At 38.7% G+C, this 72,089-nt stretch overlaps 1 protein-coding gene across 1 annotated transcript; it reads right to left on the reverse strand.

Moving 5' to 3' along the window:
• Positions 1-9,144: 9,144 nt before the first annotated feature.
• Positions 9,145-24,643, reverse strand: LOC112582127 (uncharacterized protein CXorf66 homolog). Its single transcript, XM_025276368.2, has 2 exons — positions 24,409-24,643; positions 9,145-9,983 (listed from the first exon to the last, which is right to left on the reverse strand). Exons 1-2 carry the CDS (start codon positions 24,641-24,643, stop codon positions 9,145-9,147), a joined length of 1,074 nt encoding a protein of 357 aa, XP_025132153.2.
• Positions 24,644-72,089: the final 47,446 nt, after the last annotated feature.

Here is a 72,089-nt window from a genome sequence, read left to right on the forward strand (position 1 = left end):
GAAAAGAACTTAGATTATTTGCTTTTGCCTACCAAGACTTAAGTTGAATTTAAACTGAAAAACTATACAATTTTCACGTTTGCTATTTTCCAGGCTCAGTTAACTCAGATCAACTCCAAAAGTGTCTTAAAATATGAAGCCAGATTATCCAATGAAATTTTAAATTTGATTTAAAAAAATTTAGGCTGAGATGCTATCAAATGCTGGTCAACATCATATGAACAAAGCAACCATTGAAAAAAAGTAAGACGAATAGGGGAAATTTGCATACTGACTGGATAATTTATATTCAGTTCAGTTCAGTTCAGTCACTCAGTCGTGTCTGACTCTTTGTGACACCAAGGACTGCAGCACGTCAGGCCTCCCTGTCCATCACCAACTGCTGGAGTTTTCTCAAACTCATGTCACTGAGTAGGTGATGCCATCCAACCAGCTCATCCTCTGTTGTCCCCGTCTCCTCCTGCCTTCAATCCTTCCCAAAGTCAGGGTCTTTTTAAATGAGTCAACTCTTCGCATGAAGTGGCCAAAGTACCGGAGTTTCAGCTTTAGTATCAGTCTTTCCAATGAACACCCAGGACTGATCTCCTTTAGGATGGACTGGTTGAATCTCCTTGCAGTCCAAGGGACTCTCAAGAGTCTTCTCCAACACCACAGTTTAAAAGAACCAATTCTTCGGCACTCAACTTTACTCACCGTCCAACTCTCACATCCATACATGACCACTGGAAAAACCATAGCCTTGACTAGACGGACCTTTGTTGGCAAAGTAATGTCTCTACTTCTCAATATGCTATCTAGGTTGGTCATAACTTTCCTTCCAAGGAGTAAGTGTCTTCTAATTTCATGGCTGCAATCACCATCTGTAGTGATTTTGGAGCCCCCCAAAATGAAGTCTGACACTGTTTCCACTGTTTCCCCATCTATTTCCCATGAAGTGATGGGAGCAGATGCCATGATCTTCATTTTCTGAATGTTGAGCTTTAAGCCAACTTTTTCACTCTCCTCTTTCACGTTTATCAAGAGGCTTTTTAGTTCCTCTTCACTTTCTGCCATAAGGGTAGTGGCATCTGCATATCTGAGGTTATTGATATTTCTTCCAGCAATCTTGATTCCAGCTTGTGCTTCTTCCACCTCAGGATTTCTCATGATGTACTCTGCATATAAGTTGAATAATCAGGGTGACAATATACAGCCTTGACGTACTCCTTTCCCTATTTGGAACCAGTTGGTTGTTCCATGTCCAGTTTTAACTGTTGCTTCCTGACCTGCATACAAGTTTCTCAAGAAGCAGGTCAGGTGGTCTGGTATTCCCATCTCTTTCAGAATTTTCCACAGTTTATTGTGATCCACACAGTCAAAGGCTTTGGCATAGTCAATAAAGCAGAAATAGATGTTTTTCTGGAACTCTCTTCTTTTTCGATGATCCAACAGATGTTGGCAACCTGATCTCTGGTTCTTCTGCCTTTTCTAAAACCAGCTTGAACATCTGGAAGTTCACGGTTCATGTACTGTTAATGCCTAGCTTGGAGAATTTTGAGCATTACAAGTAGGAAGTCAAGAAACACCTGGAGTAACAGGCAAATTTGGCCATGGAGTACAAAATGAAGCAGGGCAAAGGCTAATAGAGTTTTGCCAAAAGAATGCACTGACCATAGCAAACACTCTCTTCTAACAACACAAGAGAAGACACTACACATTGACATCACCAGATGGTCAACACCAAGATCAGATTGATTATATTTCTTGTAGCCTAAGATTGAGAAGCTCTATACAGTCAGCAAAAACAGGACCATGAGCTGACTGTGGCTCAGATCATGAACTCCTTATTGCCAAATTCAAACTTAAATTGAAGAAAGTATGGAAAACCACTAGACCATTCAGGTATGACCCAAATCAAATCCCTTATGATTATACAGTGGAAGAGAGAAATAGATTTAAGGGACTAGACCTGATAGACAGAGTGCCAGAAGAACTATGGACAGAGACAGGGAGCAGTTCTGTCCCCAATAAAAAGAAATGCAAAAAAGCAAAATGACTATCTGAGGAGGCCTTACAAATAGCTGTGAAAAGAAGAGATGGGAAAAGCAAGGAGAAAAGGAAAGATATACCCATTTGAATGCAGAGTTCCAAAGAATAGCAACGAGACATAAGAAATCCTTCCTCAGTGATCAATGCAAAGAAATAGAGGAAAACAATAGAATGGGAAAGAGTAGAGATCTCATCAAGAAAATTAGAGATACCAAGGGAACATTTCATGCAAAGTTGGCCTCAATAAAGAATAGAAAGAGTATGGACTTAACAGAAGCAGAAGATATTAAGAAGTGGCAAGAATACACAGAAAAGCTATACAAAAAAGATCTTCATGACCCAGATAATCATGATGGAGTGATCACTCACCTACAGCCAAACATCCTGGAATGCGAAGTAAAGTAGGCCTTAGGAAGCATCACTATGAACAAAGCTAGTGGAGGTGATGGAATTCCCGTTGAGCTATTTCAAATCCTAAAGGATGATTCTGTGAAAGTGCTGTACTTAATATGCCAGCAAATTTGGAAAACTCAGCAGTGGCCACAGGACTGGAAAAGGTCAGTTTTCATTCCAATCCCAAAGAAAGGTAATGCTAAACAATGCACAAGCTACCACAGTATCGCACTCATCTCACATGCTAGTAAAGTAATAATTTATATTAAGGAATTATTATTAATTTTTATATGAGATAATAGTATTGTGTTTATGTATTTTTTAACTTGTGTTTTTTTTCAGTTTTATTTATTTATTCATTCTACTTTACAATATTGTATTGGTTTTGCCATACATCAACATGAATCCAACATGGGTGTACATGTGTTCCCCATCTTGAACCCCCCTCCCACTTCCCTCCCCATCCCATCCCTCTGGGTCATCCCAGTGCACCAACCCTGAGCCCCCTGTGCATCGAACCTGGACTGGCGATTCATTTCACATGTGATAATATATATATTTCAATGCCATTCTCCCATATCATCCTATCCTCGCCCTTTCCCAAGAGTCCAAAAGACGGTTCTATACATTTGTGTCTCTTTTGCTGTCTTGCATAGAGTGTTATCATTACGATCTTTCTAAATTCTATATATATATGTGTCAGTATACTGCATTGATGTTTTTCTTTCCAGCTTGCTTCACTCTGTATAATAGGCTCCAGTTTCATCCACCTCATTAGAACTGATTCAAATTATTCTTTTTAATGGCTGAGTAATATTCCATTGTGTATATGTACCACAGCTTTCTTATCCATTCGTCTGCTGATGGACATCTAGGTTGCTTCCATGTCCTTGTTATTGTAAACAGTGCTGAGATGAAGTTTGGGGTACATGTGTCTCTTTCAATTCTGGTTTCCTCAGTGTGTATGCCCAGCAGTGGGATTGCTGGATCATAAGGCAGTTCTATTTCCAGTTTTTTAAGGAATCTTCACTGTTCTCCATAGTGGCTGTACTAGTTTGCATTCCCACCAACAGTGTAAGAGGGTTCCCTTTTCTCCACACTCTCTCCAGCCTTTATTGCCTGTAGACTTTTGGATATCAGCCTTTCTGACTGGCATGAAATGGTACCTCATAGTGGTTTTGATTTGCATTTCTCTGATAATGAGTGATGTGGAGCATCTTTTCATGTGTTTGTTAGCCATCTGTATGTCTTCTTTGGAGAAATGTCTGTTTAGTTCTTTGGCCTACTTTTTGATTGGGTCATTTATTTTTCTGGAATTGAGCTACAGGAGTTGCTTGTATATTTTTAAAATTAGTTCTTTGTCAGTTGCTTCGTTTGCTATTATTTTCTCCAATTCTGAAGGCTGTCTTTTCACCTTGCTTATAGTTTCCTTTGATGTGCAGAAGCTTTTAATTTTAATTAGGTCCCATTTGTTAATTTTTGCTTTTATTTCCAATATTCTGGGAGGTGGGTCATAGTGGATCCTGCTGTGGTTTATGTTGGAGAGTGTTTTGCCTATGTTTTCCTCTAGGAGTTTTATACTTTCTGATCTTACATTTAAATCTTTAATCCATTTTGAGTTTATTTTTGTGTATGGTGTTAGAAAGTGTTCTAGTTTCATCCTTTTACAAGTGGTTGACCAGTTTTCCCAGCACCACTTGTTAAACAGATTGTCTTTTCTCCATTGTATATTCTTGCCTCCTGTGTCAACTTCCAAAACTATGTTGAATAGTAGTGGTAAAAGTGGGCACCCTTGTTTTGTTCATGACTTTAAGGGAAATGCTTTCAATTTTTCACCTTGAGGATAATGTTTGTTGTGTATTTGTCATATATAGCTTTTATTATGTTGAGGTATGTTCCATCTATTCCTGCTTTCTGGAGGTTTTTTATCATAAATGGATGTTGAATTTTTTCAAAAGTTTTCTCTGTATCTATTGAGATAATCATATGGTTTTTATTTTTCAATTTGTTAATGTGGTGTATTACATTGATTGATTTGTGGATATTGAAGAATCCTTGCATCCCTCAGATAAAGCCCACTTGGTCATGATGTATGATCTTTTTATTATGTTGTTGGATTCTGATTGCTAGAATTTTGTTAAGGATTTTTGCATCTATGTTCATCAGTGTTTTTGGCCTGTAGTTTTCTTTTTGTGTGTGTGGCATCTTTGTCAGGTTTTGGTATTAAGGTGATGGTGGCCTCATAGAAGGAATTTGGAAGTTTACCTTCCTCTGCAATTTTCTGGAAGAGTTTGAGTAGGATAGGTGTTAGCTCTTCTCTAAAATTTTGGTAGAATTCAGCTGTGAAGCCATCTGGTCCTGGGCTTTTGTTTGCTGGAAGGTTTCTAATTACAGTTTCAATTTCTGTGTTATGGGTCTGTTAAGATTTTCTATTTCTTCCTGGTTTAGTTTTGGAAATTTGTACTTTTCTAAGAATTTGTCCATTTCTTCCAAGTTGTCCATTTTATTGGCATAGTGTTTCTGATAATAGTCTCTTATGATCCTTTGTATTTCTGTGTTGTCTGTTGTGATTTATCCATTTTCATCTCTAATTTTGTTGATTTGACTTTTCTCCCTTGGTTTCTTGATGAGTCTGACTAATGGGATTTTTCAATTTTATTTATCTTCTCAAAGAACCAGCTTTTGGCTTTGTTGATTTTTGCTATGGTCTCTTTTGTTTCTTTTGCACTATTTATTTCCTAATTTTTAAGATTTATTTCCTTCTACTAACCCTGGGGTTCTTCGTTTCCTCCTTTTCTAGTTGCTTTAGGTGTAGAGTTAGGTTATTTTTTGACTTTTTTCTTGTTTTTTGAGGTAAGCCTGTACTACTATGAACCTTCCCCTTAGCACTGCTTTTACAGTGTCCCATAGGTTTTGGGTTGTTGTGTTTTCATTTTCATTCACTTCTATACATATTTTAGATTCCTTTTTTGATTTCTTTTGTGATTTGTTGGTTATTCAGCAGCATGTTATTCAGTCTCCATATGTTGGAATTTTTAACAGTTTTTCTCCTATAATTGAGATTTAATCTTACTGCATTGTGGTCAGAAAAGATGCTTGGAATGCTTTCATTTTTTTTTTTTTTTTCATTTACCAAGGCTAGATTTATGGCCCAGGATGTGATCTATCTTGGAGAAGGTTCCATGTGTGCTTGAGAAAAAGGTGAAATTCATTGTTTTCAGGTGAAATGTCCTATAGATATCAATTAAGTCTAACTGGTCTACTGTATCATTTAAAGTTTGTGTTTCCTTGCTAATTTTCTGTTCAGTTGATCTATCCATAGGTGTGAGTGGGGTATTAAAGTCTCCCACTGTTATTGTATTGTTTTTAATTTCCCCTTTCATACTTGTTAGCATTTGCCTTACATATTGGGGTGCTCCTATGTTGGGTGCATATATATTTATAATTGTTATATCTTCTTCTTGGATTGATCCTTTGATCATTATGTAGTGTTCATCTTAGTCTCTTTTCACAGTCTTTATTTTAAAGTCTATTTTATCTGATATGAGTATTGTTAGTCCTGCTTTCTTTTGGTCTCTATTTGCATGGAATATCTTTTCCCAGCCCTTCATTTTCAGTCTGTATGTGTCCCTTGTTTCGAGGTGGATCTCTTGTAGACAACATATATAGGGGTCTTGTTTTTGTATCCATTCATCCAGTCTTTGTCTTTTAGTTGGGGCATTCAACCCATTTACGTTTAAGGTAATTATTGATAAGTATGATCCCATTGCCATTTACTTTATTGCTTTGGGTTTGAGTTTATACACCCTTTCTGTGTTTCCTGTCTAGAGAAGATCTTTTAGCATTTGTTGGAGAGCTGGTTAGGTGGTGCTGAATTCTCTCAGCTTTTTCTTGTCTGTAAAGCTTTTGATTTCTCCTTCATATTTGAATGAGATCCTTGCTGAGTACAGTAATCTGGGCTGTACCCAGATTTGTATCTTTTAGAGATTTGTATCTTTTAGAGATACAAATGGTAGGGCAATGGACTGAAGTTTAAATGAAACAAAATTGAACATGTAGTCATAATTGTTCAATCTAAGCAATGTTTATATTGGCATTCATTCATACTTCTTTTTCTACTTTTCTATTTGAACTGTTTTTCATACTAAACCATAAAAATTTGATCAGAATTTTTGCTTCTATTTGTGAATTTTAAAAAGACCAGGCTAGCCCAGAACAGTTCTAACCCTTTACACTTTATCTTTTCCAAAATGGTAATACCAATAGGAAGTCAAGTCTGTAGCTCCCACGATGCTTTATAAATGTATATTCCACCTCTGAAAACTTTTATGCATCAGCAGCTACTTTGTGCCATCTTGAATTTCATGATGACCTTATAGACCCCACCAGTAGAGGCAGAGGCTGTGGGGAAGTCAGATCTGAATGAACACAAGACATCTTTATATGCTCATGGTAGGTTAGGAGGATGGTCCAGATTGATTAAAACTCAGTTAGGGATTTTGCTGACAGCAGTAGACTGGGTGATCTGTGAATAAACAGATACCCTAGAAACTGGTAGTGAGAAGGCAGTACCTCATAATGAAAATTTGAACCTAAGCCAATCGTAAATTCATATCTTGATTCAATCAATTGCTAGATGTGATATTACTGTATGTTACAGAGCATAAGTTAACTCATATAATACTTCATATAATAAGGGACTGTTGGAGATTAAATAAAACATGAAAAATGTGAGGAAAGTGTTAACACAGCAGGTCTGGTTGTTTGGTATTTGTACGTCAAGGGAACTGGAAACTGTGATTTAACTGTTGGCCAGTCCTGGAGGAATGTTCTAATGTTAATTGATTGAAGATCATGTTTTGTTTTGTTTTGTTTTTTTTCCGCTTGATTGTTTTGCACAAACATCAACATCAATAATGTGCATCTGATGTCATTGTTGGGATCCTGAGTTTCACTTGCCATGGCTGGTCATGGAACATGATGTACCTATGGGATCCATTCTCAATAAGAGCCTCAGATGCTGAGGCTTCCCTAGGCAGAGACATGTTGCATACTAGTGCAACTCTCTAGTTTGTTGCTAGAGAAGAGAGCATGTCCTAGATGGCCCCAGAGGGGAAAGTACTCAAAAGCATGTGTCCAACCTCTCTGATTCCTCTAAATAGACATCTTTTTCCTGTTGGTCTTGGTTTGTATATTTTTGCTGTAATAAACCTCAGCCATGAGTATAATCTGCTTTTGAGTCTTGTGAATCCTTTTGTTAAATCAGCAAAATTGAGGGGAGGGTGGCCGTCAGATATCCTGGACATAAAGGGACTAGTACAATGCAAGGCAAGTAGTACACATCCAATATATGCTAGCTATGGAATTTAACTGATCCTGCTGAATGTGACAGGGGACTGACCTCACTGTACTAGAGTATAGGCTGGGACTCCAGGATTTTGTCCACTTTTTTGAACCGTGCTCTTGGAAACAGGGAAGGATAACCTCTCATCAGTGGGGAAATTGGAAAACATAACTCCAAGGTTTTCTCCTGGCCTCCCAGACCTGATGATTCCAAGTGGGAAGGTACCATGTGAAGAAAATGGGTAGATATCCAACCTCTAACTGGGGCATTCTGAGAATGCACAACAGGGAAAATTCTTTTTATCATTTTGAAAGATAACAAAAAGAATCAAAACTTTAGCATCAGTGCTGGAGCCTGGATGCTTACTTTGGTAGCAGTCACCAGAGGCAGTGGTATTATGAATGACTATTGGGACTTCCCTAGTGGTCTAGTGGCTAAAACTCCACACTCCCAAAGCAGGGGGCCTAGGTTCTATCCCTGGTCAGGGAACTAGATCCCACATGCCGCAACTAACAGTTTGCATGCCACAACTAAGAACTGGTATGGTCAATAAATATTTTTAAAAAAAGGAAATGACTATCAGGGATTTCCCCAATGTACCAGAACCAACCATTTCTGTCACGCACTGGGCACCATAGAAAGACATTCTTAAACTGTGAGGACTGCATGTCAACATTTAAAAAAATAGCTAATTGGGTTGAGACTTCAATTGAGGGCTAATCCAAGGAAAAGAGGAGCCCAGGGTACCCATCTTGTAATACCTTTCTATATTTGTGTGTGTGTGATTATGGTTCCTGTCCAAGTGGTTGCCTGTGTCCAACTCTTTTCCACCCCATGGACTGTAGCCCTTCAGGCTCCTCTGTCCATGGGATTTCCCAGGCAAGAATACTGGAGTGGGTTGCTATTTCCTCCTCCAAAGTATATCCTGACCCAGGGGTTGAACCGCGGTCTCCTGCATTGGCAAAAGGATTCTTTACTACTGCACCACCTGGGAAGCCCATCCAAGTGACCAGATGTAAGTTGTTGTTGTTCAGTCACCAAGTCATGCCTGACTCTTTGCAACCCCATGGACTGCAGCACACCAGGCTTCCTTGTCCCTCACCACCTTCTGGAGTTTGCTCAAGCAGATCTAACACACTTACAAGAGATTTATACCTCTAAAATGAAATAATAATTAACAATAAAATCAGTTGTTATGTCACACATTTATTTACTATTTTTCAAGTAAATTGCCTCGAGATGGATAGGTCTAATCTCAATGGTGATCCCAAGTGGATTGTTCCTCTACCAGGTTCTTAAATATGGTGAGAATATACTAGTTGGTAGAAGTTAGCTTCTTCTGCATGGGTGGCCCTTTTTTTTTCTTTTTTTTTGAGCCCTTAATTATTTTGGGAGGCTTTATAGGTGGCTTCCTTGCATTTTATATTGTGTATAATAATCATCTCCCTGTCACTCTCACTATCACTGCTATATGTTGAGAAATGGCTATCATTCATGTTGCCATACAGTGCGTTGTCTTTGGGCTCTGTCTTGTAAGATGACTTGTAAAAGCACTTCAGTTTGCATGAAGAAAGTTGGACTGGAACATGCTTCATATTCTCTTCTGAAGGAGTGATGAATGGCTCAGAAACAGCATTGTGAACAATGCATTTTTCCTTGTAGCATTGACAAAACTTCACTGGTTGAGACCTAGATAATATTTCTGCCCTACCTTCATTAGCTGGTCTTTTTAGTTTAAGATGTCTCTGGAGTTTGGTCAGTTTCACTATACTTGATTGCTCAGGGACACTTTGACTCTTTGGATATGGTGGAGACGTTTTGGTTGGCTTGATCGGAGATTGTAGACTTGATGGCCAAGTTGGCTTGATGGCTTTCTTTGGATAGTATGGACTGACCTGACCGACTAGCTTATGGGAATGAGCCCACCTATGTGCCTTTTTTGGACTGCGTGTTCTATGCAACTTTTCCTGGGGGAGTGATCCTAACACTTTTCTGGGAGCTGATGGCTTGGATGGGCTTTGTTGACTCAAGGGCCAGGCTAACTTTTCTGTACTTGAAGGTACAGAGGCTTTTTGTGGACTTGAGGGCCCAGATGACTTATCTATACTAGATAGCACTGATTGTTTTTCTGGACTGCCTGGACCAGCAGTCAGTGACTTGGACTCAGTGAATGATATTTTAAATGATGTGGATGTTTTGGTGATGTCTTCTTTCTTGACTGTGAAAATACAGAAGATTTGGAGTATGACAATTTAAATCAGAAGAGTACTCTTGCTATCAATTGAAAGCATGGGCTATTGTGTCAGTTTCGACTTCTGGTCTTTTTTTGGCTCTAGCAGGAAAATTGAACACAATAAGAATTGGAGAGTGCTGAAAACCGTGACTCAGGTTACAGATTTGAACTCGTGTTGAATGCTTTTTATTTTTCTTAATTTTACTGTTTCAACCACAATAGATAAAAATATAGTCATGTATGGAATGACACAAACTTGTTTTGAATCTACCATTGAGAGGGAGAGAATTTTATCTATTCCAGAAATTAAGCTTTTTATTTAAAAAGTCACAAGTTGATATGCAAATGAGGCATAAATGTCACATAAAAAATCTTTAGACCAAATTCATTGTTTTCCTATCATATTTAAACCATCAAATTTTGTATCCATATATGTTTATACTCACAAGATTACTCTAAAACCAAATGAATAGAACAGTGATATATTTCAGTCACCAGTCCTTGGATTGGGAAATTTTTAGGGACCCAGTATGTCAGAGCCAGCTTGATCCTCCTATATAAAAGGCAGGGACTAGGATCACTGAACACAATAATTTTCCATGTTATTACATCTTAACATAGTAGATTATCTAAAATGCATTACTATCTTTGGAATACAGAAACCTGACTCCTTCTCTCTCTCCTGAGAAGATTTTGATTCTGTCTTATTTAGATAGTCATCCCCTCTTTTCCTAGACTCAATTTATCATGAAATTAGCAACATGGGCTCAACTGAACCCTGAGTAGGAGATAGTTTTGGCTAAAGTTGATAATGTACTTGAGATCATTTAAGAGCTTCATTTAAGTGAACATATCCAACCCACAAGATGTTGGTAGCTCTTTTGACATCTAAAGTTCATGTTAAGTAACCAAAACAACAGTGCCTGTCTATGTTTATGTGCATGCATGCATTCCCCCCTACCCCTTGTATTTTTAATTCATAGGTGTAAGACTTATGTTGCTGCTTTGGGGGCTTCCTCACTCTCACAGTTATAGAGTTATCGTGAAGAACACGCATGCACACACACACACACACTTTTTATTTTTAATTCAAAAGTGTAAGACTTACGTTGTTGCTGTAGAGGCATCCATTTCCACACAGCTATAGTGAATAAAACAATAAAATCTTAAAATAAAGCAGATGATGAGGATAACAGCTATGAAAATGAGTAGCCATTGCTGTACTCCTTTGCTTCTTCTCTGCCTGGATTCAACATGTGTACCTACTGTGAAATAAAATATGTCATCAGAACATGTGCTAGGTAATTAAGTTTGCTTCCATTTTGATGGGGTTGTTACTATAGGTCAAAGTCAAATCTCATCATCAATTATTTACTTAAACATGATAAGTGTTCCACTATCACTTTCCTTGTTCTCTCACGTCCCCAGCCAGCCACAGTCTAGAAGCCAACTCTGGGACCTATCTCTGGCTAATCAGTATAATTACCTAGGTTACCCCACATCATGGCTTGTTCAACCCATTACCTAGGTTTTTGAGTGTGTGAATGTACTTGAGTGTTGATGTGTGTGTGTGTGAATGTGTATGGTAGGAAAATGGATGGGACAAGAAAAAAAAAACATTTTTGAAACCCACTTTGTGTTAGGTACCATGCTAGATTCACTCATTCACATAGAATTTTCTAGTTTGGCTGGTGGGAGGAGGAGGCAGGGGTTGGTGGATTGGGTGGGGACGGGGAATGAAAGGGGACAGTATGGTTGTACTCTTCATGTTTCTATGTTGTTTGAAATTTTTACATGGAAGTATAACTCTCAGATGTTGTCCTAGAAATTCTTGAAGACCTACTCATAGTAAGGTAGAAGAAACAGCAGATTTCTTAAACACAGCTAGCTTGTCTAATTAAGTACTTGAATGTATTTAAATTAATAGATCATAGTTTCTAGCATTTAAGGTTAGGCACATACCTTCAGTAGCAGATCCATTGCTTTCATTTCTATCTAAACAACTATTTGTCCAAATTGATAAAAGGAGGACATAAATGAAAAGATTCATGTACAGGACCTTGTTGGTTTCCTCTGCCAGGGAAACTGCTGGATTTACAATGGCTCAGCTTGCTTTAGGGGGCTATGACATCATAAACATTCTATGTCATATCGTGACAGCATAATCTCACCATGGGGAGGCATGAGCTCCTGTGTACAAATATTATGAAAAGACTTTTAATCATTTATTTCTCCATTAGATCAAATATTCTATCAAATTTGAATCAAAAAGTTTGAGACATTATTATGCAAAGAAGGCAGAGAAAATGGGTTCACTCTAGATACTTTATTAAATGTTAAGGAGGCACGTTACAGCCCTATAGTAGTTCTTGTGTGTTATAGAGGTTAAATCATCCTGGGGTATAAGCTTGTAGGAATTTTTATTACTAAAATTAAGATTTTGAATAGCCCTCAAACTTTTTATTGAGCTGCTGTTAATGGGTACCACTAAAGACTTTCTGGCTAGAGAGTGACATGATGAGATCTCCATTTTAGAAAAACCCCTCTAGCTGTTGTATGGAGATTAGATTGGTGGGGTTAAAGTAATTTAGGCAATTGGAAGGCTGTTACGTAGGTCCAGCTGATAGAGGATGATGGCTTGAAGCAGAGTGGTAAAGATGGAGAGAAATCAATGCATTCAAGGAATATTTTGATGTGGATAGGACTTGAGGAAGGGTAGGCTGTGGGGCATGAAGGAGAGAGAGGTAGCAAGCATGATTCATTGCTTCAACAAAAGTGTGTTGGATTTCTATGGGACAGGAAGATTTGTGTTAAGCATGAGCATTCGAACAAGCACAGTCCCTGCCTTCAAGAGTTGGAAACTAATGGGAGAGAGATACGTAAATAACCAATCACTAGGTTATGTAATAGGGCTTCCCTGGTAGCTCAGCTGGTGAAGAATCTGCCTGCAATGCAGGAGACCCAGGTTGGGAAGATCCCCTGGAGAAGGGATAGGCTACCCACTCCAGTATTCTTGGGGTTCCCTGGTGGCTCAGATGGTAAAGAATCTGCCTGTAATGCAGGAGACCTGGGTTCCATCCCAGGTTGGGAAGATCCCCTGGAGGAGGGTATGGCAACCCACTCTAGTATTCTTGCCTGGAGAATCCCCATGGACAGAGGAGCCTGGCGGGCTGCAATCCATGGGACACAGAGTTGGACATGACTGAGCAACTAAGCAGCAGCACAGCACAGCACAGCACAGGGTATGTAATGGACTTCCCAGGTTGTGCTAGTGATAAAGAACCCACCTGCCAATGTAAGAGACATGGGTTCAATCCCTAGGTTGGGAAGATTCCCCTGGAGGGGGGGGCATGGCAACCAACCCAAGTAGTCCTGTCTGGAGAATCCCATGGACAGAGGAGCCTGGCAAGCTACAGTCCATAGTGTCACAGAGTCAGACACGTCTGAAGTGACTTAGCATGCACACACACAGGGTATGTAATGTCATATACAGGCAGTGATGTTGCAGGATACAGTGCCACAAGAGCACACAAAAGGACTATCTCTTCAAAGCGGGACTTCTGGAGGAGATGACCCTTGAGCTGAGGTGGGGTTTTGTGTGTGTGTGTGTGTGTGTGTGTGTGTATGGTTTTTATTTATTTTAAAATTAATTTATTTTAATTGGAGATAATGACTTTGCAATATTATGGCAGTTTTTGCCATAAATCAACATGAATCAACCACAGTTGTACATGGGTCTCCCCATCCTAAACCCGCTTCCCTCCTCCCTCCCCACCCCATCCCTCTGGGTTGTCCCAGAGCACCGGCTTTGAGTACCCTGCTTCATGCATCAAACTTGCACTGGTCATCTATTTTACATGCTGCTGCTGCTGCTAAGTCGCTTCAGTTGTGTCCGACTCTGTGCGACCCCATAGACGGCAGCCCACCAGGCTCCCCCGTCCCTGGGATTCTCCAGGCAAGAACACTGGAGTGGGTTGCCATTTCCTCCTCCAATGCATGAAAATGAAAAGTGAGTGAAGTCGCTCAGTTATGTCCGACTCTTAGCGACCCCATGGACTGCAGCCCACCAGGCTCCTCCGTCCATGGGATTTTCCAGACAAGAGTACTGGAGTGAGGTGCCATTGCCTTCTCCACCACAGTGTAGAACAGGTTAAAACTTACTGACCAGTCACAGTTGGCTACTATGTAGCTTTAAAAAAGGAAAAAAAAAAAAAAAAGATGAACTTAGGATCTAAAGTACCTTTCTACTTTTACATATAAAGATTTTTAAACTTTCAAAAAGAAAACCAAAACAGATGAAAAGCTCCTTATGTACTAATACAAAAAGATCTCCAAGATACATTAAGTGAAAATAACAATTTAATGGTCAAGTTAGTATGTAGAATACGCTCACATATGGTAATATAAATGTTTCAATGCTATTCTCTCAAATCATCCCACTCTCGCCTTCTCCCACTGAGTCCAAAAGTCTGTTCTTGATGTCTGTGTCTCCTTTGCCGCCCTGCACATAGGATCATCGGTACCATCTTTCTAGGTTCCCCATGTATATGTTACTATACAGTATTTGTCTTTCTCTTTCTGACTTATTTCACTCTGTATAATAAACTCTAGGCTCATCCATCTCATTAGAACTGGCTCAAATGCATTTTTTATAGCTGTGTAATATTCCATTATGTATATGTACCACAACTACCTTATCCATTTGTCTGCTGATGGACATCTAGGTTGCTTCTACGTACTAGCTATTGTAAACAGTGCTGCAATTAACAATGGGGTACATGTATCTGTTTCAATTCTGGTTTCCTCTGCTGGTGTGGATGCCCAGCAGTTGGATTGCTGGGTCATATGGCAGTTCTATTCCCAGTTTTTTAAGGAATCTCCTCAGTGTTATCCATAGTGGCTTCACCAGTTTGCATTCCCACCAACTGTATAAGAGGGTTCCCTTTTCTCCACACCTTCTCCAGAATTTATTGTTTGTAAGCTTTTTGATAGCAGCTGTTCTGACCGACAAGAGATGTTACCTGATTCTGGTTTTGATTTGCATTTCTCTAATAATGAGTGATGCTGAACATCTTTTCATGTGTTTATTAACCCTCTGTATGTCTTCTTTGGCAAAATGTCTATATGTATCATATATAGACAGTATATTCAAGGAAGCAGTTATCTGGTGAGATTTTGAAGTAATGTTATTTTATCCTTTATGTTTTGCTCTGTCTTATTTTTAATAGAGATGGATAGATAGATACATAGATGGACAGATGGATAGACACAGTGGTGAAAAACATTGAATAAGGTAGAGTACAAGTGCAGAAAATACTTTCCAAAATTGGCTTAAGCAAAAAGGAACTTTATTAATTCATTTTACCAAAATATCTGAAGGCAGCACTGTCTTCAATCACCTGTTCCATCAGTCAAAAGCAATTTATTAAGTTCATGATTACATGCCTTTTATATGTGTTAAAAGGCACTCTCACTGCTGAGATTACAGCAGTGAGAAAGACAATGGTGCTGACCTATATAATATTCTGAAGAGGTTAGAGAGAAAATAAATACATGAGCATATGTTGAATGCATTTGTATACATTTCAGGTTCTGATAAGCACCACAGAGAAGCTAAGTTCAGGAAATGTGATAGAAGGTGGCAGTGAAGGTTTGCTTTGGTTTGAATGATCTGGAAACTCCTTTCAGAAAGTGCTATCATTTCAGTTGAGATTTGAATGGCAAGACAGTTCTGCAATGATATCAGGGAGTTCCAGGAAGAATAAACAGCAAGGACAAAGACCCCCTGGGCAGAAGTTTCAGTTGAATTAAATCTCTCAGGCAGAGATCAAATAGAGGTGAGGTAGGAGAGAAAAGCAAGACCAGATTCTAAAAATCCTAAGGGGTGGTGATGAGGGAGGAGAATCAGGTTTAGTTCTCCCTAGTCGAACTACCTCCAAGGCATCATGGAGGCCTGAGGTGGGAGAGGTGGATTCTGTTTCACATAAATACTCCCTAGGTTTTCAGGGAATAACTCACATGATACACCTTTATTCTCTAACTCCCTTGCATGTATTCAATTCACCCAATTTCTTGTCTTTTATCTCTCTACATCAGTTCTATCAGGTCAGTCTTACACCTATTTCATAAATAAAGGAATTGTATTATTTTCTGGTTGCTGCTGTAACAAATTACCACAAATTTAGCAGCATAAGTTAACATAAGTGTATTCTTGTATAATTCTGAAGGTCAGAAACCTGCAATGGGTTGCGCTGCTATGAAACCAAGGTGCTAGCAGGGCTATGTTCCTGCTGGAGGCTCTAGGGAAGAATCAATTTCCTGTGTCTAGAGATTTCTTAGGTTTCTTGGTTCATGATTCTGAATCACTCTGGCCTGTCCTTCCATCTTCACATCTCCTTCTCTGACTCTGACCTTCCTACCTCCTTTTTACAGGGACTCTTGTGATTACATTAGGCACACCTGGATAAATGAGGCTACTCTCCTATCTCAAGATGTTTAACTTAACTTACATCTACAAAGTCTCTTTTACCACATAAGGTAGCGTAGTCACAGGTCCCAGGTAATAGGGCATGGACATATTTGGGGAAGGGGACATGATATTGCCTACCACAAAAATGGACATTTAATAAAGTGGCTTAGCAAATGTCACACTACTCTGATGAGCCAGAGACTTTGCCAGACTCAAACTTGGTCTTTAGTTAATATTCTCAGTGTGAAATTGTTAGTATAGGGCACCCTCAGGACAGGGACACAAGGGTTTAGAAGGAATCCTGGCCTATTGAGACACTAAGTAATGGCACTGATCTGGTGAATACATCAACCTAGGTGTCTCTAGGCTAATTGGAAACATTTCTTAGTGGCTGAGAAACTCAGGAGTCACATTAATCTTGCTTTGATACCTAGCTCTCCCACTTAGTAGCTGTGGGACTTGGGCAAATATCAATACTTTATCACTCTGGATCTTGGTTTCCTCACCTATAAGATAAGTCACCAGGTAATCAGAAAGATTTAGTGAGATAATGCCTAGGCAACATAAAATATACATATTCAAACAACCACAGATATTATTAGAATATAATGTTACTTAGTTTCACAGTTATAGATTTTAGGTCAATGTATAGACGCTATTGTAATTTAGTGTTCTGCTTTCACTAGGGAATATACACAATAAAAAAATCACATTCATCTAGTCTAATTTAGAGATAGGTTTTTCACTTTTTTAGCCTGAAAAATCACCTCGTTAAAAAAGGAATTCTTTATCACTCCTATAAGTCATGTCAAGAAGATACTATCACAAGGTTGTTTTGTGCAACAAAAATTTAATAAATTGCTCTCAGTTCCTTGGCCTCATATTACTCACATTACTTCAAATCTGGAAGGAAATGACCCAGGTGATGCAACAAGTCACTTATTAACTCTAAGCAGTGTTAATTAGGAGATTTTAAAAATATTCTTAGAGGTCAGGCTCCTTCTCTGACTTTACTGGTCTCTCTTTTTAAGTCTCTGTACATACTAGTCTTTGCCAAGAGCTAGAAGAACAATCATTGAAGCCTCTTTGTTCTCCTTACGGTTGCATTATCAGAAAAAAAAAAGTTATATTCAAAGAAATATTTGAATACATTTTATGCTTAAAATAGCCAAGAGCAGGAAGACAGAAACTCTGCTCTGAAAATTGCCTTAGAACTCCATCTATCTTCTAGTATGTATGTCCCAAGAGACAAGGGTAGGTTTGATATCTGTACAGTCACAATCAGCCACATTTTCCTCAAGGTAACGCAGGACATACACACACCATAAAAGCTGGACTCTCCTTGTGTACTCTTACATTTCCCCTTGAATTGTTTTAAAGAAATAAATAATAAAATTAGTGTAACTTATTTGAAATATAATTAAATTTTAAATAATTCAAAATATAAGTGTATTTGTTTCTTTGAGCTGCTGTAACAAAATAAAACAAACTGAGTGCTTTAAAACCACAACAATGTTTTCACTCACATTTATGGAGGCCAAAAGCTCAAAATTCAGATGTCAATAGAGTTGGTTCCTTCTGAGTATTATGAGGCAAAATCTGTTCTGTGCCATTCTCATAGCTTCTGATTTGCTGGAAAACCTGTACTTTCATTCTCAGTACCATATTTACCTCTCTACTCTCTCACCTTTTAAGCCTTTGCAAAGAGCTCATCTCCTTAAGGGAGAAGGCAATGGCACCCCACTCCAGTACTCTTGCCTGGAGAATCCCATGGACAGAGGAGCCTGGTAGGCTGCAGTCCTTGGGGTCGTAAAGAGTCAGACACGACTGAGCGACTTCACTTTCACTTTCCTGCATTGGAGAAGGAAATGGCACCCCACTCCAGTGTTCTTGCCTGGAGAATCCCAGGGACGGTGGAGCCTGATGGGCTACTGTCTATGGGGTCGCATAGAGTCGGACACGACTGAAGCAAATTAGCAGCAGCAGCAGCAGCAGTAGCAGCAGCGTCTCCTTAATGAGGTCAACCAGAACTCTTTCATTAATACTTCAATATTCTGCCCTTTCTTTCTACGCTGCCAGTCCTCCCACGTTGCTCTTGCTTTTTTTTTTTTTTTAATAGTACTTATCAACCTCTAACATAGTCTATACATTATTTATTACTCTCGTCTATTTATTATGATAGCTTATGGTGAATGATGTTGGATTTGTGATCTCCAAAGAAAAATATTCAGCTTCGGGACCAGAGACCAGGCTTGATCACTCAAGAGCTTTTGTGTAGCAGTTTTATTAAAGTAAGAAAAGGGACAGAGAAAGCTTCTAACATAGACATCAGAAAGGGGATGGAGAATGCCCCTGTAGCTAGTCTTGCTGCTGCTGCTGCTAAGTCGCTTCAGTCGTGTCTGACTCTGTGCGACCCCATAGACGGCAGCCCACTAGGCTCCTCTGTCCCTGGGATTCTCCAGGCAAGAATACTGGAGTGGGTTGCCATTTCCTTCTCCAATGCATGAAAGTGAAAAGTGAAAGTGAAGTCGCTCAGTCGTGTCCGACTCTTAGCGACCTCATGGACTTCAGCCCACCAGGCTCCTCCATCCATGGGATTTTCCAGGCAAGAGTACTGGAGTGGGTTGCCATTGCCTTCTCCGTAGCTAGTCTTATCAAAGCCTTATATACTTTTTTCAGACTCACTCCCACAACATAAATTTTAAATTAACAAGATTAGAACTAACAATAGAAAGATCTTACCAGACCCACTCCCATAATATACATTTTAAGATGACAGGATTAGTCAGAAGGTTTTTGTTAAGGAGAAACATGTCCTCCAGCAAGATACATTGTTATGTTGACTAAGACAAAGCAATGTGGAAAAGAACTTTGTCCTTTTCTCCTTGAGAGCCCCAGATACCTTTCTCCTTCTCCAGGGCTCTGGACGCCTTCCTCCTCCTCTTGCTCCTCCAGGAGGGAACCCTGGACTTCTTATCAACCTACCTAGGAATTGGCTCTCTCAATTATCTGCCAGGATGGCAAGTAATCTGCCTGCAATGCAGAAGACCTGGGTTGGATCCTTGGGTTAGGAAGATCCCCTGGAAAAGGAAATGGCAAAAAAGAATATCTTTTTAAATAAAATGCTTTCTTATTTTAAATGCTAAAAAAAAAAAAAAAAAAGAATAAGCCAAGAAATTGTATATCCAGTGCTCCTAAATGTATCCATTCACTAAAAAGTCACTTTACTATGTACTATGGGTTCTGGGAATATGGCAGTAAATGAGACAGACAAAATATCCTGCTATCATGAATCTTATATTGTAGTGTGGTGAAACAGCCACAAAAAAGTAAAGATGGCATAACATCAGGTGTGACAAGTGCTGTGAAGAAGACTTAGCACTCTTTAAGAATACAGTGATGGGAAATGCTATTTCATATGATAGACGGAAAAAGCCTCTTTGAGGAGGTGATATCTGAGTATCAACCAAACAAATTCAGGGAGTGTAGCACAAATGTCTAGAAGAGCAATCCATGCTGAGGCACCAGCATGGACTCTAGTTTGAGAGTAACTTTGGCAAGTTGAAAGAGACATATTGGATTAGGAAGGAAAGAAGAAAGCCTCTGTAGCTAGAGCAGAGAGATTAAGGTAGAAGGAGGTAGGAAATGACCTTGGAAAGATAACCAATTGACAGATCACATACAGTTTTGTGAGAGTCTTGGATTTCATTCCAGTTGTAACAAGCATTCAATGGAGACCTTTGTGCAGAGGAGTAAAATGAGCCGACTTATGATTTAAAAAGATAACTTGACTTCTGTGATGAAAATAGAGGAATTGGTATCAAGAGAAGCAGAGAGACTAGGCTATTGCATAATGCCATGAAGAAGTGATATTGGCTTGGACTGAAGTGGTAGTGGTGAAAGATTATGATAAATAAGATTTGGGATATAATTTTGGAGATAGTGACAACAGGAATTGCTGATGCAATGGATGTAGGAAGTGACTGGGAAAAAGTAATCAAAGTTAGGGACTTCTCTCTGAATCCAGTAGTTAAGAATCCACCTGCCAATGCAAGGGACACAGGTTTGATCTTTGGTCAGGGACAATCCCACGTGCCATGGAGCATCTAAGCCTGTGAGCCACAGCCACTAAGCCCGAGCACCTAGAGCTCGTGCTCAGCAACAAGTGAAGCCACTGTAAGGAGAAGCCCATGCCCCAAAATGAAGAGTAGCTCCCACTAACTGCAATTGAAGAAAGCCTGCATGCAGGAAGGAAGACCTAGCACAACAAAAAATAAATAAACAAATTAATTAAATAATTTTTTAAAAGATGCTGCCTCTAAAAATTCATTTAAAAAATAGCCAAATTTTAATTTTCCTCTGAGTCTAAGCATCTGAGCAAATAAATTGATCCATTTTAAATTAATGGAAGCAATGAGGAAGATAAAGGTAGGTTTGTTGTTGGAGGATGGGTAGTAATGGAGTTCTATTTCAGAGAATCATAAGAAACTCTTAGTCATCTAAGGGTACATATCAAACACGCAGTTAAATATAGATACATACATTGAAGTTTTCGAACTGTGGTGCTGGAGAAGACTCTTGAGAGTTCCTTGGACTGCAAGGAGATCAAACAAGTCAATCCTAAAGGAAATCAACCCTGAAAATTCATTGGAAGAACTGATGCTAAAGCTGAAGCTCCAATACTTTGGTTGCCTGATGCGAAGAGCCAACTCATTGGAAAAGACCCAGATGCTGGGAAAGATTGAAGGCAAGAGGCAAAGAGGGTGACAGAGGATGAGATGTTTGGATGGCATCACTGACTCAATGAACATGAATTTGAGCAAACTCTGGGAGATAGTGAAGGATAGGGAAGCCTGGTTGCAAAGAGTAGGGTATGACTTAGTGACTGAACAACAACAAGAAGCTACATCTGAACTAGATTTATAAATTTGGAAGTCATAAATATGTAGATAACATTTAAAGCTGGGAGACTGGATGAGATCACCAAGGGAGTGAATATAGGTGAAGATATCTCATAATGAAGCTTTGGTTTCCCAAACATTTGGAGTCTAGATAATGGAGAAGAGACCCAAAAAAAGACAGCTAGGAGGGTAGTAAGAAAATGAAGAGGATGAGGTATCTTGGTAGTAAAGTAAAAAAAGTATTCCAGTCCAAGTTAATGCAACAATACAAGTGAGGGAAATAAATGGTATATAGATTTTGAAGGAAAAATAATATTGTCTTTGTTCACAGAAGACATAATAATTTATATAGAAAATCCAAAAGAATCAGCAAAAGCTTCCTGGAACTAATAATTGATTTTAGCAAGGTTGCAGGATACAAACTTAATATATAAAATCAATCACTTACACATATACCATCAATGAAAAAGTGGAATTTAAAGTTAAAAACATAATAGCATTTTCATTAGTACATAGGCATAAATCTAGCAAAATATAAACAAAACCTATAAGGAAAATTACAACAATGAGATAAAAGGACCTAAAAAATGGAGAGAGACTCAATCTTCACAGAAATGAAGACTCAACATTGTCAAGATGTCAGGTCTTCCCAAGTTCAGCTACAGATTTAGTGCAAACTAATCAAAATTTCAGAAAGTTATTTTGTGGATATTGATAAACTGATTCTAAAGTTTATATGAACAAGCAAAAGGGCTAGAATAATTAATGTGTTATTGAAGGAGAAAAACCAAGTTGGAAGACTGACACTATGGGAGTTCAAGACTTACTATAAACTTTAAGACTTATCATAAAGCTGCAGTCGTTGCTGTTCAGCTGCTCAGTTGTGTCCAATTCTTTGTGACCCCAGGGACTGCAGCATGCCAGGCTTCCCTATCCTTCACCATTTCCCAGAGTTTGCTCAGACTCATGTCCATCGAGTCGGTGATGCCTTCCAACCATCTCATCCTCTTCCTACTTTGGTTCTCTTCCTACTTCCTACCTTCTATCTTTCCAGCATCAGGGTCTTTTCTAATGAGCTGGTTCTTCTCATCAGGTGGTCAAAATATTAGAGCTTTAGCTTCAGCATTAGTCCTTCCAACGAATTTTCAGGGTTGATTTTCTTTAAGATCGACTGGTCAGATCTCCTTGCAGTCCAAGAGACCCTCAAGAGTCTTCTCCAACACCGCAGTTCAAAAGCATCAATTCTTCAGCACTCAGCCTTCTTTATGGTCCAACTGCCACATCCGTACATGACTACTGGGAAAAAAACATAGCTTTTACTAGATGGATCTTTGCCGGCACGGCAATGTCTATGCTTTTTAATACACCGTCCAGGTTTGTCATAGTTTTTCTTCCAAGAAGCAAGCATCTTTTAATTTCATGGCTGCAGTCAGCATCTGCAGTGATTTTGGATCCCAAGAAAATAGTCTGTCACTACTTCCATTGTGTCTCCATTTATTTGCCGGTAATCAACATAAAGTAGTATTGTCAAAAGAATAGATAGACCCACACAGTCAACTGATCTTTGGCAAAGGAGCAAAAGCAATACAACAAAGCAAAGATAGTCTCTTCAACAAATCAGACCAAACAACCAGACTTCCATATGTAAAAAAAGAAGATACATAGATGATGAATAAGAATATGAAAATATGTTCAACACCATATGTCACTAGGGAATTACAAGTTAAAACAATACCACTCCATAGTGGCTGAACAGTGTGGAGATTCCTTAAAAAACTGGAAATAGAACTGCCTTATGACCCAGCAATCCCACTGCTGGGCATACACAGAATTGAAAGAGACACATGTACCCCAATGTTCATCGAAGTGCAGTTTATAATAGCCAGGACATGGAAGGACCTAGATGTCCATCAGCAGACGAATGGATAAGAAAGCTGTGGTACATATACACAATGGAGTATTGCTGCTGCTGCTGCTAAGTCGCTTCAGTCGTGTCTGACTCTGTGTGACCCCATAGACGGCAGCCCACCAGGCTCCCCGTCCCTGGGATTCTCCAGGCAAGAACACTGGAGTGGGTTGCCATTTCCTCCTCCAATGCATGAAAGTGAAAAGTGAAAGTGAAGTCGCTCAGTCATACTCAGCCATTAAAAAGAATACATTTGAATCAGTTCTAATGAGGTGGATGAAACTGGAGCCTATTATACAGAGTGAAGTAAGCCAGAAAGAAAAACACCAACACAGTATGCTAATGCATATATATGGAATTTAGAAAGATGGTAATGATAACCCTGTATGTGAGACAGCAAAAGAGACACAGATGTATAGAACAGTCTTTTGGACTCTGTGGGAGAGGGCGAGGGTGGGATGATTTGGAGGAATGGCATTGAAACATGTATATTATCGTATAAGAAATGAATCCCCAGACCAGGTTCGATACAGGATGCTCAGGGCTGGTGCACTGGGATGCCTCGGAGAGATGGTACGGGGAGGGAGGTGGGAGGGGGGTTCAGGATGGGGAACATGTATATGCCCGTGGTGGATTCATGCTGATGTGTGGCAGAACCAATACAATATTGTAAAGTAATTAGCCTCCAATTAAAATAAATAAATTTAAATTAAAAAACAATACCACTACATACCTATTAGAATGGCCAAAATGCAGAACACTGACAACAACAAATGCCCACAAGGATGTAAAGCAACAGGAACTCTAATTCACTGGTGCTGGGAAAGCAAAGTGATACAGCCACTTTGGAAGAGTCTGGTGTTTTATTACACAACTAAACATACAATGGGTGCATGTGTGCTAAGTCGCTTCATTTGTGTCTGAGTCTTTGTGACCCTATGGACTGTACCCTACCAGGCTTCTCTGTCCATGGGATTCTCCAGGAAGGAAGAAGAGGAGGAGGGCGCAGTGCTTCTTCTGTTTGTAACTTATTCTGCTTCATGCATTCGTTTCCTAAACCTCTTGTCACTTACATAAATATTTTCCTCATCTGGTTCTTGCTTTGAAAACCAGTTTCTCACTCCAAAGTCCCACCTTCCTGACGCTGTGGGATCTGAACTTTTGTGTTGTGATGACTTTCTGGACACACAGGAGGAGCACCTTGGCTGGTGAGGGGGGTGACTCGAGCTGCTGGCCCCACCAGAGAGGCAGTGATGAATGCCCCAGGAGTGGCCCATTTCAGTAAAACGTCCAACTGACAGTTCAGTCCTTGTTTGCCTCTGGCTGTTAATCTTTTATGCTTATGGATTAAAATATTTAGTGTGTCCATCCCAAATTTCTGTTATTTTAGGAGAAAGTACAATTTTTATTAAGTGGTTATGAACATTTTCTGTAATCAGTGCAACTAATTGGAGTATTTGATGTTTCTGTCAATTTTGGAAATAACTACAAATAAAATTTTATTTTACTGGAGTGGGTTGCCATGCCCTCCTCCAGGGATCTTTCCAACCCAGGGACTGAACCTCCATCTCCTATGGTTCCTGCACTGCAGGCAGGTTCTTTATCACTGAGCCACCGGGGAAGCCCCAAACATACATAGGATCCAGCAATTGAACTCCTTGTTATTTACCCAAAGGAGTTGATAGCATATATCCACATAAAACCCAGCACACAGATGTTTGTAGCAGCTTTATTCATAATTGCTACAAACTTGAAGCAATCAAAGTGTTATTTAATAGGTGAATGGATGAAAAAACTGTGGTACATACAGACAGGGAAATATTATTCAGTGCTAAAAAGTTATGAGCTATCAAGCCCTGAAAGGACATGGAAGAAAATTTAATGCACATTATTAAGCAAAAGAAGCCAGTCTGAAAAAGCCACATACTGTATGATTTCAACTATATGACATTCTGGAAAAGCCAAAACTATAAAGACAATAAAAAGTTCTGTTGTTACCAAAGATTTGGGAGGAGGAGTGATGAATAGATAGAGCACAGAGAAGTTTTAGGTAGTGAAGATACTTTGCATGATACTATAATGTTGGATATATGCGATTATACATCTGTCCAAACCTATAGAATGAATGTAAAACTTCGAGTGTAAACCCTAACCTAAGCTATGGATTTTTAATAATTATGATGTATCAGTGTGGAGAAGGAAATGGCAACCTACTCAGTACTCTTGCCTGGAGAATTCCATGGACAGAGGAGCCTGGCGGGCTACAGTCTATGGGGGTCACAAAGAGTTGGACATGATTGAAGTGACTTGCCACGTGCAGGTCCATCATTTGTAACAAATGCTCTATTCTGATGTCTATAATGGGAGAGTCTATCATGTGTGGGATTGAGTGTATACAGGTAAACATTGTACCATTATCTCACATTTTTCCGGTGAACCTATAACCGCTCTAACAGTATGAAGTCGTTTTAAAAAAGAAAAGCATTTTGAAAAGGAGAACATGATCGACTGTGTCAAATCTTGCTCTTTCAAATAAGAGAGGGACTGAAAATTGATCACTTAATTCAGCAATGCACAGCCCACTGGGGGTCTTTGATAAAAGCTGTTTTTTATGGGCGATGGTCATGAGAGAATTGTTGAATGAATTCAAAGGAAAATGAGAAGAGAAGTAACACTAGAAAGCAGAGAAATGGGGTTATATCTTAAGGGGAGGTGGTAGGTTTGAGAGATGATGGATCAAAGGTGGAAGATATCACAGGTATCACATTTCCATGATGATAGGAATGACCTGTAGAGAGGGACAAAATAATAATTCTGAAAAAGAGGGGTATTATCAGTGGTGAAAGTGAAGTGTGAGTCGCTCAGTCATGTTGGACACCTTGTGGCCTCATGGACTGTAGCCTGCCAGATTCCCCTGTCCATGAAATTCTCCAGGCAAGAATACTGCAGTTGGTTGCCATGTCCTCCTCCAGGGGATCTTCAAGACCCAGGGATCGAACTCGGGTCTCCTGCATTGCAGGTGGATTCTTTACTGTCTGAACCAAATGGGAAGCACATTATCTATCAATGGTAAAGCTGCTAAATAAAGGAGGTGAGTGGAATTCAGCATACAAGTAGAGAGTGTTCATCTTAGACAGGAATAAATAAAGTTCATTCATTTTAAAAGGAAGGAGACAGAATAGATTGATACAGATTGAGGGAGGGAGGTAGATTTGCTGCTGGAGACATGTAGAAGTTCTCTCTTTTTAAAATAGCTTTGTTAAGATGTAATGCACATACCATAAAATCACTTCACTTATAGTGTTCAGGTCAGTGGGGTTTTTTTTTTTTTTTTTTTTGGTATATTCAGAGTTGTGCAACCATCATCACAAAATAACTTCAGAAAATTTTCATCAACCTGAAAAGAAAAGCCAATATCCATTGTCAATCACCCCATATCCCCACTCACTGGCCCCTGGCAATCACTAATACACTTTCTGCCTCTATGCATTTGTCTATTTTGGACATTACATATACATAAAATCATACATACGCTTTGTGCTTGACACATGAAAAAATTGGTAATTTTTATTCTGCTCTCTCTATTTTTTAAATTGAGAAATCCAACATCACAGATCACTAATACATTTAATATTACACTAACTAAGTAAAAAAGAGAATAGGATAAAAATTGGATAAAAATACAGTAAAATTTTAATGGTAATTAGCTTTGAGTGATGGGTTTATGGGTGATTTTATTTTCTTCTCTATACTTTGTACAATTTCAATGTTTATGTAAGGGACAGGTTTTACAAAAAACTGAAGGAATCAATGGAAACAGTGTCAGACTTTATTTTTGGGGGCTCAAAAATCACTGCAGATGGTGACTGCAGCCATGAAATTAAAAGACGCTTACTCCTTTGAAGGAAAGTTATGACCAACCTAGATAGCATATTCAAAAGCAGAGACATTACTTTGCCAACAAAGGTCCGTCCAGTCAAGGCTATGGTTTTTCCTGTGGTCATGTATGGATATGAGAGTTGGACTGTGAAGAAGGCTGAACGCCAAAGAATTGATGTTTTTGAACTGTGGTGTTGGAGAAGACTCTTGAGAGTCCCTTGGACTGCAAGGAGCTCCAACCAGTCCATTCTGAAGGAGATCAGCCCTGGGATTTCTTTGGAAGGAGTGATGCTAAAGCTGAAACTCCAGTACTTTGGCCACCTCATGCAAAGAGTTGACTCATTGGAAAAGACTCTGATGCTGGGAGGGATTGGGGGCAGGAGGAGAAGGGGACGACAGAGGATGAGATGGCTGGATGGCATCACTGACTCGATGGACGTGAGTCTGAGTGAACTCCGGGAGTTGGTGATGGACAGGGAGGCCTGGTGTGCTGGGATTCATGGGGTCGCAAAGAGTCGGACACAACTGAGCAGACTGAACTGAACTGAACTGAAGGAATCAAAAGAAGTTCAACAAATTTAAAAAGTATAACACATTATGAAAAATCTAGTGAATATTTTAACTAAGTTTGCTTTAGAATTTCATCTCCTTTTCTAAAATTTAATAGACAACAGTGTCTGATTTTTTTCTCAATCCTACTACAGCTCAAAATTGAGTCTGCTTTTTCTACACACTGTTTAATTCTGTAGTGTCTTAAGGTTCATTTAGAGTTAATGGTTGTCCTGTTGTTGAAAGAGTACATACTGTCTTGAGTATACACTGGTGACAGTTGACCTTCAGAAGGTTTTCTGGGAAAAAAAAAAATCCCCCCACCAGATATAAGCACTGTTGAAAACATCTTAACAAAGACAAATTGCTGCCAAAACCAAAGAAAGGTTATCAGCGGCAAGCAAATGGTATTCTGAGAGCTGTCATAATTAAAATAATCTTTCAGGTTCTAACATCTAGAGTAAAATAAGGTTGAACTGCAGGAAAATTCAAGAATTAGACACATCACCTTGAACAGTAGAGCACATTGGTCACTTTATTCATTTAGTCTTGATCTTCCTGGACACAGAAACATATCCTCATCCTTACTCACTGATCTGACCAATTTTAAAAAATCCTATTTGATAACAAAAAGGGAGGCATGTAGTTCTCAAGGTTATTTAATTAGTTGTGGCCAATAAAGACACAATCTAAGAGACTGAGAGACAAGGGTCAGTGAAATTATCTTCAAATGAAAAGTTACTCCAGTCATTGGTTTGCTTACCACAGAGTGGAACATATCTATAGAGAGATAATTACTATCCTCAACAAAACAAATGAGATATGACCTGAGAAAAAGTTGAGGTCAATAAACTTAATTTTCAATCTCAATTAGGATGATCCTATCATTTTCTCATTCAATTCTTTATTACATTTTTAAAATAATCAACCAGCATAAATTCTTGGGCAATTAATGTTTAAAAATTATCTCTATTTGCTAACTTCTAATTCACCATCCTATATGTAGTGGTAGCAAAATCTATACTCGCTCCCTCATTGCTCTTGCCTGGTTCTGAAGATTAAAACTACCTGATATGACTCACGAATCTATACCCTCCATTTTTATTACATTTTCTCCACTTCAAATGCTTATCACACCTTTCTAAGAATATATCACCCACATGATTTCTTATTTCTTCTCTCTTTCTAAAACAACCTATCATACATAATATTACTCTACCTTCTTCCACAGAAGTGACTTTATTCCCATGGAAATCCAAGTCTTCCTCATATGCTCTTGAAGCTATCCCTTTCAATTAATTATATCTTCATGCTGAACATCTTCTCTATTGCAATATTGACATCAACCTGTCAGTCAGTCAGTCATTTCAGTCGCTCAGTCATGTCCGACTCTTTGCGACCCCATGAATCGCAGCACACCAGGCCTCCCTGTCCATCACCAACTCCCGGAGTTCACTCAGACTCACGTCCATCGAGTCAGTGATGCCATCCAGCCATCTCATCCTCTGTCGTCCCCTTCTCCTCCTGCCCCCAATCCCTCCCAGCATCAGAGTCTTTTCCAATGAGTCAACTCTTCGCATGAGGTGGCCAAAGTATTGGAGTTTCAGCTTTAGCATCACCCCTTCCAAAGAAATCCCAGGGGCTGATCTCCTTCAGAATGGACTGGTTGGAGCTCCTTGCAGTCCAAGGGACTCTCAAGAGTCTTCTCCAACACCACAGTTCAAAAGCATCAATTCTTCGGCACTCAGCTTTCTCCACAGTCCAACTCTCACATCCATACATGACCACTGGAAAAACCATAGCCTTGACTAGATGGACTTTTGTTGGCAAAGTAATGTCTCTGCTTTTTAATATGCTATCTAGGTTGGTCATAACTTTCCTTCCAAAGAGTAAGTGTCTTCTAATTTCATGGCTGCAGTCACCATCTGTAGTGATTTTGGAGCCCAGAAAAATAAAGTCTGACACTGTTTCCACTGTTTCCCCATCTATTTCCCATGAAGTGATGGGACCAGATGCCATGATCTTCATTTTCTGAATGTTGAATTTTAAGCCAACTTTTTCACTCTCATCTTTCACCTTCATCAAGAGGCTTTTTAGTTCTTCTTCACTTTCTGCCATAAGGGTGGTGTCATCTGCATATCTGAGGTTATTGATATTTCTTCCAGCAATCTTGATTCCAGCTTGTGCTTCTTCCAGCCCTGCGTTTTTCATAATGTACTCTGCATAGAAGTTAAATAAGCAGGGTGACAATTTACAGCCTTGACATACTCCTTTTCGTACATCAGCCTGTAACATGCTCAAATAATCACTGCTTGAACAAAAGTTTTTCCTTGACCCAATAACCACCTGCAGATACTATTCCATTTCTCTGTTTCCTTAGTGAAAGTGAAGTTGCTCAGTCATGTCTGACTCTTTGTGACCCCATAGACTGTAGCCTACCATGCTCCTCTGTCTGTGGGATTTTCCAGGAAATAGTACTGGGGTGGATTGCCATTTCCTTCTCCAGAGGATCTTCCCAACCCAGGGCTCAAACCTGGGTCTCCTGCATTGTAGACAGACACTTTACCGAATGAGCCACCACATGATAGCAATTCCACTAGAACTATTTTTCATAAATCTTACAATCTCAATTTTATTATGGTAGGAACAGAAGAAAGTCATCATGGCCACACTGATCTTGTTTTCCTCCTACCTTATTGATCAGTTGTTTCCATGTCCATTCCTAGTTTCTTGTACCTCACTTGGAAATTTGAAATTCCTAATGGCTTAATTCTGAGCCCTCTTCATTTTCTATATATTAATCACTGATCTCACCAAGAAACTCACTTAATACCTACCTTCATGTTTATTTCTGAAATGTTGACCTCTCCTCAGAGCTTGAGAATCATACAAAAATTTACTTGACATATTTTTTAATATCTCACAGTTATCTCAAACCTAATATTTGAAAAACTGAAATATTGATCTTCATCTCAAAACTCTCACCCAGTTTTTGCTTTCTCTGTAAATAATGAAACCATGTAGTCAATTATTCAAGCCAGAGCTATGCGTCAGTCTCAATTGTTCCATTTCCTCCACCCAATATATCCACCTAAATCTATCATCAAGTACTCTTTTGTATAGCACTTGCTCTGCATCAAGCCATCTATGTTTCTTATCCAGAATGCTGAAATAGCTCATAAACACACACACACACACACACACACACATATATATATATACACCCACATATATATAGATATATATCAGCCCTGACTTATCTGAGAACTAAACATCAAAATATTTTGGGGTTGCTCATTACTATTTTAGGATAGAATCACAGAATTCTTTAAATGAGAATATAGCACTGACTCTGTAAATATTGATCATTTTATGCAAATTAAATTTATATGCTGTTCAGTAACATAGTAAAGCATTTAGTAGGTACATATTCATTACTTGTAAACAAAAGAGTATCTTATAAACTTTTCTGACAAGAAAAAACAGTGAATAGCTGTGACACTCAGAAAGCAAGTAGTATTCTTAGTGTTTTTAAAACTGCTTCAGATCAGATCAGTCTCTCAGTCGTGTCCGACTCTTTGCGACCCCATGAATCACAGCACGCCAGGCCTCCCTGTCCATCACCAACTCCAGGAGTTCACTCAGACTCACGTCCATCGAGTCAGTGATGCCATCCAGCCATCTCATCCTCTGTCGTCCCCTTCTCCTCCTGCCCCCAATCCCTCCCAGCATCAGAGTCTTTTCCAGTGAGTCAACTCTTCGCATGAGGTGGCCAAAGTACTGCAGCTTTAGCTTTAGCATCATTCCTTCCAAACAAATCCCAGGGCTGATCTCCTTCAGAATAGACTGGTTGGATCTCCTTGCAGTCCAAGGGACTCTCAAGAGTCTTCTCCAACACCACAGTTCAAAAGCATCAATTCTTCGGTGCTCAGCCTTCTTCACAGTCCAACTCTCACATCCATACATGACCACAGGAAAAACCATAGCCTTGACTAGACAAACTTTTGTTGGCAAAGTAATGTCTCTGCTTTTGAATATGCTATTTAGGTTGGTCATAACTTTCCTTCCAAGGAGTAAGCGTCTTTTAATTTCATGGCTGCAGTCACCATCTGTAGTGATTTTGGAGCCCAGAAAAATAAAGTCTGACACTGTTTCCACTGTTTCCCCATCTATTTCCCATGAAGTGATGGGACAGGATGCCATGATCTTCATTTTCTGAATGTTGAGCTTTAAGCCAACTTTTTCACTCTCCACTTTCACTTTCATCAAGAGGCTTTTGAGTTCCTCCTCACTTTCTGCAATAAGGGTGGTGTCATCTGCATATCTGAGGTTATTGATATTCCTCCTGGCAGTCTTGATTCCAACTTGTGTTTCTCCCAGTCCAGTGTTTCTCATGATGTACTCTGCATATAAGTTAAATAAACAGGGTGACAATGTACAGGCTTGACGAACTCCTTTTCCTATTTGGAACCAGTCTGTTGTTCCATGTCCAGTTCTAACTGTTGCTTCCTGACCTGCATACAAATTTCTCAAGAGGCAGATCAGGTGGTCTGGTATTCCCATCTCTTTCAGAATTTTCCACAGTTTATTGTGATCCACACAGTCAAAGGCTTTGGCATAGTCAATAAGGCAGAAAGAGATGTTTTTCTGGAACTCTCTTGCTTTTTCCATGATCCAGCAGATGTTGGCAATTTGATCTCTGGTTCCTCTGCCTTTTCTAAAACCAGCTTGAACATCAGGAAGTTCACGGTTCATGTATTGCTGAAGCCTGGCTTGGAGAATTTGGAGCATTACTTTACTAGCGTGTGAGATGAGTGCAATTGTGCAGTAGTTTGAGCATTCTTTGGCATTGCCTTTCTTTGGGATTGGAAGGAAAACTGACCTTTTCCAGTCCTGTGGCCACTGCTGAATTTTCCAAATTTGCTGGCATATTGAGTGCAGCACTTTCACAGCATCATCTTTCAGGACTGCTTACTTATGAGCTAATATTTGTATAAAGACCATGAGACCCAATCTACCCTATGATTTGTATGTTCAGTGCAAGGTAATTAGCTTTCAAATTGACTGGATCTCTATTTTACTGGATCACAGCAATCTTCATCTTTTAATCTTTAATTAAAAAAAATTAAACCTAAAGTTTTGAGATAATTGTAGACTCACATAGAGTTGTAAAACACAATGCAGAGAGATCAGAGAGATATCATGTACTCTTTAGCCAGTTTCCTCAAAAAATAACATCTTCCAAAACTGTAGTACCATATAACAACCAAGTTATCGACATTAAAACAGTCCAGGTGCAAAATATTTCTACTGCCCAAGGATCTCTCAATCTGTTTTTTATATCCAGCACCACTTTCTTGCTACTCTTACCCCTTCCTTAAACCATGGTAATAACTAATCTCATCTGTATTTCTTTAATTTTGACATTTTAAGAATGTTATACAGGGACTACTGTGGAGGTTCAGTGATTAAGACTCCACACTTCCACTGCAGGGGTGCAGGTTTGATCCCTGACTGAGGAACTAAGATCCTTCATGCTGTGCTGTGTAGCCCAAAAAAGAAAAGGAGAATGTTGCAATAATGAAAGTATATAGTAATCTTTGGCTTTATTTCATTCAGTATTATTTTCTGGAGACTCATTGTGGTTGTTGCATGTATCAGTACTTCACTAATTTTTATTGTGAACTAATATTTCAGTATATGGTTATGCCAGAATTTATTTAACCCTTTTCCCATTGAAGAATATTTGGTTCCTCCTGTGTGCCATCCTGCTTCCCCTCGTTACTGGCTATTATAAAGAAAACTTATTTTAATATTCATGTACATACTGTGTGGGAAGATAATTCTTCATTTTTCTAGAATAAACACCCAAGAGTGACATTGCTGACTAATATGGTCATTAACAAGTTTATTTTTTTCCTTGGCTTTGTAAAGAAACTGCTCAACTGTTTTCCATATTATCTGTACCATTTTCCCACCAGCAATGTATAAATGGTCAGTTTTTCCACATCCTCTACAGCATTTGATGTTGTAACTATTTTTTATTTTAGCCATTCTTATAGATGTGTAATGGTATACCATGTGGTTTTACCTTGTCTTTTCCTAATGGCTAATGATGTTGAATACCTGTTCATGTGCTCATTTGCCATCTGTATTTTTCTCTGTAATTTTGCATTTTCAATCCTGCTGTGAACAACCTGAGCCTTGCCATAGGTCTAGACCTTGAACTTGGATTATAACTTTGTCTTTTCTCTATTGTATATTCTTGCCTCCTCTGTCAAAGATAAGGTGTCCATGGGTGTGTGGATTTATCTCTGGGCTTTCTATTTTATTCCATTGATCTATATTTCTGTCTTTGTGCCAGTACAATACTCTCTTGATGACTGTAGCTTTGTAGTATAGCCTGAAGTCAAGCAGATTGATTCCTCCAGCTCCATTCTTCTTTCTCAAGATTGCTTTGGCTATTCGAGGTTTTTTTGTATTTCCATACAAATTGTGAAATTATTTGTTCTAGTTCTGTGAAAAATACCGTTGGTAGCTTGATAGGGATTTAATTGAATCTATAGATTACTTTGGAGAAGGCAATGGCACCCCACTCCAGTACTCTTGCCTGGAAAATCCCATGGACAGAGGAGCCTGGTGGGCTGCAGTCCATGGGGCCGTGAAGAATCGGACATGACTGAGTGACTTCACTTTCATTTTTCACTTTCATGCATTGGAGAAGGAAATGGCAACCCAATCCAGTGTTCTTGCCTGGAGAATCCCAGGGATGGGAGAGCCTGGTGGGCTGCCATCTATGGGGTTGCATAGACTTGGACACGACGGAAGCGACTTAGCAGCAACAGCATAGATTGCTTTGGGTAGTATACATATTTTCACTATATTGATTCTTCCAATCCATGAAAATGGTATATTTCTCCATCTATTCATGTCATCCTTGATATTTTACATCAGTGTTTTATAGTTTTCTCTATATAGGTCTTTTGTTTCTTTAGGTAGATATATGCCTATGTTCTTTATTCTTTTCATTGCAATGGTGAATAGAATTGTTTCCTTAATTTCTCTTTCTGTTTTCTCATTGTTATTGTATAGGAATGCAAGGGATTTCTGTGTGTTAATTTTATATTCTGAAACTTTACTATATTCATTGATTAGTTCTAGTAATTTTCTGGTGGAGTCTTTAGGGTTTTCTATGTAGAGGATCATGTCCTCTGCAAACAGTGAGAGTTTTACTCTGTTTTCCAATCTAGATTCCTTTTATTTCTTTTTTATTCTCTGATTGCTGTGACAAAAACTTCCAAAGCTATGTTGAATAGTAGTGTTGAGACTGGGTATCCTTGTCTTATTCCTGACTTTAGGGGGAATGCTTTCAATTTTTCACCATTGAAGATAATGTCTGCTGTGCATTTATCATATATGGCTTTTATTATGTTGAGGTATGTTCCTTCTATGCCAGGTGTCTGGAGGGTTTTTATCATAAATGGATGTTGAATTTTGTCAAAGGCTTTCTCTGCATCTATTGAGATAATCATATGGTTTTATCTTTCAATTTGTTAATGTGGTGTATCACATTGATTGATTTGCTAATATAGAAGAATCCTTGCATCTCTGGGATAAAGCCCACTTGGTCATGATGTATGATCTTTTTATTATGTTATTGGGTTCTGTTTGCTAGAATTTTCTTAATGATTGTTGCTTCTATGTTCATCAGTGATATTGGCCTGTAGTTTTCTTTTTCTGTGGCATCTTTGTCAGGTTTTGGTATTAGGGTGATGGTGGCCTCATAGAATGAGTTTGGACGTTTACCTTTCTCTGCAATTTTCTGGAAGAGTTTGAGTAGGATAGGTATTAGCTTTTCTCTAAATTTCTGGTAGAATTCAGTTGTGAAGCCGTCTGGTCCTGGGTTTTTGTCTGCTGGAAGATATCTGATTACAGTTTTGATTTCCATGCTTGTGATGGGTCTGTTAAGATTTTTTACTTCTTCTTGGTTCAGTTTTGGAAAGTTTTCCTTTTATAACAATTTGTCCATTTCTTCCAAGTTGTCCATTTTATTGGCATATCGTTGCTGATAGTAGTCTCTTATGATCCTTTGTATTTCTGTGTTGTCTGTTGTGATTATTCCATTTTCATTTCTAATTTTGATGATTTGATTATTCTCCCTTTTTTTCTTGATGAGTCTGGCTAATGGTTTGTCAATTTTATTTCTCATCTGAAGGAACTAGCATTTACCTTTGTTGATTTTTACTATGGTCTCTTTTCTTTCTTTTGCATTATTTCTGCCCTAATTTTTAAGATTTATTTCCTTCTACTAACACTGGGGTTCTTAATTTCTTCCTTTTGTGGTTGCTTTAGGTGTAGCATTAAGTTTTTTACTTGACTTTTTTCTTGTTTCTTGAGGTAAGCCTGTATTGCTATGAACCTTCCCCTTAGCACTGCTTTTACAGTGTCCCATAGGTTTTGGGTTGTTGTGTTTTCATTTTCATTCATTTCTATACAAATTTTGATTTCTTTTTTTATTTCTTCTGTGATTTGTTGGTTATTCAGAAGCATGTTCTTCAGCCTCCATATGTTGGAATTTTTAACAGTTTTTTTCCTGTAATTGACATCTAATCTTACTGCATTGTGGTCAGAAAAGATGCTTGGAATTATTTCCATTAAAAGAATTTATCAAGGCTAGATTTATGGCCCAGGATGTGATCTATCTTAGAGAAGGATCCATGTGCACTTGAGAAAAAGTTGAAATTCATTGTTTTGGGGTGAAAGTTAAGTTGCTCAGTCATGTCCGACCCTCAGCGACCCCATGGACTGCAGCCTACCAGGCTCCTCCATCCATGGGATTTTCCAGGCAAGAGTACTGGAGTGGGGTGTCATTGCCTTCTCCAGAAATGTCCTATAGATATCAATTAGGTCTAACAGGTGCCTTGTATCTTTTAAAGTATGTGTTTCCTTGTTAATTTTTTGTTGATCTATCCATTGGTGTGAGTGGTGTCTTAAAGTATCCCACTATTATTGTGTTATTGTTAACTTCCCCTTTCATACTTGTTAGCATTTGTCTTACATATTGCAGTGCTACTATGTTGGGTGCATATATATTTATAATTGCTGTATCTTCTTTTTGGATTGATCCTTTGATCATTATGTGGTGTCCTTCTTTGTCTCTTTTCACAGTCTTTATTTTAAAGTCTAATTTATCTGATGATTATTCCTACTCCTGCTTTCTTTTGGTCTCTATTTGCGTGGATTATCTTTTCCCAGCCCTTCACTTTCGGTCTGTATGTGTCCCTTATTTTGAGGTGGGTCTCATGCAGATGACACCACCCTTATTGCAGAAAGTGAAGAGGAACTCAAAAGCCTCTTGATGAAAGTCAAAGTGGAGAGTGAAAAAGTTGGCTTAAAGCTCAACATTCAGAAAACGAAGATCATGGCATCCAGTCCCACCACTTCATGGGAAATAGATGGGGAAACAGTGTAAACATTTTCAGACTTAATTTTTCTGGGCTCCAAAATCACTACAGATGGTGACTGCAGCCATGAAATTAAAAGACACTTACTCCTTGGAAGGAAAGTTATGACCAACCTAGATAGCATATTTAAAAGCAGAGACATTACTTTGCCAACAAAGGTTTGTCTAGTCAAGGCTATGGTTTTTCCTGTGGTCATGTATGGATGTGAGAGTTGGACTGTGAAGAAGGCTGAGCACCGAAGAATTGATGCTTTTGAACTGTGGTGTTGGAGAAGACTCTTGAGAGTCCCTTGGACTGCAAGGAGATCCAACCAGTCCATTCTGAAGGAGATCAGCCCCTGGGATTTCTTTGGAAGGAATGATGCTAAAGCTAAAGCTGCAGTACTTTGGCCACCTCATGCGAAGAGTTGACTCATTGGAAAAGACTCTGATGCTGGGAGGGATTGGGGGCAGGAGGAGAAGGGGACGACAGAGAATGAGATGGCTGGATGGCATCACTGACTCGATGGACGTGAGTCTGAGTGAACTCCGGGAGTTGGTGATGGACAGGGAGGCCTGGCGTGCTGCGATTCATGGTGTCGCAAAGAGTTGGACACGACTGAGCGACTGATCTGATCTGATCTTGTAGACAACATATATAGGGGTCTTGTTTTTATATCTATTCAGCCAGTCTTTGTCTTTTGGTTGGGGCATTCAACCCATTTACGTTTAAGGTAATTATTGATAAGTATGATCCCCTTGCCATTTACTTTGTTGTTTTGAATCAGGTTTATACACCATTTCTGTGTTTCCTGTCTAGAGAAGATCCTTTAGCATTTGTTGGAGAGCTGGTTTGGTGGTGCTGAATTCTCTCAGCTTTTGCTTGTCTGTAAAGCTTTTGATTTCTCCTTCATATGTGAATGAGATCCTTGCTGAGTACAGTAGTCTGGGTTGTAGGTTATTTTCTTTCATCACTTTAAGTATGTCCTGCTATTCCCTTCTGGCCTGAAGAGTTTCTATTGAAAAATCAGCTGTTATCCTTATGGGAATGACCTTGTGTGTTATTTGCTATTTTTCCCTTGCTGCTTTTAATATTTGCTCTTTGTGTTTGATCTTCATTAATTTGATTAATGTTTGTCTTGAGGTGTTTTGCCTTAGGTTTATCCTGTTTTGGTCTCTCCAGTTTTCTTGGACTTCAACGACTATTTCCTTCCCCATTTTAGAGAAGTTTTAAACTATTATCTCCTCAAGTATTTTCTCATGTTTTTTTTTTTTTTTTTTTTTTGTCTTCTTATTCTAGGACTCCTATGATTCAAATGTTGGGGCATTTAACATTGTCCCAGAGGTCTCTGAGGTTGCCCTCATTTCTTTTAATTCTTTTTTTGCCTTTTTCCTCTCTGGTTCATTTATTTCTACCATTCTATCTTCCGCCTCACTTATCCTATATTCTGTCTCTTATTCTACCTTTGGTTCCCTCCAGAGTGTTTTTTTTTTATCTCAGTTATTGTATTGTTCATTATTGCCTGACTCTTTTTTTATTTCTTCTAGGTCCTTGTTAAACATTTCTTGCATCTTATCAATCCTTTTCTCCAGGCTATTTATCTGTAACTCCATTTTGTTTTCAAGATTTTGGATCATTTTTACTATCAATATTCTGAATTCTTTTTCAGGTAGACTCCCTATCTCCTTCTGTTTTGTTTGGTTTCTTGGGCACTTATCATGTTCCTTTACCTGCTGTGTATTTCTCTACCTTTTCATCTTTTTTTAGATTGCTGTGTTTGGGGTGGACTTTCTGTATTCTGGCAGTTTGTTGTTCTTCTTTATTGTGGAGGTTCTTCCCTGCAGGTATGGTTAGATGAGTGGCTCCTCAAGGTTTCCTGGTTAGGGAAGCTTGTGTCAGTGTCCAGGTGGGCAGAGCTGGATTTCTTATTTCTGGAGTGCAATGAAGTGTCCAGTAGTGAGTTTTGAGCTGTCTGTGGGTTTGGTGTGACTTTGAAAGCCTGTATATTAAAGCTCAGGGCTATGTTCCTGTGTTACTGGAGAATTTGTGTGGTATGTCTTGCTCTGGAGCTTGTTGGCTCTTGGATGGTGCTTGGTTTCAGTGTAGGTATGGAGGCTTTTGGATGAGCTCTTATCAATTAGTGTTCTCTGGAGTCAGGAGTTCTCTGGTTTTCTCAGGTTTTGTACTTAAGCCTCCTGCCTCTGGTTTTCAGTCTTATTCTTACAGTAGCTTCAAGACTTCTCTATCCATACAGCACCAATAATAAACCACCTAGGTTAATGGTTAAAAGATTCTCCACAGTGAGGGACATCTGGAGAGGTTTACAGAGTTGTATGGAGAAAAGAAGAAGGAGGAGGGAGGCAGAGGTGACCAGGAGGAGAAGAGGTGGAATCAAAAGGGGCAAGAGCAAGCTAGCCAGTAATCAATTCCCTATGTGCTCTCCACAGTTGGGACCTCTCAGAGAGGTTCACAGAGTTATATAAAGAAGAGAAGAGGAAGGAAGGAGATAGAGGTGACCAGGAGGAGAAAAGGAATCAAAAGGAGATAGACAGATCTAGCCAGTAATCAGTTCCCTAAGTGTTCTCCACAGCCCAGAACACACAAAGCAATTCACGGAGTTGGGTAGAGAAGAGAAGGGAGAGGGAGGAGATAGAGGTGACCTTGGGGAGCAAAAGGAGAGTCAAAAGGTGGAGAGAGTAATCAAGCCAGTAATCACACTCTTAAGTAAAAGTGGGTAATGAAGACTGGATTCTTAAAGGTACAAAAATGATAAAAAGTACCAAAAAGCAAAGATTAAAATTCTAGAGTAGAGTTTAGACTCTCAAAAATACAATATTAAAAACAAAACAAAACAAAATCACAAAAATTATAAAAAATATGTATATGAAGTTTGCTTTAAAATAAGGTCTTTTTTTTGCAAGGTAATAGTAGATTGTAAAAATGAAAATTAAAGAAGTAATAGAGTAATTAAAAATTGTTTTAATTTAAAATTTAAAAAATGATAATAGTAAAAATATATCTAGGAATTTTCTGGAGCTGTTGTGGGCAGTGCAGGGTCAGTTCAGTTTCAGATAGTTCCTTGTTTCAGCTTATACTTCTCAAGATCTATATGCCCCTTCCAATGTAGTTGGTGCTAACTACAGGGTTTTAATCTGTTCCACTTGTCACTTCCAAAGCAGTTCCCTCTGTTTATTTTAGCTTCTTCTGTTTACAGTTCTCTTCAGTGTCTAATTTCTGCCCTGACACAAGGGGACAAAGGTGGACAAGGGGACAAATAATAGGCTCACTTGTTCAGGCTTGCTATGGGGAGGGAGGAACACTGCAAGCAAATATCACTGGTGTGTGTGGGGAGTGCTCACAGTGTCTCAGCTGCACTGGGTTTGTCTCCGCTCATGGTGTGTGTGCTCTCCCGGTCTAAACTTCTCAGGCTCTCGGTTGCTCTGCAGGGGAACTGTCTAAAGCGGGCCCTGGGTTGCATGCACTTTCCAGGTCTATGCCATTCAGGTTTAGGTTCTTGGGTACTCCACAAAGGTGCAGACTCAGTTGGGCCAGCGTTTTGTGCCCTTCCCAGGTCTGAGCACCTCAGGCGACCAGGTGCTCGATGAGCACACTCTCCCCAGGTGTGTCGTATCGCCTCCCGCATCCCAGCCGCTCAGTTTCCTGGGTGGCAGCAGCACACCCATCTCAAGTGTGCCGTGTGTCTCTTCTGGGGAGCTGATCTCTGGCTGTGACCCTCCTAATGGATGTCAACCGTCCAGAATCCCAAGAAGTCTTGGTTAGCAACTGGGAGCCTGCTTGCAGTTTGGTAGAGGATGCAGTCTCTGGGGCCAAGATTGCCCCCTTCTGACTCTGGCTGCCCGCCGCCTGCCTCCCTGCCTGTGGTGGGGGATGGGCTAGTCCGCAGCAGGCTAGCTCTCCTCTGGTATTAGCTCAGTCCTTTGTTCTGTGAGCGGGGCCCAGCAATGCCTTAGGTTAGGACTTTTCGTGGGATAGTTCTCTCTCTCTTTCTCTCTCTCTCTGACTATGCCACAGTTTGGGTTGTTATTTCAGGTTAGCTCCCTCAGATTGCCCTCAGGACATTCAGGCCCGGTCCTTACCCTAAGCAATGCAGCCCGCGCCTACCTGTTCAGCCCCCACTTGCTGGTGGTGGATGCGAGCTTCTGGGTTACTTTTCTGCTAGGAGTTGCCATCAGGCATGTAACTGTGGGTTTTATTCATTTATTTTTCCTCCCAGTTATGTTGTTGTCTGAGATTCCAAAACTCCCCACAGACCCACCAGTGAGAAGATTTCCTGGTTTTTGGAAACTTCTCCTCTTTTAAGATTCCCTTCCTGGGATGGATCTCTGTCCCTAACTCTTTTGTCTCTCTTTTTATCTTTTGTATTTTGTCCTACTTCCTTTCGAAGACAACGGGCTGCCTTTTGGCATGCCTGCTGTCCTCTGCCAGCATTCAGAAGTTTTGTGGAATTTACTCAGTGTTTGAATGTTCTTTTGATGAATTTGTAGGGGAGAAAGTGGTCTCCCTGTCCTATTCCTCTGCCATCTTAGGACCACACCCCCTGACTCTGTTTTTTAATATGCTGTCTAGGTTGGTCATAGCTTTTCTTCCAAGGAGTAAGTGTCTTTTAACTTCATGGCTGCAGTCACCATCTGCAGTGATTTTGGAGCCCAAGAAAATAAAGCTTGTCAGTGCTTCCATTGTTTCCCCATCTATTTGCCATGAAGTGATGGGACCCAATGCCATGATCGTTTTTTGAATATTGAGTTTTAAGCCAGCTTTTTCACTCTTCTCTTTCAGTTTCATCAAGAGGCTCTTAGTGCCTCTCCACTTTCTGCCATAAGGGTGGTGTCATCTGTGTATCTGAAGTTATTGATATTTCTCCTGGCAATCTTGATCCTGGTGTGCTTCATCCAGCCTGGCATTTCACATGATGTACTCTGCATATAAGTTAAATAAGCTGGGTGACAATATACAGCCTTGATGTACTCCTTACCCAATTTGGAATCTGTTATTCCATGTCTGGTTTTAACTGTTGCTTCTTGACCAGCATACAGATTTCTCGGGAGACAGATAAGGTGGTCTGGTTTTCCTACCTCTTAAAAAATTTTCCAGTTTGTTATGATCTACACAGTCAAAGACTTTGGCATAATGAATAAAGCAGAAGTAGATGTTTTTGTGGAGTTCTCTTGCTTTTTCTATGATCCAACGGATGCTGGTAATTTGATCCACTGCTACTAGAGCTACATAAAATAGTAATAAGGGAGAGAGGAGGAAGAAAAAGAATTTTCATTCTACTTTCTATATACTTCAAAATAGAGCCTTATATGTCCCATCTTTTTCAGTCTGCTCCCCAGTTTCTGTTTTCTAAATCTCCAATTTGAATATATTAGAATTTTTTTCTTCAGAACACTATTTGTAGCACTACAAAATTCCAAAAATAAAGTGAATAAACTAGGTAGTAGTATGGATGACAGTCCATTATTTGCAATCAAGTTTCTTTTTAAGCACTAGACTGCATATTAGCACCAGAAGTTAAGTGAAAATGTATTTTACAAAGCCTTGACTCCTGTATTCTGTGTAGTTAAATCATTTTCTCTTTTTTGTTGTTTAGTTGCTAAGCTGTGTCTGACCCTTTGTGACACCATGGACTGCAGCACTCCAGGCCCCTCTGTCCTCCACTATCTCCTGGAGTTCGCTCAAACTGATGTTGATTGAGACAGTGATATCTAAACATATCACTGAACACTTATATATATATATATATATATATATATATATATATATGTATATCTTGCATTCAGTTACATGTAATAGATAGTTAGCTTCAGTTCAGTTCAGTTCAGTCACCCAGTCATGTCCGACTTTTTGCGACTCTATGAATCGCAGCATGTCAGGCCTCCCTGTCCATCACCAACTCCTCCCGGAGTTGACCCAAACTCATGCCCATCGAGTCGGTGATGCCATCCAGCCATCTCATCCTCTGTCGTCCCCTTCTCCTCCTGCCCCCAATCCCTCCCAGCATCAGGGTCTTATCCAATGAGTCAACTCTTCACATGAGGTGGCCAAAATACTGGAGTTTCAGCCTCAGCATCAGTCCTTCCAATGAACACCCAGGACAAGTCTCCTTTAGGATGGACTAGTTGGTTCTCCTTGCAGTCCAAGGGACTCTCAAGAGTCTTCTCCAACACCACAGTTCAAACGCATCAATTCTTCAGCACTCAGCTTTCTTCACAGTCCAACTCTCACATCCATACATGACCACTTGAATAACCATAGCCTTGACTAGACGGACCTTTGTTGGCAAAGTAATGTCTCTGCTTTTTAATATGCTATCTAGGTTGGTCACAACTTTCCTTCCAAGGTGTAAGCATCTTTTAATTTCTTGGCTGCAATCAGCTACCACTTAATGAATGATATAAATGTATCAGCACTGTGATAAGTTTTCAGGCCACTCATTTAATGCTCATCTCAATCCTATGAGCTAATATTTTTAATCTCAGTTTTACATGTAAGAAAACCTGTGCTTTCAGAGATTAAGTTATTTATCCAGTGTGACACAGTTAGTAAGTGATAGCAGCAGGCTTCTCTGTCTCCAGCTCTGTACTTTGTACTGCTCTGATTTGTGGTAAGTAGTCATCCCAACAAATTCCTTGACTGCTGGAAGGTGAGGGTGGAGGTACAGGCAAAGATTGAAACATAAAAACAACTTTGAAGTCACAGAGCAGTCAATTTCTGGTTGTTCACCTAATGGCTATCCCACAGAAAATTCAAAACTAAATAGCTTATCTCCCTGACAATCATTTATATGTTATTTTCTCCCGGATTTGCTGATACGTGTCCAGGAGAAAAATATTTATTTTTTCCTAAAGCTAGATAAATTCAAATGTATGTAGGATGGTTAATCCTCCATTAACGTGCACACATTCAATATGAACATTTTTCATATTTTTCACAAAAGTTGTCTCCCCATCCCATCTCCTACATATATACTCATCATCTATAGTTAAAACAAGGAGTAAGTGTGGTGTTGGATAAATGCTTGCCTAGGGGATACACCCTCTTCCTGGAGAGCTATCATCATAAAATATCAACAAGGTAGAAGGCATGGAGAGAGGGGAACCCTCCTACACTGTTGGTGGGAGTGTAAACTGGAACAGCTGCTATGGAAAACAGTATGGAGGTTCCTTAAGAAACTCAAAATAGAGCTATCATATGATCCAGCAATCCCATTCCTGGGCACATATTCAGAGATAAACATGATTCTAAAGGATACATGCACCCCAATGTTCATTGCAGTGCTGTTTACTATAGACTGCATATGGAAACAACCTAAATGTCCATTGACAGAAATATGGATAAAGACTATATAGTATATATAAAGTGGAATATGTATTAGTAAAGTGAAGTTGCTCAGTCGTGTCCGACTCTTTGCGACCCCATGGACTGCAGCCTTCCAGGCTCCTCTGTCCATGGGATTTTCCAGGCAAGAGTACTGGAGTAGGTTGTCATTTCCTTCTCCAGGGGATCTTCCCGACTCGGGGATTGAACCTGGGTCTCCCACATTGCAGGCGGACACTTTACCCATGGAATATTATTCAGACATCCAAGAGAATCAAACAATTTGATGCAGCATGGATGGACCTAGAGAATACTACACCAAGTGAAGTAAGTCAGAAAGAGAAAGACACATACCATACAATATCACTTATATGTTGAATCCAATAGATAAATAAAATATGATACAAATCAACATATCCGTGAAACAGAAACAAACTCACAAACATAAAGAACAGACTTGTGGTTGCCAAATGGGAGGGAGTTAGGGGAGGGATGGATTGGGAGTTTGGGGTTAGCAGACGCAAACTAGTATATATAGGATGGATAAACAGCAAGGTCCTAGTATATAACACAGGGAAATATGTTCAATATCCTGTGACAAAGATGGAAAAAATATAAAAAAGAATATAAACTGAGTCACTTCTCAGTTTATGGTTCAACTTTAGGTACCTTTCAAAGAGCTTTGATAAGAATGTGAATAACCATTTTATTCCTTTGAATAATAGTCATCATTCCCTTGAAATTCTGATAGGTGAGTCATACAGGTGTTTAACTCCATAGCAATCCACTCCAACCATTCAGAGTTAAAATCCAACCATAAGAGTATTATGGTAAATTCTTCCTGAAGTTCTATTACATATCAGGCATTGATCTAATATCTATATGCAGATTACATTATCTATTGCAACATCACTCTTTAGGGCTTCTAGTATCCTCATCTTATAAATGAGGACATTAAGTTGTAGAAATATAACTCACCCGAGCTCTCATAGCTCATGGATAGTAACTACTCAATAGAAAGATGAACTCAGGTAACTTGGCTCCAGAGCACTTTTCTTCCTCACCTACTCTACCCTACTGTGTAAACACATGTATAAAATGTATGTGCGAATGTCCTTTCTCACTTGTTAATAAAAGATGAGACAAAATGAGAGCTATCAGAGTGTAAAGGAGCATGTCATTTGTGTATCACCTGTTCTCCCCTCACCAGCTATTAAGCAGTCACTTCAAATGTATGCCATCACACACACACTGCACTGCCAGTCAGGCACTCCTGTGAAGACTGATGAGAAAATGTATCCCTGCTGCCTTTGAAAGCTCTGTGAAAAAGAGAGCTAATTCTGTTATATGTATGTATTATATATATATATAGTATATGTATTATTGTATACATATATGTATACATATTGTATACATATATAATATACATATATGTATACATATGGTATACATATATACAATATATCTATACATATATTGTATACATATACATATATATACATATATACAATATATGTATACATATGTGTATACATATATACATATAATGTATACATATATTATATACATATATAGTGTATACATATATTGTATATGTATTATATATTATATATATATTATATTTTATATATATATATATACACATATATATATATACACACACATCACAAACCATCAATAATGGCCCCATGATGATCAAATGGCTAAACACTGCCAGAATTTATGAAGAGAAAGTACTAAAAGTTCAACTGAGGTTAAAAACACTGGTCGTAAATCCCTTCAGAGATCCACAGGTATTGATCAGGTATTGATGTGGGTTGTTCATATAGAGGAAAGAACAAAATTATGCTGTACTGTGCTTAGTTGCTTGGTCATGTATGATCTTTTGCAACCCCCTAGACTGTAGCCCACCAGGTGTCTCTGTCCATGGAGATTTTCCAGGCAAGAATACTGGAGTGGGTTGCTATGCCCTCCTTCAGGGGATCTTTCCAACTCAGGGACTGATCCCAGGTCTCCAGCACTGCAGGCAGATTCTTTACCATCTGAGCCATCAGGGAAGACCAAGAATACTGGTATGGGTAGACTATACCTCCTCCAGAGGACTTTCCCAACCCAGGAATTGAACTGGGGTCTCCTGCATTACAGGCAGATTCTTTACCAGCTGAGATACGAGGGAAGCCTGAACAAAATTATATTTCCTTCTAAATCAAGGAGAGTCTAAAGAGGAAATGCCAAAAAAGTCAACATACAAACATTGGAGCATATTTAAAGAAAAAAAAAATATACACTGTTTTTCTGTTTTTTTTTTTTAAGATTTATTTATTTTCATGGCTGTGCTGGGTCTTTGTTCCCACGCACAGACTTTCTCTAGTTGTAACAAACTGGGGCTACTCTCTACTTGTGGTGCATGGGCTTTTCATCATGTGGCTTCTCTCGTTGCAGAGCACAGGCTCAATAGTTGTGGTGCACAGGCTTAGTTGCTCTGCAGCATGTGGGATCTTCCTGGATCAGGGATCAAACCCATGTTCCCTGCATTAGCAGGCGGATTCTCAGCTACTAGACCACCAGGGAAGCCCAAGAAATAGACTTTGAATGACATATTTTTGTTTAATTTTTTAACCGATGAAATACAGGGTTGTTGTGCTAGTCACTCAGTTGTGTCTGACTCCTTGCAACTCCATGGACTGTAGCCCACCAGGTTTCTCTGTCCATGTAATTCTCCAGGCAATAATACTGGAGTGGGTTGCCATTTCCTTCTCCAAGGGTTGTTATTAGGTTTTCTTAAAACCACTTAGGGTAAATTAAGATGTCAAAGGCAGGTATTATGAATTAAACTGTATATATATAATCCCATTGTCCTAAGTATGATGACCTCTCTTTTTTTCCTATAATTGTGTGGTCTTTAAAATAATTTTATTGAAATATAGTTGATGTACAATGTTATGCTAGTTTCAGGTTTACAGCAAATTGATTCAATAGTACACACACACACACACACATATTATTTTTCATTGTCTTCCAGTATAGGTTATTATAACTGTATTGAATATAGCTCCCTGTGCTATGCAATAGGTGATGGCCTCTTTTTCTGAAGTAAAACTTGGGAAATGTGGTCTAACAAGTCCAAGTGTATTTGTAAAGATTACAAGAAAAAGAAAGTGACTTGAATTTAGCCTCATGCACAATCGAAGCAGTGAAGTCATGGTGCCTATGTGGATGAGAAACACATGAAGCAATTTGATGGTTTTGACAATTTATCAAGATTTATGATGTTGCTATAACAAAGCTTCTGAAAGGACTTTCTGTCATAAAGATGATGTAGATGATGATAAGCTCAGCACAGAAGGAAGTCAGAGAATGGAAGCCTTATGTTGGTTGACATATTCCAAGGATGTAATGTCCAAAATACGTGCTTATTTCTGCAAGTATGCCAGCGTGCTGATGATGGGCTATGTTGCTAAAGATAAAAGTCACAAGATTCAGATTTGGGAAAGAGGAGGAAAAAAAATCTATATTGCATGGCACAATGTTGTGTGGTTTATATGAAATATTTAATTCATATAAATGTGACAATATAATCATCAAGTGTGGCAATGTACTCATCCCCATTTTCCAATGAAGAGAACTGAGGCTCTAAATATGTACAAGACCCTGCTGTAAACCAAGGAGAAGCTGCAGGGTTTTGTGAAAAAGTTACCACTGGGAGCTTTGTACACAGATTGACATCACAGAGGTCCACCGTAGTCCCAGATTGAATTAGGTCACCCTCTCAAATGCTTTCATAAGGTCCGGTACTCTAACTTCCTCTCAAAACTGTAGTTAATTCAATATTTTAATGTTTATCTTCCTCAATAGACTAGCTTGTCACTTCTGTACAGGTGGAACTTTTTCTGTCTTGTTCATTTCTGTAGCTATAGTACTCAATAAAGTGTCTGACACATAGTCAAAACTCAATAAATATTTGCTGTATTAATGAATGGGAACAGTGGATTGAGTGCCAGATTGGAATTTGGTCAAAGCAGGAGTTATGTTGCCTAATAATTTTTACTCCCCAAAACTGAATTCACCAGCTTCCCACCAACTCCTCACACCTTCATCATCCCCAGCCAAACGGTTGCAGTTCTGGAGTGGGTTGCCATTTCCTTCTCTAGATAACACCACCATCCACAAAGTAACTCAGGCAAGAAATCTTGGGATCATACTTGACTTTTCCTTTAAATCCCATAAAGTATCATTTGCCAAATCATATCAGATCTGCCCATCCTTCAATATCAAACTCCAGTACCATGCTGTCTATGAAGCTTTCTTTACACACGAGGGAAGTGAATACAGGGAAAGTATATTAATTACTTTTCAAGTCCCATAATACATAGTACCTCTTCCATAACATGTACTTCTTTGTGCCCCATATAATTATTTATGTGTGTGTGTGTGTGTTTGTGTGAGAGTGTATTTGTCTATTCTGTTTATGTAGCTAATCTCTCTATTGAAATAAGTTTAAAAAATTCTCCCCATACAAATAGAAAAAAATCCTTAAAGTCAGGGAAAATATAAATTTTATCATTTAACCCCCTCTCACTGCAACTGAAAGATAATTTTCATATAATTAACTGATAAATGTGTTTAATAACTTGATTTATTGCATTATTCAATAAATATTAGCATAATTCCCAGCATAAATTATCTTTAACATCCAGGATGATTACTGTCAGTTCTTTATTACTTTTCATTGAAAAGGGACATTTTTTCATTTAGACATATGTTAACATCAGAGACCCAGAAATAATGAATGGATGCTGGAGACAACTAGAGAAACCTTTAGAAACCTTTAACTAACTCAGGCCTCAGATTCCAAGCACAGCCCTAGGATGATCCCCTAGGCATAAAGCACCCCAGATGCCTCAGCCTTCACAGTACATGCAGACACATTTAAATGAGACAGGGACTAAAAAGCTATGGTACATTCTTGATGTTCCTTAAAAACAGGAGGAGCTTACCAGTATCAAGAGTCAGCCTGCTTTATTGGGTATGCGATCAATTATTCTTATTTAACAAAAGTCATCAATGATGACTTTTTTCTAGAAAATTTTTCTAGAAAAAAAATCCAGCTGCATTTTGTAATGTTATTTTTCAATGCACATCATATTTAATATAAAACCCTCATTGGTCGCCATTAGAAATTGCTGTTACCAACTTTGTATTCTGAAATTTGGTAATTAAAAGGAAAGACCTAAATATTTATCTTGCCTTTCAAGTATGAACTATATTTCAGAGTAACTAAATCATCCTAATTGACAAAGATAAGCAATTTTTATAGAACAATTCCAACTAATACATATGGAAAAAACAATAAGATTAAAAACCAATATTTTGCAATCCTAAATGACATAATTGATTCAGACAACAATGCTGAAACCATTATATAGCAACTTGATGAGGAATTTAACAATAGAGAGATCAGCCTATGTATACTACCAGAACCCACTGATCAGTGAGTTCTTCAATAAACGTGGGACAATCAATTATTGTGTGATTCCTGTTACAATACAATATGAGGACCACAGTATCATCTATGTAATATTCTTATCAAAAGTCTCAAGCCAGAATCTAATCTAACTTCTAGAGTTAATTTTCATATACAGAAAATATGGAGGATAAAGATATAAGTTCAATAATACCACAAGGAAGCAAAGTCAAATCAAGAATGTGAGACCTTATTTAAGGTAACTATCTCAGGTTTTACATAACATCAGTTTATTCACCTCTCTACCCTTCCACAGATTAAAAGTGTAAAAAAAGCACATGTCTGAGAAGAATGAAATGCAAAGCAAACAATTGAAACCATTTTTTTTCACTTGTATGTCAAATTGCCAAAAAGTCCAAAATCTAGTATAGAATATAAATAGGTCTTATAAACTATGTTTGCCATGTTTGAATTACAGTGTTACTTAAACTCCTTGCTTACTGGTACTTTCAATAAATGTTGATGTTCTGTAATAATAAACTTTCCTTAGTACTCATTTTAAAACAGAAAACGAGAGAAAGAAACTTCTGGTCAACACAAATCACCTTACCTGCTGTATAAGATGAGCTCACAAGTTACTGAACATGAGTGAGGCTGTAGTCTTTACACAGATCATTCCATTTAATCTTGACAAAACTAAGATGCTGCTAAGAAAACAACATCAGCATGAGAAATTAAATTAACTAGTAGCTAAGATGATGATTCAGTTCATTTCAGTTTAGTTCAGTTACTCAGTCGTGTCCAACTATTTGAAACCCCATGAATTGCAGCACACCAGGCCTCCATATCCATCATCAACTCCTAGAGTTCACTCAAACTCATGTCCATCAAGTCGGTGATGCCATCCAGCCATGTCATCCTCTGTCGTCCCCTTCTCCTCTGGCCCCCAATCCCTCCCAGCATCAGAGTCTTTTCCAATGAGTCAACTCTTTGCATGAGTTGGCCAAAGTACTGGAGTTTCAGCTTTAGCATCATTCCTTTCAAAGAACACCCAGGATTGATCTCCTTTAGAATGGACTGGTTGGATCTCCTTGCAGTCCAAGGGACCCTCAAAAGTCTTCTCCAACACCACAGTTCAAAAGCATCCATTCTTCGGTGCTCAGCTTTCTTCACCATCCAACTCTCACATCCATACATGATCACTGGAAAAACCATAGCCTTGACTAGACAGACCTTTGTTGGCAAAGTAATGTCTCTGCTTTTGAATATTCTATCTAGGTTGATCATAACTTTCCTTCCAAAGAGTAAGTGTCTTTTAATTTCATGGCTGCAGTCACCATCTGCAGTGATTTTGGAGCTCAAAAAAATAAAGTCTGACACTGTTTCCAGTTTCCCCATCTATTTCCCATGAAGTGATGAGACCAGATGCTATGATCTTAGTTTTCTGAATGTTGAGCTTTAAGCCAACTTTTTCACTCTCCTCTTTCACTTTCATCAAGAGACTTTTTAGTTCCTCTTCACTTTCTGCCATAAGAGTGGTGTCATCTGCATATCTGAGGTTATTGATATTTCTCCTGGCAATCTTGATTCCAGGTTGTTCTTATTCCAGCCTAGCAAGGAGAGATAATAAAGCCTTCCTCAAGAATCAGTGCAAATAAATAGAGGAAAACAACAGAATGGGAAAGACTAGCGATCTCTTCAAGAAAATTAGAGATACCAAGGGAACATTTCATGCAAAGATGGGCTCGATAAAGGACAGAAATGGTATGGACCTAACAGAAGCAAAAGATATTAAGAAGAGGTGGCAAGAATACACAGAACTGTACAAAAAAGATCTTCAAGACCAAGATAATCACGATGGTGTGATCACTCACCTAGAGCCAGACATCCTGGAATGTAAAGTCAAGTGGGCCTTAGAAAACATCACTACGAACAAAGCTAGTGGAAGTGATGGAATTCCAGTGGAGCTCTTTCAAATCCTGAAAGATGACGCTGTGAAAGTGCTGGACTCAATATGCCAACAAATATGGAAAACTCAGCAGTGGCCACAGGACTGGAATAGGTCAGTTTTCATTCCAATCCCAAAGAAAGGCAATGCCAAAGAATGCTCAAACTACCGCACAATTGCACTCATCTCTGCTGCTGCTGCTGCTAAGTCACTTCAGTCCTGTCTGACTCTGTACGACCCCATAGATGGCAGCCGACCAGGCTCTCCATCCCTGGGATTCTCCAGGCAAGCATACTGGAGTGGGTTGCCATTTCCTTCTCCAATGCATGAAAGTAAAAAGTGAAAGTAAAGTTGCTCACACGCTAGTAAACTTATGCTCAAAATTCTCCAAGCCAGGCTTCAGCAATACGTGAACCGTGAACTTCCAGATGCTCAAGCTTGTTTTAGAAAAGGCAGAAGAACCAGAGATCAAATAACCAACATCTGCTGAATCATCGAAAAAGCAAGAGAGTTCCAGAAAAACATCTATTTCTGCTTTGTTGACTATGTCAAAGCCTTTGACTGTGTGGATCACAATAAACTGTGAAAAATTCTGAAACAGATGGGAATACCAGGCCACCTGACCTGCCTCTTGAGAAACGTATATGCAGGTCAGGAAGCAGCAGTTAGAACTGGACATGGAACAACAGACTGGTTGCAAATAGGAAAAGGAGTACGTCAGGGCTGTATATTGTCACCCTGCTTATTTAACTTATATGCAGAGTACATCATGAGAAACGCTGGGCTGGAAGATGATGATTAGAACCTAAATAATTGGTAAAAGATTCACAAGAGTAGATCAGTTAAAGTTTAATAGTAAGATTTTATGTTAAACACACTCATAAATGTTTCCTATGAATATGAAAGCTCTTGTGGATTTACACTTAGCTATTCCTTTTCAGCAGAGAAGGCAATGGCACCCCACTCCAGTACTCTTGCCTGGAAAATCCCATGGATGATGGAACCTGGTAGGCTGCAGTCCATGGGGTCGCTAAGAGTCAGACACGACTGAATTACTTCACTTTCACTTTTCACTTTCATGCATTGGAAAAGGAAATGGCAACCCACTCCAGTGTTCTTGCCTGGAGAATCCCAGGGACTGAGGAGCCTGGTGGGCTGCCGTTTATGGGGTCACACAGAGTCGGACACGACTAAAGCAACTTAGCAGCGGCAGCAGCATTCTTTTTCAGAAAGCTTACAAAGAAAACAATGTACCTCAATATGTTTACTCTCTTGCTGAACAGATGGGAGCTTGTCTGCTGGATGAAAGTAGAAATCATTGGAAAATTGTCCACCCAGAGAATAATTGGGATTTATAGGAAGGAGGTGTCTCTCCTGCTTACAACAAAAAAGACCAGAGTAATAGGACAAATGAAGCCCAAGGAATCCATGCCACTATCTGCTGCTCCTTTCTGAGTCCACCTAGTTATAGACCAATGCTTCTATCAGTTCATGAGTCAAAATCAACACAATCTAGCAGAATGCCAGGTGCCCCATTGACACAACTAGGGATGAAATCTAGAACTAGTGTTTCTTTCTTGATCCTCTTGTCACTCAGAAAGTCAAAAATGCATGTGTGCATGCTAAGTTGCTTCAGTCGTGTCTGACTCTTTGCAACCCTATGGACTGTAGCCCACCAGGATCCTCTGTCCATGGGATTCTCCAGGCAAGAATACTGGAGTGAGTTGTCATGCCCTCCTCCAAGGGACATTTCCAACCCAAGGATCAAACCCATGTCTCCTGAGGCTCCTGCATTGCAGGTGGATTCTTTACCACTGAGCCACAGGTGAAGCCCAGGTCAAAAGTACTGAGAAATAATAGATATTAGGTACTGGAGTACCTGGAAGTGAAATCGGAACATGCATTTACCTACTCTCTGACTATGGGCCATTGCCTCAGGACCTTCTTTGACCAAAGCCTTGCTCCATGTCATTGCCATTCCTCCTCCTTTATTGTATTTGCCTTTATACCTCTTGTCATCACCTGCCACAGTAAGTGCTTTATTTATTTATTGTCTGTCTTCTCCAACTAAATCATAAGCTCCATGAAGGTAGGGGGTTTTATTTATTTCACTCAATGATAGCATCTTCTTTGGCACAAGTTCATCACTGAATAAATATTTTGGATTGGAGTATAGTAAAGATGAGCACAGAAAACATCAATTGACAACATAAATATTGAAAAACATAAATATAAAAGAAAGAAAAAGAAGTAGATAATCTTTAGGAATAGTTTGTAGAAATGATAATGAATAGTGGCCACCAGCTTTTCTGTGGAAGAAGTAATTGCTGTACTACCATGAGTGAATATATATAATTTGGGGCTGGCAAGATTTGGTTTTGACTTACAGCTCTGTTTCATAACTTAGGTGGTAAAAATTACAGAGCTTCAGCGTTTCAGATTCTTCAAATTTTTCTTGATGGTTCTCTACCTCTTTTTCTTCTTTCCCATTTTACTCCAATTGATGTTTCCTATGATTTTATTAGCTAAAATATTTATTACTTTAAAAATATTTGCTGAATTCCTATGTTGTTGTCTGAGTTGGTTTGGGGGATTAAACAAATATATATATATATATATATATATATATATATATATATATGTGTGTGTGTGTGTGTCTGTGTATACACATGAACACACACATATATTTAGATCACACATAGTAAATGCTCAATAATCAGTGGCTTTAATCCTGCTTCTCATCATCTTATAGATCTCATATTCAGGAACATAATATAAACATAAGCTGATGAAGGGCAGTAATGGTAAAAGGAAGCAGGGAAAGGCACAGCATTAACCAAGAAAGAATTGGAAAGATATGAAACACATTTAAGTTATTTTACTTAGAGAAGAATCTCTTTACATGCAGTTGTCACTGTGTCATTCAACAGGCACAACTATTTTTACAAAACACGTGGGGAATTCTAGCACAGTTAAGTGAAACATCATTAATTTATTGAAATCTATAATTTAGTGTTATAAGCAATTGGCACTCTACAAAGAATTGTGTATTATGACCACACAATTGTGAGCAACATCAAGAGGTTTCATTTGGATTACTCACCAAACTATTCATTATAACAATGGTTGATACAAAATATCCTCTTACTTCTGCTGGATAGGTAATAACAATAATTATCTTGATAAATTGCTTATAGCATTATTCAACTTTATGTACTTCCATTTGCTTTCATGTTTCTAGCAAAATTATGATAGCTGAAAATAATTTTCCTAATTTTTTTTTTCAGGCCCAGATGACACATGTTTTTTTATACACCTTAGCTAATAATACAAATGTCTTGTCTGATTAGTCACCAAGGCACCTTTGCCTTTATACACTCACACACATATTTGTATATATTTATTTTTATATATGTACATATAGGAAGCACTGAGCTGGAAGCCCTTTTTAGAATTATGTTAGCAACTGAGTGAACATACAGTTATCTCTCATGCACCAAATAATTCTCAGAGGCCAAATTAGAGCAGTGAAATACTAGGGTTGCATAATTTCTCATGCAACGTGTTTTCAGTTTTATTGCTTATGGATATGACAGCAAGAAAGTCTGATTCAGCAAGAGAAGAGTGTGGAGGATGGGGATGGTGAAAAATTAAGTAACCAAGAAAGAGAGAATATATAAATGTGTTAGAGAAGGTGGAGTGGATAGAATATTAGGATAGCAAAGGTCAGTTCTTGGTATTCACTAACTCATGAATCTACCAACTCCATGCATTCATCAGTCCATACATCTAAATCACTTCCTGTAAATAAGGCAATATACATGCTACAGTGGCACTTCTTCCTTGTAAAAAGATCAAATGTCTGTGCAACTAGAACACAATGAAGAAGAAAAGAAGCTCACGAGAGCCTTAGGATACTTCTCTGGGTATACAAAGAAGGGACAGATTGAAAAAACTGCAGTAAGTTAATGACAGCTTTAGGAAAGAGGTGGCATTGGAGTTGAACCTTGAATGATGGTTAAGACTGGGACCAGAAATATTGAAGGAATGTGAGATGAACTTCTAAGTAGAAGATAAAATAAAATCATTGGTATAGAAGTATAATATACAGGGAAGAATATACTCAGAGAAGAGGGTGACTACAAACTTATAGTGGAAAGTAAGGATAGAAAAGTATGTTGGAGAAAAATACAGGGAATTTCAAATAATAAAGACTTAGACCTTTACACAAGAGCACTCACAATCACTGCCCCTGAGAGAGAACCTAGGTTGAGATGTGAAGATAAAGATAAAATTGCATGTGCTAGTTTTCAATTTCTGTATAGAAAATTACCATAAACTTATCAGCTTAAAGTAATAAAGACTTATCATCTCACAGTATCACTGGATCAGGAGTCTGAGGATGGACTAGCCATGTCCTCTACTCAGTCTCATTAAGGCTGAAATCAGGGTGTGGACTAGTGCTATAATATCATTTGAGGCTTTGAATTCTCTCCCAAACTCATCATATACTGGCAAAATTCACTGGTTGTATGACTGAGGTCCCTGTTTTCTTGCTGGCTATCATTCAGAAGCCACTCTTAGGTCTTAGAAGCCACCCATATCCTCTGTCTCCATTTTCAAACCTTTGATATACACTTTTCTTGTGTTGAATCCACCTGGTGGATCTCTGACTTCTTCCATCTCTCACTTCTTTTTTTAAAATTAATTTATTTCTTTTAATTGGAGGCTTATTACTTTACAATATTGTAGTGGTTTTTGCCATACATTGACATGAATCAGCAATGGGTGTACATGTGTTCACCATCCTGAACCCCCATCCCACCTCCCTCTCCATCCCATCCCTCAGGGTCATCCCAATGCACCAGCCCTGAGCACCCAGTCTCATGCATCAAACCTGGACCGGCGATCCGATTCACATATGATAATATACACGTTTCAACACTACCCTCTCAAGTCACTCCACCCTCGCCTTCTCCCACAGAGTCCAAAAGACTTTTCTTTGCATCTGTGTTTCTTTGGCTGTCTACCATATAGGGTCATCGTTACCATCATTCTGAATTCCATATATATGCATTAGTATACTGTATTGGTGTTTTTCTTTCTGACTTACTTCACTCTGTATAATAGGCTCCAGTTTTATCCACCTCATTAGAACTGATTCAAATGCATTCGTTTCAATAGTTGAGTAATATTCCATTATGTATATGTACCACAGCTTTCTTATCCATTCATCTGCCAAAGGACATCTAGGTTGCTTCCATGTCCTGGCTATTGTAAACAGTGCTGCAATGAACATTGAAGTACACGTGTCTATTTCAATTCTGGTTTCCTTGGTGTGTACGCCCAGCAGTGGGATTGCTGGGCCATATGGCAGTTCTATTTCCACTTTTTTTAAGGACTCTCCACACTGTTCTCCATAGTGGCTGTACTAGTTTGTATTCCCAACAACAGTGTAAGATGGTTCCCTTTTCTCCATACCCTCTCCAGCATTTATTATTTGTAGACTTTTGGATAGCAGCCATTCTGATCAGAGAGATGGTACCTCATTGTGGTTTTGATTTGCATTTCTCTGATAATGACTGATGTTGAACATCTTTTCATGTGTTTGTTAGCCATCTGTATATCTTCTTTGGAGAAATGTCTGTTTAGTTCTTTGGCCCATTTTTGATTGGGTCATTTATTTTTCTGGAATTGAGCTTCAGGAGTTGCTTATATATTTTTGAGATTAATTCTTTGTCAGTTGCTTCATTTGATATAATTTTCTCCCATTCTGAAGGCTGTCTTTTCACCTCGCTTATAGTTTCCTTCGTTGTGCAGAGCTTTTAAGTTTAATCAGGCCCCATTTTTTTATTTTTGATTTTATTTCCAATATTCTGGGACGTGAGTCATAGATGATCCTGCTGCGATTTATGTCAGAGAGAGTTTTGCCTATGTTTTCCTCTAGGGGTTTTATAGTTTATGGTCTTATATCTAGATCTTTAATTCATTTTGAGTTTATTTTTGTGTATCGTGTTAGAAAGTGTTCTGCTGTTGTTGCTGCTAAGTTGCTTCAGTTGTGTCCGACTCTGTGTGACCCCATAGACGGCAGCCCACCAGGCTTCCCCGTCCCTGGGATTCTCCAGGCAAGAACACTGGAATGGGTTGTCATTTCCTTCTCTAATGCATGAAAGGGAAAAGTGAAAGTGAAGTCGTTCAGTCGTGTCCGACTCTTAGCGACCCCATGGACTGCAGCCTACCAGGCTTCTCCATCCATGGGATTTTCCAGGCTGGAGTGGGGTGCCATTGCCTTCTCCGAGAAAGTGTTCTAGTTTCATTCTTTTACAAGTGGCTGACCAGTTCTCCCAGCACCACTTGTTAAAGAGATTGTCTTTTCTCCATTGTATATTCTTGTCTCCTTTGTCAAAGATAAGGTGTCCATAGGTGCTTGGATTTATCCCTGGGCTTTCTCTGTTGTTCCATTGATCTATGTTTCTGTCTTTGTGCCAGTACCATACTGTCTTGTTGACTGTGCTTTGTAGTATAGCCTGAAGTCAGGCAGGTTGATTCCTCCAGGTCCATGCTTCTTTCTCAAGATTGCTTTGCCTATTCGAGGTTTTTTTTGTATTTCCATACAAATCGTGAAATCATTTGTTCTAGTTCTTAGAAAAATACCATTGGTAGCTTGATAAGGATTGCATTGAATCTATAGATTGCTTTTGGTAGTACATTCATTTTCACTATATTGATTCTACCGATCCATGAACATGGTATATTTCTCCATCTATTTGTGTCCTCTTTGATTTCTTTCACCAGTGTTTTATAGTTTTCAATATATAGGTCTTGTGTTTCTTTAGGTAGATTTATTCCAAAGTATTTTATTCTTTTCGTTGCAATGGTGAATGGAATTGTTTCCTTAATTTCTTTTTCTGTTTTGTCATTGTTAGTGTATAGGAATGCAAGGGATTTCTGTGTGTTGATTTTATATCCTGCAACTTTACATATTCATTGATTAGCTCTAGTAATTATCTGGTGGAGTCTTTAGGGTTTTCTATGTAGAGGATCATGTCATCTGCAAACAGTGAGAGTTTCACTCTTCTTTTCCAATCTGGATTCTTTTTTTTTTTTTTTTTTTCTTTCTCTGATTGCTGTGGTGAAAACTTCCAAAACTATGTTGAATAGTAGTGTTGAGAGTGGGCATCCTTGTCTTGCTCCTGACTTTAGGGGAAATGCTTTCAATTTTTCACCATTTAGGATAATGTCTGCTGTGCATTTATCATATATGGCTTTTATTATGTTGAAGTATGTTCCTTCTATGTCCACTGTCTGGAGGGTTTTTATCATAAAAGGATGTTGAATTTTGTCAAAGGCTTTCTCTGCATCTATTGAGATAATTGTATGGTTTTTACCTTCAGTTTGTTCGTGTGGGGTATAACATTGATTGATTTGTGGCTACTGAAGAATCCTTGCATCCCTGGGATAAAGCCCACTTGCTCATGATGCATGATCTTTTTAATATGTTGTTGAATTCTGTTTGCTAAAATTTTCTTAAGGATTTTTGCATCTATGTTCATCAGTGATATTGGCCTGTAGTTTTCTTTTTTTTTCTTTTTTTTTTTGTGGCATCTTTGTCTGGTTTTGGTATTAGGGTGATGGTGACCTCATAGAATGATTTTGGAAGTTTACCTTCCTCTGCAATTTTCTGGAAGAGTTTGAGTAGGATAGGTGTTAGCTCTTCTCTAAATTTTTGGTAGAATTCAGCTGTGAAGCCGTCTGGTCCTGGGCTTTTGTCTGCTGGAAGATTTCTGATTACAGTTTCAGTTCCTGTGCTTGTGATGGGTCTGTTAAGATATTTTTACTTCTTCTTGGTTCAGTTTTGGAAAGTTGTACTTTTCTAAGAATTTTTCCATTTCTTCCAAGTTGTCCATTTTATTGGTGTATAGTTGCTGATAGTAGTCTCTTATAATCCTTTGTATTTCTGTGTTGTCTGTTGTGATTTCTCCATTTTCATTTCTAATTTTGTTGATTTGATTCTTCTCCCTTTTTTTCTTGATGAATCAGGCTAATGACTTGTCTACTTTATTTATCTTCTCAAAGAACCATCTTTCAGCTTTGTTGGTTTTTGCTATGGTCTCCTTCGTTTCTTTTTCATTTATTTCTGTCCTAATTTTTATGATTTCTTTCCTTCTACTAACCCTGGGGTGCTTCATTTTTTCCTTTTCTAGTTGCTTTAGGTATAGCGTCAGGTTATTTATTTGATTTCTCTCTTGTTTCTTGAGGTAAGCTTGTATTGCTATGAACCTTCCTCTTAGCACTGCTTCTACTGAGTCGCATAGGTTTTGGGTTGTTTGTGTACTCATTTTCTGGAGAAGGCAATGGCACCCCACTCCAGTACTCTTGCCTGGAAAATCCCATGGATGATGGAACCTGGTAGGCTGCAGTCCATGGGGTCGCTGAGGGTCGGACACGACTGAGCGACTTCACTTTCATGCATTGGAGAAGGAAATGGCAACCCGCTCCAGTGTTCTTGCCTGGAGAATCCCAGGGACGGGGGAGCCTGGTGGGCTGCCATCTGTGGGGTCGCACAGAGTCGGACATGACTGAAGCAACTTACTAGTAGTAGTAGTACTCATTTTCATTCATTTCTATGCATATTTTGATTTATTTTTTGATTTCTCCTGTGATTAGTTGGTTTTTCAGAAGCATGTTGTTTAGCCTCCATATGTTTGTATTTTTAATATTTTTTTTTTCCTGTAGTTGACATCTAATCTGACTGCATTGTGATCAGAAAAGATGCTTGGAATGATTTCATTTTTTTTTTTTTACTAGGGCTAGATTTTTGGTCCAGGATGTGATCTATCCTGAAGAAAGTTCCCTGTGCACTAGAGAAAAAGGTGAAATTCATTGTTTTGGGGTGAAATGTCCTATAGATATCTATTAGGTCTAACTGGTCCATTGCATCATTTAAAGTTTGTGTTTCCTTGCTAATTTTCTGTTCAGTTGATCTATCCATAAGTGTGAGCAGGGTATTAAAGTCTCCCACTATTATTGTATTACTGTTTTTTTTTTTTTTTTCCCATTTCATACTTGTTAGCATTTGCCTTACATATTGCAGTGCTCCTATGTTGGGTGCATATATATTTATAATTGTTATTTATAGTTGTTATATTCTTCTTGGATTTATCATTTGATCATTATGTAGTGTCCTTCTTTGTCTCTTTTCACAGCCTTTATTTCTAAGTCTAGTTTATCTGATATGAGTATTGCTACTCCTGCTTTCTTTTGGTCTCCATTTGCATGAAATATCTTTTTCTAGCCCTTCACCTTCAGTCTGTATGTGTTCCTAGGTTTGAGGTGGGTCTCTTGTAGGCAGCATATACAGGGGTCTTGTTTTTGTATCTGTTCTACCAGGCTTTGTCTCTTGATTGGGGCATTCAACCCATTTACATTTAAGGTAATTATTGATATGTATGATCCCTTTGCCATTTACTTTGTTGTTTTGGGTTTGAGTTTATAAACCCTTTCTGTGTTTCCTGTCTAGAGAAGATCCTTTATCATTTGTTGAAGAGCTGATTTGGTGGTGCTGAGTTCTCTGAGCTTTTGCTTGTCTGTAAAGCTTTTAATTTCTCCTTCATATCTGAATGAGATCCTTGCTGGGTACAGTACTCTGGGTTGTAGTTTTTCTCTTTCATCACTTTAAGTATGTCCTGCTATTCCCTTCTGGCTTGAAGAGTTTCTATTGAAAGGCCAGCTGTTATCCTTATGGGAATGCCCTTGTTATTTATTTGTTGTTTTTCCTTTGCTGCTTTTAATATTTGTTCTTTGTTTTTGATCTTCGTTAATTTGATTAATATGTGTCCAAAGCTTTCCCTCTGTTTATTTTGGTTTCTTCTGTTTGCAAGTCTCTTCAGTGTCTAATTTCCTCCCTGACACAATGGGGTGAAGGTGGTCACTTATTTAGGCTCACTTGTCAGTTGTGCTGTGGGGAGGAGGAACAGTGCAAACAAATATCACTGGCATGTGTAAGGAGTGCTCGCAGTGTCTGGGCCACACTGGGTTTGCCCCAGCTCACGACATGTGTGCTTTCCCAGTCTACGTTTTTCAGGCTCTAGGTTGCTCTGCAGGGGAACTGTCTAAAGTGGGCCCTGGGTTGCGTGTACTTCCCAGGTCTAAGTCCTCAAGTTCAGGTTCTTGGGTACTCCCCAAAGGCACAGACGTGGTTGGCCTTGTGTTTTTTCCCTTCCAAATTCCGAGTAGCCCAGGTGACCAGGTGCTTGGTGAGAGCACTCTCACCAGGTGTGTGATGTGTCTTATCAACTTCTTCATCCCAGCTGCTCAGTTTCCTGGGTGCGCAGCAGGAGATTCGTCTCAGGTGTGCCATGTGTCTCTTCTGGGGAGCTGATCTCTGGCTGTGACTCTCCTGGCAGATGCCAACCATCCAGAATCCCAGGAAGACTTGATTAGCAATTGGGAGCCTGATCACAGTTTGGTAGAGGATGTAGTCTCTGGCACCGAGATTGCCCCCTCACCTTCCGGCTCTGGCTGTCGCCTGCCTCTCTGCCTCTAGCAGGGTATGGGCCAGTCTGCATCTGGCTAGCTCTCCTGTGGTATTCACTCAGTCCTTTGTTCTGTGAGTGGGCCCGGCAGTACCTTAGGTTAGATCTTTTTGCAGCAAAGTTCTCTCTCTCTTTCTTTTTTTCTCTCTCTCTCTGGCTATCCAACAGTTTGGCTTGCTATCTAAAGTTAGCTCCCTCAGACTGTCCTCAGGGCATTCAGGCCTGGTCCTTACCCTAAGCAATGCAGCCCATGCCTCCTTGTTCAGCCCCTGCTTGCTGGTGGCAAACGTGAGCGTCTGGGCTACTTCTCCCCTGGGAGTTGCGGTTAGGCGTGTAATCTGTGGGTTTTATTTATTTTTTCCTCCCTGTTATGTTGCCCTCTGAGATTCCAAAACTCCCCACAGAGCCGCCGGTGAGAGGGTTTCCTGATGTTTGGAAACTTCTCCTCTTTCATGACTCTATCCCCAGGATGGGTCTCCATCTGTAACTCTTTTGTCTCTCTTTTTATATTTTATATTTTGTCCTACTTCCTTTCAAAGACAGTGGGCTGACTTTCTGGGTGCCTGGTATCCTCCGCCAGGGTTCAGAAGTTGTTTTGTGGAATTTGCTCAGTGTTCAAATGTTCTTTCGATAAATATGTTGGGGAGAAAGTGGTCTTCCCATCCTATTCCTCTGCCATCTTAGGCCCACCCCCCTCCATCTCTCAATTCTATGATCAGACTTAAAGTCTCAACTGACTAAGTCAGGTCCACACTAATATTCTTCCTATCTTAAGGTCAATTGATCAGGGGCTTTAATTGCAACTGCAAAATTCTTTCATATCAAAGTTGGTATTTGATTGAGTACATGTGAGAAGATGTGTATATATCAAGGTCCAGGAATCTTGGTGGGAAGGGGTACATCTTAGAATTCTAACTTCTACAATACCCAGACCAGCCATCAGTTTTTACTTATTTTTAACCTTTAAAATAGATTATGACAGTTTTACTTATTTTTAATTTGTGAAATAGATTGTGACAGTTTATGTATACAAACAGACACAAAGATGCACTCATGCATCTTAACTATATTTTCTATAATTACCAGGAATTCTGATATAGACATTCCAAATAACAGAAAATGCATGGCATCATTTAGGCTATAGTTTCTATCAAGTTTAAATTAGGTATAAACTATATTTGGAACATCTAGAATGCTAGCCTATTGTGTTCAGCTACATCATTTTGGAAAAATGGAAAATATACCATGGTTAACGTGCAATGGAGCTAGATTTGCATTGACTTCAAAATAATATATGCTAAAATACAAAGACAGCTAAATTGCACAAGGTCATTCCTGGGCTCGTCAGAGTTGCAAAAATGTGATATGCCTCAATCATAAGTATAAAAGAGTACCATAAAATGGGCAATTGCACAATTGTAACCACAAGTATTTGTAAATTTATTCCCTTTGAAGCAATGTGCCATGTTCCATTCTGCATATTTAAGGTGTCATTTAGATTCATATTTATGATATAAATGATCTTCAACTATTTCATATAAAATTATTTGGTTTGTGATATTCATTTTTCTGATGGATAAACTGAGTCAGAAAAAAATTATATAGAGATGTGAACCAAATCTCCATACACTCGTGAATAGAGAATGAGTGACAATCTGTAACTTTAGGTAGCAATCTGTAGTTTTTTAGTTTCACCTCACCACTCATTCCTGATTCATTAATCAACAGCTGATTTAAAATACACATTCCATTTACAAGACTGAGTTTTATATGAAATTGCCACAAAATATCATTTGCCTCATGACCAGGAAAACAGTCAAGGCACATGGAATCATCAGTCTCAGGTCATCTCTCAAATGTGGTCCTTTGGATGTTGACATCATCTGTCTTCTTAGCAGAGATTACTCATCTCAGTCTGACCAATCCAGTAAATTGACATCAACCATGAAAATCAGCAGTCAGATAAATGGGACTATATTGAATAGCTTTCACATGTGAACACAGCTTGTATATCACTGGCTAAATTTCTAATCATATTTTAAGAAAAAAAAATCCCTGATACTTATGTTGTTAATGAATTATTAAAATTGTATGTTACCAAGAGATATTTACATAATATAGATGTTGTAAGAAAACCAAACACAAGAAACAAAAAGAAAAATCAATAGATCAGGAGGCTTAAAATCAAGCCCTGGATTTAGATCATATAGTTTGTCATATAGGGCGAGATAAGACCTTGGACTGTCACTTGACTTGAGCCTCATGTGACTGTCTATCCTGGTTATTTGGTGGAATTCTAAGGTCAGCATGAAAAGGTTTGTGAAAATTTTCCATAAGCATCTAAGGGCTTCACTTATGTATTGTGTCACTGCTGAAACACATAGATCAAAGATGATTTTCAAATTCAGAATGATGGTTGGCTGATTCCAAATTCAATGGAAACCAATATGATATCCCAAGCTGAATTTGGATTATGGAATACTGACAGACTGAGAGTCAGAAGATGGAGGAAGGGAGAGATAGTCAGGGGAACATATTTGACATGGTTCATCATTATTTATTAGATGTTAAATAAAGCTAATAAAGGCCATATTTTAAGTTAGTTTTTGCTAATTTATTCATTTGTTTGGTTACATCAACAATCTTCACATTTTATTTGTACTCTTATTCATTGATTTTGAGAAAATTGTATAAAAATATTGAAATTCATATTGGGATTAAGATTTACAAATTAATGTCTGGTTTAGAAACTTTAGAACATCAGTGACACTTGGCATGATAGCTCATCTTAATAGTCTTATAATAGAACTATCAATATTACAAAAAAAAAAATTCCACAAATTTCCAACTCTTGGATCACTCAGTGTTAAACTGAGGTCTCAGAATTGCTTGGTTGTGCAAACTGTAGAGTTTATTGAGTATTTAGCTCAATCTAAATTAAAATACAAAAACAATGTTCAAATTTATATATTAGAACCCTCCACGTGTGTGTGCTAAGCGGCTTCAGTCATGTCTTACTCTTTGAAACCCTGTGGATCGTAGCCCACCAGGTTCCTTTGCCCATCAGATTCTCCAGGCAAGAATACTGGAGTGGGTTGCTGTGCCCTCCTCCAGCGTATCTTCCCAACTCAAGGATCAAACCCATGTCTTCTGCGGCTCCTGCATTGCAGTTGGATTCTTTACCATTGAGCCACTGGGGAAGCCCACAACCCTCTACATTGACAGTAATAAGTTATGCAGAACTGTTTTCCAAAGTGCAAAAGAGATACACAATCCTTTGCTTAAAACAGTAGAGCACATTTAAACACTAAGCAAAAAGAAAATCAGAATGGAGATGAAATAAACACCATCCAACAAGTACTACTGAAGAAGTTGCCTAAAAGTGTTTGTGAATTGTGAGTCTGTATTTAAAACATTTTGATTGTATATCAAAGAGTAACATTTCAAATGTATGTTTAATAGCTTGTATGAAAAAGACTTAAATATCAAACTATTTTTAGTTTTTCATTACCCTCATATCCTACTTATTTTCATCTTAATTTTTAATACTTCAAAATATAGACTGTCAATTAATTGCTATTTAATAACCTGCAATCACTATTTCTTATCAGTACTGATGCCAATAACTCATCTCCACAGCTATGGAAAATATTATTGTACTATTCACAGGGGCTGAGAAAGGAATGAACACAACTTCTAATTTCTGTTATCATGCCAATATTACCTAATTGGGTTTAATACTCAGCCTCTCTGTCACTACTATTTTGCTCATCTCACTTTAATAGTCTTTCAAATCAAAAAAATTTAGCAACTATATACTTCAGAGAATTAGGTATTTCACAAAGTAACAAGCACCTCATTATCACTGGAAGTATTTAAGAAGAATGCAAAACATTTATGTATATGTATACACAAATATATATACACTTATGCATCTATATAAATTATATATGCATATATTTATGTGTGTATATGTGTGTATCTATATATACAACACATATGTATGTATAATAAATATTTGTATTTATAGCACTCTAACTTATACCCAGTATTCCTAGGAACTTCCTACCTATAAACAAGGAAGCCTAAAAGAGCAATCATTTTACATGACAAAACTTTACTCTTAATGGTCATAAATGGTTGGCCCTGGAAAAGTAACTGACCCAAGATGAGCCCTTTGTGTGATAACTGGATTCAGAAGCCACAGAATCAAGGCACTTTCTCCTGAGCCAGGTTCTATAAAACTCAGGAACTGTAAGCAGCCATGTGTTTTGCCACGTGGAGAAAGAGTGAAGCCAAAAAAGGAGTGAAAATCAGAGAAAAAATTATTGAACCCTGATGGTATTTGACAGTTTCATCCTTAGTCCCAGTTATAGCACTGCTTTGACTCCCAAGAAATTCTACACTATTCTCATAATAAATTTCTTTATTTTCTTATGCCAGTTTTATTTGGATGTCTTTCACTTGTAATCAAATGATTAAATAGTTATTTATTCGGGTTGTTATAGAAAGCTGTTTACCTTTAGATGTAAAGCTGAAATTGATAAGTCCTGACATTGCATGATGAAATTCTAAGGATTTAATGATTCTATGATTATGAACTTGCTATAAAATATCTTTTAGGCAGGTATAAATTTTAAAGTTCTTATTCTATGTCCCTTAGTTTTCATAAATGAAAAGGGATTTTAAAAACTATCCAAATTCAGTACAGGTTTATAACCTGACATGAGATGTGGCTGCTACAGGGCAACAGAAGGATAAGATGTGAGAGGTGTATATCTAAGTGGCACAGACTTAGCAATGTGCAAGTTTAGAGATCAAGACTTAAAATTCAATTTGTGAAGGCAAATTTCCAGATATCAGGCTAAAATGAAGAACATGAGTAAATCTGTAGACTATTTGGAGGTCTAGAAAAGGGAGGCATTGCTGAGCAGAGTACCTCACAAAAGACACAGTTAGGAATACGGACAATAGTCCAAACTAACTGGATCCACTCCAAGGAGTTGATTCTTTATCTTCAGTTCTGGGCTGCATGCAAAAACTGGAAGAAAAAAAAAAATAGGGAAGAGATGATGAACCAAAAGTCTGGAGATTAATCTAGAAGAGGTACATGGTTTCACAATGAAGAAGGCAAGGATCGGGGAGTAATCCATTGTATAAGATTATCTGCCCAATCGCTGAAAGCTTCTACCCTACGGACATCTAGCACATCTTCCTCTAGCTTGACGTTTGACTGGAAACATGTTCAACCTTGTCTAGCAAGTTAAATTTCACAGACCAAAGAGACTGCTTTTTAAATCTTGTCCCTAAGGAGAATTTTCCTAACCTTTAGATAGAAGAATGTTTGCTGTGTTTAACTAGAGTTCTACTATAGTGGATCTATATATTTTATTTTGGAGTGCCTTGTTGTTGTCGTTCAGTTGCTAAACTGTGTCCTACTCTTTGAGATACCATGGACTGCAGCACACCAGGCTCCTCTGTCTTCCACTATCTCATGGAGTTTGCTCTTCAACTTGGCTCAGTCTTCTTTATGGTCCACCTCTCACATCTGTACATAACTACTGGAAAAACCATAATGTTGACTATGGACCTTTGTTAGCAAAGTGATGTCTCTGCTTTTTAATATGCTGTATAGGTTTGTCATAGCTTTCCTTCCAAAGAGCAAGTGTCTTTTAATTTCATGGCTGCAGTCACTGTATGCAGTGATTTTGGAGCCCAAGAAAACAAAATTCATCAGTTTCACTTTCTCCCTTTCCATTTGCCATAAAGTGATGGGACCAGAAACCAAGATCTTAGTTTTTTGAATGTTGAGTTTTAAGCCAGCTTTTTAACTCTCCTGTTTTACTTTCACCAAGCGACTCTTTAGTTCCTCTTTGCTTTCTGCCATTAGGGTGGTATCATCTGTTTTATTTCCTGTTATTTATAATTTCTTTATCATTTAAAATGTTTAAATGGAGATCTGAAATGCACAGTGTTAAAGGCACAATCCTAAAGACAACTGGGATCTGCTTTACCTAGTTAACTTCTAGTTCTCCAGAAGCCCTTAAAATACCTGAAACTCTTCTTCTCCTTGAGAACATGGAAAACCTTAAGAACAACTAGTTAAATAGCTTAGGTCAAAGGTAGTCAGGATCACAAAGGAAAATGCTGGTCACAGTAAGCCAGTAAAGTTGCAGGCCAGTATCACCTTTCCTGCCTACACAAGACTATCTCAAGGGAAGGACTCAAGTAGGATCACTGTAGCTCTGCCTTTTGTTTTAAGGATTAGTCAGTCATCTCTGGTCTTCCCAATCTCTGGTCTTCCCAATTATTCCATATTATGCAGTAATGAAATTATGAGTTGGATTTCTCACCCTAAGAAGAATTCCTCAATAAAATATGAAGGGCTGAAAAATATTTTTTGAGCATATGAGATGTTTAAAGCATTGAGCAAAATCCCCTCTTGAGAATACAAGGACATAGCTAATGAGATCAGAGGCTTAAATGGAAAAACTTTGTTTAACATTAGCATTTTTATTTTCCTATAATGCTTTATAGAATATCCCTACTATACCTTATTGTTCAGAATACACTTGCATGAAATTGCACAGAATGAAAAATATGATCCTTTAATACCTGTTTAAAAAGAGGAACTGGCAATGTATACTGAATTCTACAGGAAACACACAGAAATAAGCACCCAAAGTAAACTAACTTTTTGGTGATTTTGCAGGTATTTTTCAAAGTTTTTATGTGAAAAGCCTCTGAGAATTCGTTTGCTCGCCAATCTCTTTCTTTAGGCATGTACACTTCTAACATATCTATGAGAGCAAGACTAAGTGGGAGAAAAATCAATCATGGGAAACAGTGAGTTTGTCTTTGATTTCTAAAACTTTTCTAATATATGTACTTTAGTTTTCACAAATATTTAAATTTGAAGCAAGGCCTTTTGCTTACCTTGGATGTAATCAGCTTCAGTTTAACTAAATTTAATGGATTATATATTGAAATTACTTAGTTTATTTTCATCTCTAAAGATACTGAAGGGGTAGATATGCTGATCTTGTTTTATAGGTTAACTAATTGAGGTGAAATTTCTTTTCTTTTTTCTTATGGTTTGAAAGAAGAAAAAGATTTAAGGCAAGAATTTATAGTAATGAGAATAATTCAAAGAAAAAAATATTCCTGAATAGGCAGTAACACCTTAATGAGAAGAGAACTAGATATTCACCTTCAGCTGTATTACCGTTTGCTATTTTCAATTCGCTGAGGAAGGCTTTCTTATCTCTCCTTGCTATTCATTGGAACTCTGCATTCAAATGGGTATATCTTTACCTTTCTCCTTTGCTTTTCACTTCCCTTCTCTTCACAGCTATTTGTAAGGCCTCCTCAGACAGCCATTTTGCTTTTTTGCATTTCTTTTTCTTGGGGATGGTCTTGATTCCTGTCTCCTGTACAATATCACGAACCTCCGTCCATAGTTCATCAGGTACCCTGTCTACCAGATCTAGTCACTTTAGTCTATTTCTCACTTCCACTGTATAGTCATAAGGGATCTGATTTAGGTCACACCTGAATGGTCTAGTGGTTTTCTACATTTTCTTCAATTTCAGTTTGAATTTGGCAGTAAGGAGTTCATGATATGAGCCAGATTCAGTTCCCAGTCTTGTTTTTGCTAACTGTATAGAGCTTCTCCACCTTTGGGTGCAAAGAGTATAATCACTCTGATTTCAGTGTCGACCATCTGGTGATGTTCATGTGTAGAGTCTTCTCCTGTGTTTTTCGAAGAGGGTGTTTGCTATGTATGACCAGTGCGTTCTCTTGGCAGAACTCTATTAGCCTTTGCCCTGCTTCATTCTGTACTCCAAGGCTAAATTTGCCTGTTACTCCAGGTGTTTCTCAACTTCCTACTTTTGCATTGCAATCCCCTATAATGAAAAGAACATCTTTTTTGGGTGTTAGTTCTAGGTCTTGTAGGTCTTCATAGAACCCTTCAACTTCAGCTTCTTCAGCTTTAATGGTCGGGGCATAGACTTGGATTACCATGATATTGAATGGTTTGCCTTGGAAACAAACAGAGATCATTCTGTCATTTTCAAGATTGCATCCAAGTACTGCATTCTGGACTCTTTTGTTGACTATGATGGCTACTCCATTTCTTCTAAGGGATTCCTGCCCACAGTACTAGATATAAAAGTCATCTGAGTTTAATACACCCATTCCAGTCCATCTTAGTTTGCTGATTCTTAGAATGTCGATGTTCAAGCTTATCATCTCTTGTTTGACCACTTCCAATTTACCTTGATTCATGGACCTAACATTCCAGGTTCCTATGTAATACTGGTCTTTACAGCATTGAACCTTGCTTCTATTGCCAGTCCTATCCACAACTGGGTGTGTTTTTGTTTGTTTGTTTGTTTTTGTTTTGCTTTGGCTCCATCCTTTCATTCTTTCTGGAACTATTTCTCCACTGATCTCCAGTAGCATATTGGGCACCTACCAACCTGGGGAGTTCATCTTTCAGTGTGCTATACTTTTGCCTTTTCATACTGTTCATGGTGTTCTCAAGGCAAGAATATTGAAGTGGTTTGCCATTCCCTTTTCCAGGGGACCACATTCTGTCAGACCTCTGTCTTGGATGGCTCCACATGGCATGGTTTAGTTTCATTGAGTTAGACAAGGCTGTGGTCTCTGTGATCATACTGGCCTGTTGTTTGTGATTGTGGTTTCAATCTGTCTGCCCTCTGATGCCCTGTCTCAGTGCCTACCATCTTTCTTGGGTTTCTCTTACCTTGGATGTGGGGTATCTCTTCACGGCTGCTCCAGCAAAACGCAGTGACCACTCCTTACCACGGGCCTGGGGTAGCTCCTCTCACTGTGCCTGTGCACAGTGGCAGCCACTGCACCTGTGCGCAGTGGCAGTAAACCGATGCCACAAATTCACCAAGCCAGGCTTCAGCAATATGTGAACTGTGAACTTCCAGATGTTCAAGCTGGCTTTAGAAAAGGCAGAGGAACCAGAGATCAAATTGCCAACATCCACTGGATCATCGAAAAAGCAAGAGTTCCAGAAAAACATTTATTTCTGCTTTATTGACTATGCCAAAGCCTTTGCCTGTGTGGATCACAATAAACTGAGGAAAATTCTGAAAGAGATGGGCATACCACACCACCTGACCTGCCTCTTGAGAAACCTATATGCAGGTCAGGAAGCAACAGTTAGAACTGGACACAGACTGGTTGCAAATAGGAAAAGGAGTACATCAAGGCTGTATACTGTCACCCTGCTTATTTAACTTCTATGCAGAGTACATCATGAGAAACACTGGGCTGGAAGAAGCACAAGCTGGAATCAAGATTGCCAGGAGAAATATCAATAACCTCAGATATGCAGATGACACCACCCTTATGGCAGAAAGTGAAGAGGAACTAAAAAGCCTCTTGATGAAAGTGAAAGAGGAGAGTGAATAAGTTGGCTTAAAGCTCAACATTCAGAAAACTAAGATCATGGCATCTGGTCCCATCACTTCATGGGAAATAGATGGGGAAACAGTGGAAACAGTGGCTGACTTTATTTTTCTGGGCTCCAAAGTCACTGCAGATGGTGACCACAGCCATGAAATCAAAAGACACTTCCTCCTCGGAAGGAAAGTTATGACCAACCTAGACAGCATATTAAA

Source organism: Bubalus bubalis, chromosome X (assembly GCF_019923935.1).
Source record: "Bubalus bubalis isolate 160015118507 breed Murrah chromosome X, NDDB_SH_1, whole genome shotgun sequence".
NCBI lineage: Eukaryota > Metazoa > Chordata > Mammalia > Artiodactyla > Bovidae > Bubalus > Bubalus bubalis.

Coding starts and splice junctions, on each gene's coding strand:
- LOC112582127 (XM_025276368.2), bottom strand. CDS start 24,643: ATGGACACACTAAATATTTTAATCCATAAGCATAAAAGATTAACAGCC. Junction 9,984..24,408: donor GATCCCACAGCGTCAGGAAG/GTGGGACTTTGG, acceptor GTATTTTCACAG/TCAAGAAAGAAGACATCACC.